Source organism: Cicer arietinum, chromosome 1 (genome assembly GCF_000331145.2).
Source record: "Cicer arietinum cultivar CDC Frontier isolate Library 1 chromosome 1, Cicar.CDCFrontier_v2.0, whole genome shotgun sequence".
NCBI classification, from domain to species: Eukaryota; Viridiplantae; Streptophyta; class Magnoliopsida; order Fabales; family Fabaceae; genus Cicer; species Cicer arietinum.
In genome coordinates, this window is record NC_021160.2 from 3159896 (window position 1) to 3231984 (window position 72089).

The 72089-nt window shown below is 27.6% G+C and overlaps 9 protein-coding genes and 1 non-coding gene across 10 annotated transcripts in view; 5 read left to right on the forward strand and 5 right to left on the reverse strand.

The window, feature by feature from the left end:
- Positions 1 to 4067: 4067 nt before the first annotated feature.
- Positions 4068 to 4138, reverse strand: TRNAG-GCC (transfer RNA glycine (anticodon GCC)). Its single transcript has one exon. It is a non-coding gene; the product is annotated as a tRNA-Gly (tRNA).
- A 228-nt stretch (positions 4139 to 4366) lies between these two features.
- On the reverse strand, positions 4367 to 7488 carry LOC101500568 (putative transcription factor bHLH107). The gene is made up of 2 exons (XM_012712717.3): positions 7035 to 7488; positions 4367 to 5209 (listed from the first exon to the last, which is right to left on the reverse strand). Exons 1-2 carry the CDS (start codon positions 7323 to 7325, stop codon positions 4715 to 4717), a joined length of 786 nt encoding a protein of 261 aa, XP_012568171.1. The 5' UTR covers positions 7326 to 7488; the 3' UTR covers positions 4367 to 4714.
- An 8464-nt stretch (positions 7489 to 15952) lies between these two features.
- Positions 15953 to 18297, forward strand: LOC101514060 (P34 probable thiol protease-like). The gene is made up of 4 exons (XM_004486216.4): positions 15953 to 16439; positions 17304 to 17539; positions 17612 to 17749; positions 17882 to 18297. Exons 1-4 carry the CDS (start codon positions 15953 to 15955, stop codon positions 18146 to 18148), a joined length of 1128 nt encoding a protein of 375 aa, XP_004486273.1. The 3' UTR covers positions 18149 to 18297.
- Positions 18298 to 21457: 3160 nt separating this feature from the next.
- Positions 21458 to 26857, forward strand: LOC101500881 (uncharacterized). Its single transcript, XM_004485832.4, has 11 exons — positions 21458 to 21737; positions 22740 to 22884; positions 23540 to 23607; positions 24082 to 24152; positions 24284 to 24547; positions 24984 to 25147; positions 25236 to 25291; positions 25368 to 25420; positions 26016 to 26175; positions 26324 to 26421; positions 26500 to 26857. The coding sequence occupies exons 1-11, from the start codon at positions 21596 to 21598 to the stop codon at positions 26599 to 26601; spliced, it is 1323 nt and encodes a 440-aa protein (XP_004485889.2). The 5' UTR covers positions 21458 to 21595; the 3' UTR covers positions 26602 to 26857.
- Positions 26858 to 29509: 2652 nt separating this feature from the next.
- On the forward strand, positions 29510 to 33344 carry LOC101501305 (14-3-3-like protein C). The gene is made up of 7 exons (XM_004485834.4): positions 29510 to 29713; positions 29791 to 30094; positions 30184 to 30271; positions 31098 to 31207; positions 31317 to 31465; positions 32858 to 32910; positions 32981 to 33344. The coding sequence occupies exons 1-7, from the start codon at positions 29647 to 29649 to the stop codon at positions 32981 to 32983; spliced, it is 774 nt and encodes a 257-aa protein (XP_004485891.1). The 5' UTR covers positions 29510 to 29646; the 3' UTR covers positions 32984 to 33344.
- A 1574-nt stretch (positions 33345 to 34918) lies between these two features.
- Positions 34919 to 35748, forward strand: LOC101501838 (olee1-like protein). The gene has a single exon (XM_004485835.4). It carries the CDS (start codon positions 35053 to 35055, stop codon positions 35548 to 35550), a length of 498 nt encoding a protein of 165 aa, XP_004485892.1. The 5' UTR covers positions 34919 to 35052; the 3' UTR covers positions 35551 to 35748.
- Positions 35749 to 39392: 3644 nt separating this feature from the next.
- LOC101502161 (cyclic dof factor 4) lies at positions 39393 to 40167 on the reverse strand. Its single transcript, XM_004485836.4, has one exon. It carries the CDS (start codon positions 40043 to 40045, stop codon positions 39593 to 39595), a length of 453 nt encoding a protein of 150 aa, XP_004485893.1. The 5' UTR covers positions 40046 to 40167; the 3' UTR covers positions 39393 to 39592.
- Positions 40168 to 50708: 10541 nt separating this feature from the next.
- Positions 50709 to 53845, reverse strand: LOC101502478 (protein trichome birefringence-like 21). The gene is made up of 2 exons (XM_012718073.3): positions 53242 to 53845; positions 50709 to 51608 (listed from the first exon to the last, which is right to left on the reverse strand). Exons 1-2 carry the CDS (start codon positions 53689 to 53691, stop codon positions 50829 to 50831), a joined length of 1230 nt encoding a protein of 409 aa, XP_012573527.1. The 5' UTR covers positions 53692 to 53845; the 3' UTR covers positions 50709 to 50828.
- Positions 53846 to 64534: 10689 nt separating this feature from the next.
- LOC101502781 (protein LIGHT-DEPENDENT SHORT HYPOCOTYLS 10-like) lies at positions 64535 to 69961 on the forward strand. Its single transcript, XM_004485837.4, has 2 exons — positions 64535 to 65226; positions 69602 to 69961. The coding sequence occupies exon 1, from the start codon at positions 64667 to 64669 to the stop codon at positions 65216 to 65218; it is 552 nt and encodes a 183-aa protein (XP_004485894.1). The 5' UTR covers positions 64535 to 64666; the 3' UTR covers positions 65219 to 65226; positions 69602 to 69961.
- A 1319-nt stretch (positions 69962 to 71280) lies between these two features.
- The window catches only part of LOC101503102 (uncharacterized), a 5737-nt gene continuing 4928 nt past the window's right edge, over positions 71281 to 72089 (reverse strand). The window contains exon 2 of the mRNA XM_004485838.4: positions 71281 to 71549. Within this exon, the coding sequence (XP_004485895.1) occupies positions 71536 to 71549 (14 nt within the window). The 3' untranslated portion in view covers positions 71281 to 71535. The remainder of the gene's footprint in view (positions 71550 to 72089) is intronic.

Consider the following 72089-nt stretch of genomic DNA (forward strand, 5'->3'; position numbering starts at 1 on the left):
AATTTAAAATAACTATAAATTCATAATTTAATCCTCTAAATGACTAAAACAAAATATCTAGTAGCATTACATAATTTAGTTCCCTAAAACAGAATTTAAAATAACATAGTGCAATAACATTCCAAGTTAAAATACAAAACAATCAATAGTAATGTCAAATTAAATTAAAATTTAGTTTTCTATATTCTAAATGAGAATTTAAATTATAATGCAAAATAAATAAGCAACGACAACAGTCCAAAGTAGACACAGTAATATTATACTTGAATGATACAAATCTGAAATAAAATAAATAATCAGTTAGAAATTATAACATGGAATTTATTTTCAACTTGAATAAATCAAATTATAAATAATCTTAGATTGCATTTTTCATTTATGTATTAGATTTCATTCTTCATTCATGTCGTGCAATCGGTATTAACCCCAACACTAGTAATATGTAATCATGCAATTTTTAAAAATTAAAACACACAATCCACAATAAATTAGTTTGATAATGTAATGAAATATAATAACAAAGTGAACAAAAATGAGAGTTGGGTTACAAATCAACTTTCATAGTTGCTTCAAGTTGTTGCACTTTATCCATTTATGCTCTTAAATCAATTAATTACATTTAGTTTTCTTATCCAATTTTGAGTACAAATCAAAGTTTCAACAGTAGTTAAACTCAAACTACTACGAAATGAATCAAGTACGCGACCTCTTCTACTAAATACAAACTCATATGACATTGTAGACACCGAAATAATCAATATATCTCTAGCCAAGCAGGAAATGACATAATACTTTTTAGACTTTTCTTTCCACCACCGTAAAAGATGAAAATAATTTTTTTTTATCTTCAACATCAGTCTCAAAATAGGAAATTGTCACCATACAACAAAATAGAAAACAACAACCAAAACTTTAGTAAATGTACAATACAATAGAAAACAGTAATCAAAATAGAAAAAGGAAACAACAACCAAATCAAATTAGAAAAAGGAAACAACAAAAAAGAAAAAAATTTAATTGCCTTAATGGAGAGAAACAAATTGTGATAGAAAGAAACTGAGACAAAGAAATGGAGAGGAAGTTGAGACGGCGAGAAACGATCGAGAGAGGGAAAATGAAGGATTTTTTAGAGAAACAAAGAAACAGAAAGCGAGAAGAGAAAAGGTCGTGGACTGGAGAAGAGAGAAACGTTTGATATATCAATGTGAGTAAGGGCAAGGCGGGAAACACAATTTCAATGAGTAGGTTGTTGGCAGCGAGATGTAGGGATGAGGTGAGGACTGAGGAAGATAATACAATATGAGTGAATGAACGTCACATATGATACGAGTGAGTCAGTGAATGTGAGGATGTCAAACAAGGATTTGGGATATGGTTTAACTTTATTGTTCTGATTGTTGCATAATTTTTTTTTTTTTTTTGTCTTATTGGACCATATTTTTGTGTAAAAAATATGAATAGTATTGGTTTGGTTTCTATAACTAAAATCCAATACCCGAACTAATAATTTTCGATTTACATTGGTTTGGTTTGATATAACAGGTAATTTTCGTATTGGTTTGATTTGGATGTTCAGGTTGATTGAATTTATTTTGTCTACTTACACCCTTTGGTAGCTCAACTAGTTTCCGTTAAGAGTTATAGAGTTAGAGTAATCAAATTCAAATTTAGATGAAGGAAAATAATGCTAACATAATAATTAATTACTAATTTTGATTATTTCAAGAAAAAAAGGTGGAAGGCTACCTGCAACATACTCAACTATTAACTCAGTGGTAAAAAATTTAATTTTGTAATCTTATGATGCAATATACGAAAGAGACATGATATGATATAAAACATGATGAAGATATGATAAGAGAGATTAGAGAGACAAAATAAACATTATTATATCATGTATTTGATACACACACGATAACAAACAATTTAATATTATTTTATTGAGTCATGTGTTTTGTACACACATATGATAACATGAAATTATATATATCATATTTCAACGACGATATTACCATTACAAAATAACTATGTACTTTTTTTTCAAATAAACTTACACAATTCTTTTAAATGTTATAAATTAACAAAAAGGAAAAATACAAAAAAATTACATAAGTTTTGAATTAATTTTATATTTAAAAATATTCGCTGACATTACTAAATAAATGGCTTCAATATTTTTTTAAAATCACAGACAACTAAAGAATTCTATTTTATTTGTTTAATAAGCTCAATACGAATATGATATATATTATATGTAAATAAAAATCTACCATTGTAAAAAAATTATTTTATTTTAAAATTTTAAATTAATATCAAAATTTATAATTGTGAATAATAATTTATTTTAGATTATATAAAATGACAAACTACTCCTATCATAAATAATACATATGTTATAAAATTAATTATTTATATTCTAATTTTAATATCAAATTCTATTGTTTCTTATTTTGATTTATATTATATTTAATTATATTTTAATTTTGTATATTTAAAATTATAATTTATAAAGGCAATTGAGTAAATTATTATATTTATGTCATTCCGCTAGTTTACAATTCAATTTATATTCAAGAAAAAAATTATAATTTCTTATATGTTTATCAAATTCTAGATTGAAACAGGATAAGATAAATATATCTTATAATTTGTATTATCATGTGTATCAAATGGATTCTTAAGAAATAAAATTTAAATTTTTCTTGGGATTGTTGTAAAAATGATCATTATTTTATTCAATTTTTTATTTTATTTTTGTGAATGTAGTTTAAGACTTTAATGCATTAAATATAAAAGTGTTTTAATTTAGTTAAAACTTAAAATTTTTAATCATAAAATTTAGTTTAAGTTTTAAAAGTTTAGTGGCATAAAATAAAATAAAATGTTATTTATTTATTTTTTAAATTGTAAAGAAAATATATGTCATATGATTTAATGACCCATCTCAAAACAAACTAAGTGATCGTTAGATTTCTATTGACACTTGATTGAGTTACTTCGAGCTACTTAAAAAAATTACAGATTTTTATTAAACCTAAAACAATAAAATTTGATTACACTAGATAAATAGTTCGATTAAAACCGATCTAATCCGACTTATCTATTTCATATTTAAACTTTTCACGTGTGGCTCACTCTAATATTTTTTTGTTAGAGTTACGTTAATGTTGGATGAAATACATTAAAAGAAACTAAAAAATGTTATTATGTTATTCTAAAAACTGCTTTATTTATATTTTTTTTGGGTAATGATTACAATTTTAATTCTGTTAATAACATAGAAGAAAATATATTTTATAACAAACTAATCAATGACTCATTACAATAAATCAATTTAAATTCTTCTAAAAACTAGTGAGTCATCGTCTAAAATATCTAATAGAACTTTAAGTCTAGTGTCTAACATATTTGAACCATAACATTCACCAAGTGATCAAAGACAATATCGTGTTTTTCAAGTTGGTAAATGAAATGGTTTCTTGAGTCTTTCATGCAATTAACGAAACTTCTTTCTTTTTGATATTTCACTTCAAAATCATACTATCATTAATGAAATGATCTTTGGCCCAAAAAAGAAATTTCCTTCTTCCTTCTTCTCAATCCCATTTCTTTCTTTCTTCCTTTTCTTTTTGATTAGATATGTCCGTGTTTAATTTGGCTTCGACCAACTTAAGCCTAGTCTTCATAGAAAATGAAGTAAACTGTTCAAACTCAAAAGATTTGGTTTAGGTGGTTTGTGACCAAAAAACATGTGATTGTTGTGAAAAATAAAAGAAATTCCTACATTGGACAATATACATAGTAGCAAACAAAAGTCTAAATAAAAGATGTATGTGTGGTCCATTATGTCTGCACTTTTTGAATAAAAACATCTAAACAAATAAATCAATAAAAAAGCCCACCCTACATGCCCAAAAACTATGGGCTCGCATATTGGGCCTCTGATCATAGCAATTTAGCAAATGCTAACACTAACAGATAGTCAAATAAAGTGTAGTAGAATAATAGAAACATAGTAAGACCAATTCAAAAATAGCTTACTTAATTCCATTCGAAAAAATGCTAAATGCACCAGCCGGGAATCGAACCCGGGTCTGTACCGTGGCAGGGTACTATTCTACCACTAGACCACTGGTGCTCTTTGATGGTAATTGATTCATTGATGCTAGTTGATTCATAATTTTACAGTTTTGTAAATTTTAAAAGAAAATTTAATTAGTTAGCTCTTAAATTTAAGGATTCTGCATTCAGCTGCTCATATAAAGTAGTTCCACCCAACTCAACACAACAAATTGAAATTAATCAAGAACACAGTTATAAGACTGCTTTTCATATAGGATACACGATTAATGAAATTCGAATGGAATTGGATCCTCTCAAATACAAAAATATTTATAAGCTAAACAATAGCATTATTATTCTGTAGCCACAGTACAACAGAAACTTAGGATTAAAATGTAAATGTTACCGAATGATAACAGATTTACAACTAACTTCAGTTAAATATTTTCCTGCAGAAATAAAAAACAATTCTGCTATCAACACAGTCAATAACAACAACAAAAAAACTATTATTTATAACTTACACTTAAATGCAATGCAATGTTGGACCCTCTATTTTGTATTATTTACGATTTTGATCCCAAAATCGTGAATGAGATAAAATAAAATAATAAAAACAGCAGAATAAATTAATAAACCAAAATGTGTAGCATCAACATGAACAAAATTCATGGTTACATGACAAAGTAGATGTCTGGTGCTGCAGCTGATTGAAAGAATGTGATACTCTTAATGAATAATCCAATGAAGTAGAACCCTTATCCAACACAGAACTAAGTGCCTGGTGAACATTACTTGCAATAATTTGACATAACTCAACATTGTAAATGTCAGCTTTGCAACATGTGTAGACAAATTCATTTTTCACTCTATCTCCCAATGTTGACAATTCTGCCCTTACCAATTGTACTTTAAGTGTATCAAGAGTTTGTTTAAGATCAGATAAAAGCTCTGGTCGATAATCACAACAAATAGATGCTTTATAGGGAATTGATCCATTTAATCCACCATTTTCATATGGTTCAATTTCAACTTTAACTTCATCATTATCCATTGGGATTAGATAACCTTTGCTTGATTCCTCTGTGTTTTTTTTTAATTCCTTCACTTGCTTAATAACTTCAGCTAGTAAGGTTGCTTTGTCCATCTATAAAAGTTTCAATTGACCCACCAAATTAAACTCAACCCATGTTTTGTCATATAATAGATTATAAATAAAAAAAGTAACATTAAATTTCTGATCAATAATTAGCTACCGATATATTTGAGTTTATTTATTATCGAAACTTAAGTACATGTGTATTATTATTCGGTCTCTTTCGTTTTATTTTTTAAAATTTATATTAAATATTTAAATGAGTCATTTATTGCAATATGAAGCAAATAAGTACTTATGCAACAAACTTTTGATTAAGACATTTATTTAAATAGGACTAATTAATTGTGTTTTAATTATTAATGTAACTTCAATTAAGGTCTTATCTAGACAGATTATGAGCAATTGCAGTCAGATATCAGGGTCGATGTCATGCCTAAGGAAAAATACTTGTTTAACTACAAACATAAATAAATAGTGTTTAGACACATTCACACAAATAAATAAAAAATAAAATAATAATAATAATATTTTTAAACTAATTAAATTATAGATTTTTTATATGATTGTGTCTAAACACTTTGTTTATTTATATTTATGGTCAGACAGAAATTTCTTCGTGTCTTAAGCTGCTATATTCCTTCGTTGTGGTTCTAAAATTATTTTTCTTACTTATCCCACCAAAGCCAGTAAAGTATTATCAGCAAAACAAATAAATTAATAATCATAGTAATAGTAGGATAGAACTGTATAAACTAATTAAATAGCCTAGGCAACCAACTGATCATTGATGACAGCTATCAATAAAAATATTCGGGATGAATATGATTTGTTCGAAGTGAGAATATTCATCTAGTGATGTGGAGTGTGGACCCACAACAAAGAACCATTTGATATTTAATATACTATATACCAGTGTTATATATTGAATAACAAACAAATAAAATAATTTTGGTTTGGAGACCAATGAAAGAGATAGGCTAAAGTACACTTTTTAGTTTCTTTACCATATTTTTAAAAGAGTATAATGGAGGTGCAAATTATTTTAACATCTTATTCAATTATTCATGTTACACATATTCACACAAAACAGTTCTTTCAAAAAATAATCGTTAAATAATTGATTTTAATTAGTTGTCAATATAAAAGGAGTTTATAATCAAAGCCTATATTCTATTTTCTCTTTTTAAAATTAATTTTGCACTTTTTATCAATTAAAAGATATGTTTTGATTTATTGTGAACTATATTAAATTTAATCAAAAGTTCTAATTGCAACAAAATTGGTATACAAAATGAAAAAACACAGCCATAGCCTAACAATTAAGAGTGAAAAGAAAAACATGAGGTAAGTTTAGATTAAATTGAACATTGGATTTCAAGCAGCATTGGGTGATGATAATTAACTAGCTAGTATTATCAGTTCTGCCTCATATCTTCTATTTTCATCTTTCTTCAAACTCAAGGTTCTATACTTTTGAATGTTACCTAAATAAACGTATTTTGGTCAAAATCTTTTAGTCAAACAATTTAATCAAAAATCATATATATCTTAATAAAACGACAAAACTAAATGTGCATAAAATATGTCAAATAATTTTAGAGAAAAAAATGCACACTCAAACACGGCTGAGTCGACCGGACAAACAGAAGTGCACTGTGATCGATTTGAATGCGTTCTCTCGCATTCTCTTCACAAAATTAGATATACTTTAACTCTTGAAGATACGTTTCAAATGACATACCGCTTTTTATAATATCATTAATGTGTGATTTCTCATTTTTACACGGAACTTTTTCATTTTTCAAATTCACACTAAACTAACATTATTGGTTCAACATCATTTTCAACATTTAAAAAAAAAACATTATTTTACCTTTGCGGAGTATGGAACAAGTCCACGAAGTTTTGCAAGATGATCACTAATTCTATTCCTTCTCCTCCTCTCTGCTTCCCTATGATTCTTCAAAGCCACTAAAGTTTTGTTGGCATCACAAATTTTTTTCTTTCCAACCATTGGAGGTGACTTCACTAGTTCTCGCATCTCAGTATCCAAAACCAATGATTGTGGTGAGACCAACCCATCTCTTGAAATCCCATTTGAAGCACCAAATCCATATGAAGGGGCATTGAACACTATCCTCGAAATATCAGAACCATAATCCATTGGAATTATATAAATGCAAAAAAAAAAACACCTGAAATTAATTAATTATAAGCTCAACGATGCTGTAGAGTTCATACACAGAATGATATTTATAATGTGAATTTATCGGTCCATGTATAGGAAGGACTCCATTACAATATTATTGTGGGAAGTTTTTATCTATTGCTTAGTTTCACAAATATAATATTTATCTATCTATTTATTAATGTAATCCAAGTCAGCGAAATCATGTGTGGTCCCCTCTGCAAAATCTATATTCTAGATTTAGACATAAAAAGTAATAGAAAAAGCAAAACGGCGTGGGTAGCACTACAGTCTAGCACAAATCGGGTCTGTTTTTTCATAACTATGATACAATAACGAAATAGTTATTACTGTTTAAAAGTTATTAATCTTTGTTTGAAAATATATTAGACATACGAAATAAATTATCCCTGGCCAATCGAAGTTTTCTCAACCAACAAATGAAGTCTCTTAAGCATGTAATTAGATGTTTAATGTGGGGACAGCGTGTAATAATGTAATGTCACAATTGATCATCTAATTAGTTGTTGGAGAATAATTATTGACCCACCCTGCGCTCACAAATGGGCTTGCTGCCCAATTAATTGTTCTACTTTTATTGGGCTTTTACTTAAATTATAGAAAATCTTCTTCGTAAGTAAATTTTTGGACATAAGTGTAACTTTTTAGAATCAGGGGTAAAAATAGCTATTTTTTAAAAACATTGGAGGTGTCTAGGTATAAATAATTCGATCAGATTTCAAATTATTCTTTTTAATATTATGTTCAGATGTTGCATCAATATATTTTTATTAGTTATTTTATTTTATTTTATTTTTTTTGTTTCAAATGAGAGCAAAAGTCTAATAAGAAAAACAACAAAAATAGTGGTATATTCTTTGATATGATCGGTCAAAAATAATTTTAAGGAGGTTACTAGAAGAATTTTTCACAATAAATCAAGTAAACGAGTTCAAAGGAAAACTAAAGTAGTGTGTCAATCAAGACACTTGTTGCCTTCCCTTATTTATGGAGAACTTGAATCACCCGATCATAATTCAAAAGCTTGAAAATGCATTGCAAGAAGATGGAAACATTCCCATGAAAATTGCAATTGTCCATATTCATGTCTATAAAGATTGTGGAGTCACTCTTCACTATGAGATTTGAAATTTGTTCCCTCCAAGTATAACGTTTCACCTTGAAGAGCGTTACAAATCCAATCCAATCTTTTTTTTTAGCCCTTGATCAATATCTCTTTTGGGTTATGCAGAAACCACCATAAACTGACACTTTCCTCTTGCAAGCGTCATCATTATTGAGCTTTAACCAACCATCATGATCAAATATCAAGAGGTTTTTTCCAGCCAATATAGATCGTGTCCTTACTTTGCGAGTAGAGACGAAGGATATGCAACCACCAATATGAGGTGGTTTGAAATCCAAAAAATAGCTTTGTTTTATCAGTTCCACAAGGACCAACATGTCGCCATGAAAGTTGTCTTCTAACTCTCAATAGTAGCTACGATCCAAAATTTATTGTGATTATTGAAAATTCAGCTATTGGAATCAAAAGAGAAAAGGCAATAGTAAAATAAGAGGGTGGAATGGAAATCTATACCTGAGTGGCGTACACACAGTCACACAAAACGTGAATAGTTGTCTCGTCATCTCTCCCACAACACAAATAAAAAAGAAGATATACTCATTCCCCATTTTCTTCTCCGAAAATTGGTAAGAATCCTCTCTTGAGCAACCAATCAAATAACTCTCTGAATTTGGTCGAGACCTATCCAAATCCACATAAAACTTCAATCACCCTTCGAACTTTCAAAATTGATTTGCTGCAATTTGTATGCACTTTGAATGGTAAAATGACGAGTAGAAGAACTTCCCTACCCAAAGCATCAAGTTTGTTAGCATTAATAGGAGATGTTAAGGATGATAAGAGTCTATTTAAAATGTGTGGTAGAATAGAGATAAAATATAACACAAAGTTGGATAATAACAAGATAATAACAGAATAATCATTATTATATCTTATGTTTGATGCACACATAATAATATTATTTTATTATGTTACCTGTTTGATACATACTTCATTATGATATATATATATATATATATATATATATATATATATATATATCATATTCACATGATAAAATTACCATTTTTGAATTAATTATCCACTATTTTTTTCAAATAAATTTACAATACTTTTAAATATTATAGACTAACAAAAAATACTAAAAAAAACAGTAAAATGAGTAATGAAAAAAATGTATAACTAAAAAACCATTGACACAACTACATACATGATTTTATTTTTTTTTAAATCCTGAGTGACCAAATAATTTTATTTTATTTGTTAGATAAATTGAATATATATATGATGTATATTATATATAAATAAATAAAATATCCTTGTAAAAAGTTATATTTAAGTTAAAAAATTAGATTAGTATTCATATTGTATAATTTTGAATAATAATTTATTATATTATATAAAATAACAAAACTACATTTGTGAGAAAATCACTGGTTTTTCTAAAATTAATTATTAATATTTTCTTTTATATTTAATATATAATTTTTATAATTTGTATTTATATTTTGTTCTTTTTTAATTTTATATATTTGAAATTATATTTTACAATTGTGACTAAGTAAATTATTGTCTTATGTTGGTTTCTAACCTACGTGTTGTTCATGATAAAAATTCTAAATAACTATAAAGACAATATAGGACAATGCTTAGGCATGACCTATAAATTTCATATCTTACTGGTTTATTAAATGTTAAATTGAGACATAATAAGATAATTATATCTTATTTTGTCCACCAATAAATGGTTTATAATATCAACCGGTAAGTTATCATGCAATCAACTCATATCTCTCTTTCCATTAATATTCAACACATCAAGTATAACATGAGTAGTATCAACCAAAGTACGGGGTCACAAAAAATAAGAGTGTACTATGTACGAAATCCATTCCCCAATTTTCCAAGCTATATGTCGTTGAAAGTCACTCCACACCCCTATTAAGACTTTCCACAAAGGAGAATCACAAGGTTTAGAATTGTATGTGACTTTCATGTTGTAGTTTCTACTATATTTGTTGATTACGACTTAACACCAAAGCTCTTAGTTTTTTTTTATTTTTTATATTTAATATTATGTTAGTAATTGTTAGAATTGTATTGTGGGTGAGATAAAATGCTTGATCTCCTTATCACTCTGATCTTTAACTCATCCACTTTAGTCATCAAGTCAACCTTATATCAATGTATATGAGCTTTCAGTAATAATCATTGTTAGCGTTTCAAAACAGTCTCTGAAAATTTGGTTCCATGTGCAAAATTTGAATTTGGTTCCTATAATTTTTTGATATAGTTTTTTTATAAGTCATATAATGATAATGAATTTCATTATATTTGATGTGGTATTAATTAACTCGTTATATTTTTTTATACATATTAATCAACTCATCTTAGATATTATGACTAAGATAATGATAGAATTTCATTATGTTTGAAGCGATCAACATATTTTTGTATGACAATATCTCATTCAACAATCATCTCAATAAGATAATATTTTTTGAGATGAGAACGACGAACAATTTTTAATAAAAGAAGTTCTTATAGAAAATAATTTAAATTTTTTTGTTCTTCTTTATAAATTTTACGGACCAATGAGTAACAAAAGTATAATAATTGATAACAAAATATTTTTTTTTAAGGATTTTAATTTTAGTATATAGATAAAATAAGACCCATCGTTTTCTTTTTGAAAGACTAATGTTAATAGTTAGTATGTATATTAAGGTGATGAGAAAATGTTAGTACCAAAGATTGATTTTTGAATCTCGTGCATATAACTCTTTCAATGTTCTTAACCAAAATATTAAATTTCTCCTTCAAAGACAAGATACATCATTTCACCTACATATTGAATGATAAATACTGAATAATTTATAAATTTAAAATTTAAAAAGAAAAAATATTGAACCACTCAAACTTTAATGTTTTTTTACTATATAAATTATATACTATATTTTTTTACTATAAAAGTAAAATTTTAGTGCTCTTAAAAAGTTGAAATTTCGCACATTCTAAACATTCAGAGGATTCTTTTATATAGTTCAGGTATTCGTGTTAGGCTCTTTTTAATCAAAATAGTAATTCTAATTATCATTGTGCTCTGTTTTACTGTATTATTTTGTTATTCATTCTCAATCGCATAACATTCATTCATGTTTGTTTAATGGAAAAGAAACATTGGTTTGGTCCATATACCTAATATTACGTCGTAGTGTCTTTAGTTTTTTGTACGTGTAAAGCCGTCATTTGATTACGCAGAACTAAGAAATTGGGATTAATTCCTAAAATTTCCTTATGTAGTGAGGTTATTTAATTGGATATGTATGTGGTGTCTACGTCTAGATTCAACCTACAGAGAATTATATCCATTTTTTATTTGGAAGAAAATAATATATTAATTTGACATTTATACAAGTAATTATTTATCATGATTTGTGCTCCTGAATTTACGTCGCTTTCTAAATAGAAGTGGAAAAAGAATCGGTTGTTAAATTTTATAAGTGCAAAGCGTGTAAAGTTATGTATTAGTGTTGGTATATTCGAATATGCTAAGAATCATGAGATCATGAGATGAATGAAAACATGTCATTGTCAGCCAAAAAAACAATGTCAGACACAAATACAAATGCTTCTATATAATAGCGATTCCTTTTATTTGTAATTTTTGTTTTCAATTTTATGGTTGAGCGTTCTTCATGTTAATAACAATTAAGAAAAAGTTGAGTTGATAAATAAAAAAATAAAAAAAAATACAAATATATCGAGAGAAAAATTAAATAAAAACATATATGTTTTATCTCTATAAATTTGTGTTATTTTTTCGTCTTTTAAGTTCACAGTTTTTGTATTTTTGTTTGTCATTTAAGTTTTTTTTTAATCATCACTAATAATATAAATAAATTTGATCTTATAAAGTTAAAATTGAAACAAAACCAGTTACAGTGATGAAAAAAAAAAAACACTAAAAGACCAAGCATATATTTAAGCAATTTATTTATCATATTTTGGTAGCATGTATGTGACGGATTGAAGCTGTGGAAGGTAATTGCAACAGCAAGTATGTTAGCCCATAATAGACATATTAGATTTTTAATTATTTATGTAAAGAGTTATTCTTTTATGTTTATAAATATTATAATGTTGAACTACTTTTAGTCTTAACTTCATTTTAATCATTTGTAGTTAGATTTCAAATTTTACTATGAATTATATTATCGATCATACAAATAACAATATAATGTATTTTCATGTGATTTCCTGATCTGAATTAATAGAATTTTGTGTTTAATTTCAAGATTTTCTCTTGTTTACTTATTTTTCTAAAAATTGATCGAGAGTTATGTACTTAAGATTAATGCAATCAAAATTCTTTAAGAATTAAAAGAATTTATTGAAAAAGAGAGTTTGAAGTTTAAATTGTGTTTGTTTGAAATTAAGATCAACGGTGCAAATATTTACAAACATAAATAATGAATTTAACACACATAAAATTTAAATGACTAATTTGTTACAAAAAATATAAAGGATTATTCTGTGATTTTTGTATAGCTTAAAACATATTAAGATGTATTTTGCATTGATTTTTAGAAGTTGACCCATCTTTATAAATTGGCAACAATTGGGGTTGGGTCTACTCAAATGATGAACTTGAGTTCAAATCTCTTTGAAGAATGGACATTTAGTGTTTGACACACATGAAATATAATATCTCAAATGGAGAAAATCTATGAAAAAAAAAATCGGCAGAATGACATGCATGGTGACCACTTTATACGTAACTTTATCATAGAGTAATATTTAAAATGTATTTGATTTTTTTTTAGATGAGATGATAAATATATCACTAGAAACTCACACATACAAGTGCAAAGTTTCGGTTTTAAATCGATACATGATGTCCAATCTAATAATATCGACTCTGTCAATTGAATTAAGATTTAAAAAAAATATTTGAAATTTTAAATACGAACGTGATCGGATCCTCTTAAGTTTAACTATAGAGATAATGACTCGTTCACTATTTAAACATTAAATAAATGAACGTGTTTTTTAAAATTCAATTTGTCAAACTAAGATTGTGATCTATTAATGATTATGAGAAATGTTAAGTTACACTTTCAAAAACTATCATCAATCATGAATTTTAGGTGATTTTAAGTATTCATCCACAATATAAATTTCCTTAACATTTGTCAAATTTTTTATAAAAAAAAAAAAAGAAAACCAAGAACTTTATGTGTTTAATGTTAAAATAGATTTGGACTCATCTATTTTTAATTATAAAATTGTAATATAATCCATTATAAAAAAACATATATATGTAGAGGTTTAATAATTCACATCTATCTATTTTTATGAAGGTGTACCATTTTTATTTGGACCAAAAATTTAATAACCACTTTTAAAAAATATTACTTTTATAAAAAGGTATTTTCATAATTTGGTTTTTATTTTATTTTAAAATTCCTAATTTCTAATAAAATAAGATAGCTGATTTATTTTATAACCAATAACTCAATTGTTAACAAAATAATATTAAATAATCAATAATATTTTAATTATTTTTAATTTACTAAATAATTAATAACTCAATTAATAACAAAATAATATTAAATACTAATTTAACTGCAAAATAGAATTGAATTGTCAAAATAATATATTATGCTATTTATTTTGGTACATCTACTCAAACGCGTTAACTCCGATGTTTTGTTTGATTTATTATTAAAATTTTATATTTTTTTAAGTATTATTATTATTATTTTTTAATTACATTAACAATATATTATTATTATTATTTTTTTTTTATTTATTATATTCGAATAAAAATAGGAGGATCTTGTTAAGAAATTATGTTGTTATTTTATTGGCAAAAGAGTAGGGACACTTTATTTGTTTTGGCATATTTAGCGGACCGATATATTTAGATGTGACAAAACAAATGACGTGTTATATTATAACAACTTCCTCCTATTTCTTGTTGTTGGATCTAATAATAAAAATTAATAATAATAATAATAATAATAATAATAATAATAATAATAATAATAATAATAATAATAATAATAATAATAAAACTTGAATTTGATGTATTTTTTCTCTTTAATTTAAAGTATTTTTTTTTGTTCAATTTATTTAATTTAATTTTATTAATATAATTTACTTTCTTATTATTTTTATTACTATTATTATTCATATAATTTTATTTTCTTATTTTTATTTATTAATAATATTTTGTTTTTTAAAATATTATAATTATTTTTGTTTGATTAAATAAATAATTTTATAATTGCAAAAATACGAACAAAAAAAATTGTACTCCTAATGCATGGTCACGGGTACACGGCCCATATGGAATTAAAAAAAATTAGTATATTTATAAATAAAAAAATCCCTTCATTTTGTGCTTAAAATCCGTGTAGAATTAATTAACATACTTAAATTCCATAATTGTCATTTAGACGACTCACATCAGATATCGCATATATATCATATATGATAATATCATAGTAATAATAATGAAATTATAACAACTTTATATATATATATATATATATATATATATATATATATGATAAAATAAAAGACATTAAAATACATTATAAAAAAAGTAATTGAAGTATTAAAGGAAAAACAATCATTTTTTTATTAATTCATTATAAAAAAAAGACTAATAATATATGTCATAAAATAGAAGACATTAAAATGCATTATAGAAGTATTAAAGGCAAAACAATCATTATTTTATTATAGAAAAAAATAAATATTAAAAACTGAGATAGGAAATAAATAAGAATGTTATAATGAAGGAATTATCTCTTTTAACGTGTGCAATGTTGCTCAATAAGTCAAACTAAATATCTATTTTTTCAAACAAATTTTTTCAAACAAATTTTTTCCAAATTAATCACCAGGTGTAAAGAGGAAGAGTGGAAGACTGCATATAAGTTAATTAATTAAAATAAATAAATAATATGTAAGTGAAAATATAGACATTTAATTTTCTACTGTAGGAAACATTAAGTTGAAAGAGTTAAAAAGATTTGAAATTCAAACTACTGTGAATAAATACTAATACAAAATACTTGTATATCTAAATAAAATGAATATATAATAGGAATAATATAAAATATATATTCTCACATGATAAAATTATGAAATATTGATTTTAATAATGACAAATTTTACGATATATATAATAAAAGATAGAATGTATATTGTAGATTTTTTGAACAATAATTTTTTTTTTAATTTGTCCATGTATGATCATATAGTATCTAGAAGTCCTTTTTATTAATAGATCATATTTAGAAATATTATATCTAAAGAGAAAAAAATTTCATGATTTTGACATATAGACAATAATACTATTACAGGCCAATTGTTACACTAATTTATGATTATCTCCCTATAAATACGTTGAACAAATATACAAGAATTCGCATCTCTTATACAACATTTTATCAACTACGTACTTCTCATCTTCATTATTTTCATTACATTATTTAATAAAATGATGATTTCCCACACACCAAACCTATTTCTCCTCTTCATTATTTTCACTACATTATGTCTTTCTTCATGTTATGGTATCCCAACCAAATACTCCTCTATATTGGGTCCTAACCTTGATAAGCTTCCAACTCAACAGGAAGCGATACAACTATTCCAACAATGGAGAAAAGATCATGGACGTGTCTACAAAGACCTAGAAGAGATGTCAAAGAAATTTGACATTTTTTATTCAAATTTGAAGTATATTACGGAGACTAATGCAAAGAGAAAATCACCTCATGGCTTCCTTCTTGGTTTGACCAGCTTTTCCGATTGGAGTACCAATGAATTCAAAGAAACGTATTTACATGAAATTGACATGTCCACCCACATGGATAAGATGAAGGGGAATGGTGTTGTTCGTAACTCAGAATGTAGTGCACCTTCTTCCTTGGATTGGAGGACAAAAGGAGCTGTAACTAGTGTCAAGAGTCAAGGGCAGTGTGGTAAGTTTGTTCTGTTTGCATGATTTATATATATATATGTCACAATGATTCTACTACCCTCACACACAAAATAGTACGATAATTAAGATCTTAATTGATACTTGCATGAACTAGTATAACATGCATGGGCACAAACTTAAGTGATGTACTAATGGTGTGTCCACTAATTATAATTGGATTATTATTTTTAATTAATTTGGAGTTTAAAACAGTTCTTCAAATACTATTGACCACAAACATTGCACCTAAATTATATATGTTCTAATGAAACATATATTTTTCAGTTGATAAATTATTGTTTTATTTTAATTAATATAGCTAGTTCTATATTTTTTTTATTGCGTTATGTTGAATATAAAGGTGAGAATAGGTTATATCAAATTAGATTTTAAAATATTCGAGTTTGATATACGATTAATTTATTATGTCTAAATTTGGCTTACGGTCTATTATAGTATTTAAATAATATATTTTATATTTTTTTAAATAGTCTAAACTAAACTTTTATATATAACCAAATGTAATAAAATTATAATTAGTAATAACAACTTTCCAAAAAAAAAAACAAAGAAATAAAATGAATTCATAATTAATAAATTTAAAATAACAAATATTAATATTAATAGAAATTGGATTATATATATTCATGTTCCTTGTTTTTTAAATTGAAATATAAATTTATTACAAATAAATCTATTGTTAAAATAAAATTGAAAATTATCTTTAATTATAGTAGATATTTAAATTTAAAAAAAAAAAAAACAGTTTGTTAAAGAAAAATTTGTATAGAAAAAATCCGATAAAAGTTTAGTAATTACTTTTAGTTACTGTTGGTGTTATATTATTATGATTTGTATTTTTCAGGAAGTTGCTGGGCATTCACAGCTATAGCTGCCTTAGAAGGAATAAATGCAATAACATCAGGAAAGCTTGTCGACCTTTCGCCACAAGAGCTTGTTGATTGTGAACCTAATTTTGTCGGCTGTCAAAGTATTGGATGGGTCGACAAAGCATTCGAGTGGGTTATAAGTAACAAAGGGATGGCTATTGAAAATAATTATCCTTATACGGACACCAAGGGAGAATGCAAAGCCTCACAGGTCTCCTTTATTTCTATCTATATTTCATTTTTTAGTTACTTTATTATTTAATCACCCCTTTCTTCATTGTAGGTTCCAAACATTCAAATTAGTACCATTGATTCATATAGTAGCGTGGAGCGATCAGACGATGGACTATTGTGTGCAATTGCTAAACAGCCTATTACTGTGTGTTTTTATGCGGACTATGACTTTCATCATTACACACAGGTAAGGGTTAAATATGTTTGTTTATTCATTAATTAAACTTACAATTATAACATTAAATTATAAGATTAATTATTAGTATACATTTAATTTATTATCACTAATTTTGTTATTAATAAATAAAATAATTGGCAGGGAATATATGATGGTCCTAATTGCCCAGCAGAGGTGACATCTACAACTCATTGCGCGGTATTAGTGGGTTATGATTCAGTAGATGGTGAAGATTATTGGATCTTGAAGAACTCATGGGGCACGGAATGGGGAATGGACGGTTATGCGTGGATCAAAAGGAACACTGGTACAAGTCAGGGTGTGTGTGGAATCAATATTGCGGCTCTTTACCCACTCAAATTTACATCTAGTAAAGCACGTATTAATTCCACTTTAGGTCAATCATAAATTTATCGAGCGTTTTATCATTGCTAATGCTATGTAATGGGCAGAACTACACGTTGTACTAAAAATATCTTTTTTTCTTATTAAATAATGATGTAATATAAGTACTCATCGGAATAAAATGGTTGGTGTTCTTGCGTATCGTAAAATAATGTAGCATATGTTTTATGCAACTTTCATTTTAATCTTTAAGCATGCATGGTTCTTGGATAACCACACTAGACTACTAGAGAGATGCTTCTATATGTACCTTAACTAGTATTTATATCTGTACATCCCACGGGAAGAAATATCTATAGAAATCTAATATATTTCTATAGATTTATGGGAATTTATATGATATATTTAAAAATTAACATATTTTAGTATTATAAAATTAAATTATTAATAGTTAAATGATATGTCACTTATAAATGAGTTTGATCATAGTTTATATTTAATATTTTTAAATTTTTAAATGTTATTTTTTGGGTTTATTTTGAAATGACGTATCTAATTACTAAAATTAAAATTGAATAAATAAATATACAAAAACTCTTAATTTAATCAACTTGAATAGATATTATAATAATGTCATACTATAATAATATTGATATGAATAAATTATAGAAAACTATTGGTCAAAATATTTATAATACTGATGTACATTCTTTTATTTTTATTGTATTGTAGAACTTGTCTAAATTTATTAGTATTATTTAACAATTTTTAAAGTTATGAATCAACAAAATATATAATATGTAAATAAAATGGTAGATCACTTTATATGGTTTTCCTATTAAACATATGAGTCAAGACAATATTATTACAATTAGTACAAAATATCTTTTAATCCAGACTCTTTTATTGGCTGAAATTTATATGAGTCATACAAAATTTAAGTGAGACTCACACAAACAGAATTCATATGAATTTCAATCAATAAAGGAAAATGTGTCAAAGACTCTACAATACATCTCGATATAGTCTAACTATTCATAATACATCTTGGTATTGTATATAAAAGAACAAATATTGAGATGTTTCGTGAACAAATAAAAGAGAGTGTGTATATAAAATATCAATTTGTTTAGCTTATTTATTATTTTAAAAGTTGATAAAATGAATTTGGAAAATGTAATTTTTCCTAGCCGTTCTTGAATTTGCTCAACTTCTAGTTAAAGTGGTTGATGTATAATGTACGAGGTTAAGAAAGAATATATGGTTTATATACGAGTATTTTAAATCTTCCATTACCAATTTCAATTTCTGTTCATAAAAAAAACTAGTCAACTAGATGTCACAAGTAGAGCTCTCAAAAAAGCCTCAACTACTAGGCCCCTTAATTTTTTTTTATTAAACTCTTAATATTATGCCTCATATAAAAATATTTTTTATAAAATCTTGGTCCATTATTTCATGGGGCTTAAGAGAGGGGACTTATAGGCTCCAATATTTTGATAATATTGAGATTTTTTCTTGAAAAATTTTTGAAATTTATTTTTTTCGAGAAAAATTAAAAAATATTTTTTTTTTCTAAAAAAGTTGTGAGAAAAATAAATAAAAATTCTCGAAAAAATTTGATTTTTTTTCTACAATAAAAAAATTTCGAAAAAAAATCAAAATTTTTTATCGGTAAAAAAATCGAAAAAAATTATCAATTTTTTTTTCTGAAAAAAAATCGTTTTTTTTTTTTTTTTTGAAAACGTGGCCCTATAGGCCCCCAAAATTTTAGGGGGCTGAGGCTTACTTTTTGGGGGCATTTTAAATTATAAATTTTTTAACCCCTCCAACATGTGGGTGAGGCCAATAATTAGGAGGCTTGTCAAATTGACAGTTTTAGTCCAAAGCTCTAAGTAAACCCAAGGTTCTAATTTCATGGAAATGATATTAAAAGACATTATTTAAAAAAATATTTATAATTAAAGATAGGTACCACAGTGTTCATGTATAAATTTTCTGGTACCTTGAAATTTTGTTGGATACTGATATTTTGATATCCAAATTTTAAATTTAATTTAAAATAGTTAAATATAACATTAAACAATTAGATCAGAGGTGTGAGTATTCCATCCAACAAAACTATAGTGTTCACCGTACAATAATTTATTTAGGAAAAATTACACTCATATTCTTTAATGTCTTTAAAAATATCACTGACACCTTCTAGTTTAAAAATATACATTAATCTTTCTTAAATTCTCATCTAGTAAATAAATATCTCTCCTCTTGGTTAACACTGTTTATTTTTTCGTCTATTTATTTTTTCTAATAAATTGATTTTTAATATATGGCTAACAAACTACAAGTAATTTTACTTTGGTTTTTCATTTATTAGAAAAGCTAGCATAGCGTCAAATTCAAATATGGTTGATTTTAAGACAATTACATGTTGATTACAAGCTTGATTCCCTCATTTTAGTGACCTCTTGGAAGCATGCTTATTCACCGGAGCAACATCAACCAAATAGCCATTTTAGAATAGCAGTGAGTATAATTGGGAAGGTAATCTGGATGCAATGATTCTTTTAGCAGGAGATTGATATTGCATGGTAGTACTGTCATATGACCATCAAGGTGCATTTTTGGGGTCCAAAACATGGTGCTGTGAATGTTCTGAGGCCTGAGGGTATAAAGTTTGTAAGCTATAATTATTGTTATTTGTTAGAGGCCTGGCGCGATTCAATCACAGGAAGCAAGATGTTGATGGTATAGAATATATTGAAATAATATATTTCCCAGTGTATAAACTAGAAAGATCTCCAATATGAATCATCTTGCATTGTCGTGTCTAGTACCTTTCTAATATGACTCAATCTTATATGTTAAACCACCTGGTGTAGGGGATGTGACGACGACAAGGAGTAAGGTCAAAGACGAGTGAAGGCGAACAAGAGTGATGAAGTTTATTATAATTTCCCCATTCTTTTATCGTACCATCTTGAACTTATATTGCTGACGTGTAGTGTTCGTTGGTCAAAAAAGAGAGGCTCCTCAAATATATCGAGTTTCACTGCAGTTATAGAATGTGTACACTCACACAGTTAGAGATCTGTTATCGTCTAATTAACACCGGACCAGCTAGAGTTCAAAGCTTTTTGAAAAATTAAATTAAAATATACCTAATAAAAAATTATATATATCAAATTCCTCTTCATAGTGGTTAGGCGCTGAATCAATCTTTGGTGTCTTGACCTGATTGGCAAGCACTAGCTGACCTGGCGCCATCCCAACTCACAAGACACAGTATTCAGTCAGAGATGAATGAATGAATGAACGATGGTTCTGTTTTGACACACCCTTGGCATGGCGCTACCATTTCCCTATCACACCACACATCGTTTACTTATCAAATTCTTTCATCTTCATAATTACTAGCATTGCACTCAAATTGGAACCACATAAATATCATAACTATTTGGAAACACTGTGATAATAAAGGAAAGAGGACAAATATTTCTCTCAATATATATGGCAGCATCCCCTTTGATTTACGCTCGCTGTAATTACTCCCCACGAATTGCTAATCGCTCCTCTTCTCAGCCTTCATCTTCATCCTCCCCCTGCTGTTCTTCATCATCCACCCCTAACTCCATTTTTACTTCCCTTTCTGGTAATTCCCTCTTTTTTTTTAATGAGTTTTAGGTTATTCCTTGGTTCTACAGCCTCGAGCTTTTATTTTTGTTTAACTTATTCTTAAATTGGCTAAATTTGTGGGATATTGAAATTATAGAACTTCTGTTTTAATTTGATCGTGGTTTCGTACATTTTTAATGTCTAAAGCCATGATGAGTGTGTGATGTACTCGTGTTTTTTACCAATTGAAAGGTTTTAAATTGCAGTCTGCATCGCAATCCTTGATGTTACAGAGAATTGTGGTTAAATATAGCCTGAATTGTGGTTGTAGTCTTGTAGAGATGTAATAAGCTTTGAAATTGTGGTTGAGATTGTCTTTGTAGAACTTGAAACCACGATCAATTGTTTAATCTTGTTGGTCTGGTCTTAATTTGCATGTCAGAATACCCAGTTTTAGTTCGGTAGGTAGGTACTTTGCGGATTTACTTTTAAGATGAAGAGCTTGTTTGTTGGACTCAAAATCCGATATCAACACCTATATACATACCATTTTCGAGTTTTATATTGTCTTTTCTGAGTTTTATCTCTCCTCGTTCCAAACCTACACACATCCAAGTTGTATTTTATAGTGTTGGATACCGTGTCCAACTTTTGTGTTTCTAAACAACACACCTCAAAATCAAATGAGACACTGTTTTTCATATTTTTGAATTGGTTATCACTTGTTAGCTTATAAGCTGTTTACTGTATTGGCGTTACTGCATTAGTGTCATAACTGCTTAGGATTTTGGAAGTTATGGTCAGCGGTCACTCATCTTGAAACTAGAGTAAGGTGAGGAAAAGGGAGAGAGAATGTATCATACTTATAATGACTGACCTTATATTCATGAACAAATATATTGAGATAGAAAATTGCCTCCCTTTTCTCTTTATTGATAGTAGAATATTTGTTCATTTAGGCTTGCATTCTCTTCCCCCTTGCTTTGTTGTTCAAATTTTTCTTTTGATTAATATTAATGCTGGAGATGAACTTCTGCAGGTGCTAACAGAGAACAGCGTCAGGAGAGCCTTAGAGCTCAAGCTATGAGTACTACCACTCAGGGAAAGTCTCCTGTTAAAACCATTGTGAATCTGAAGAATGATCCTGATCATCTTCTTGTCCTTGTCCATGGTATCTGGTCTAGGTAATGTTGTCTGAATTACTATATTTTTATGTTCATATTTGAGTTAAAGGATAGTATGAGCTGACAGTTGAAAGAAAAATAAATATGCTTAATGTTTCTATGATTATACACAATATTGAAAGTTTCTCTGAGTAAGTGAGAGTAAATGATGACTTTCATTCTCCAGAAACATTTTTTATTGTTCAATGATTTATAGAAAATCATACTAGCAGGTGTTGTTGGTTGGGGGTCTTAAAAATCATTTCCTTACTACTAACTACACTGCGTATGTTTAATTATCTAAAACCTGAGTTCTTTTAATGTTTAATTCAGAGTATATAGATTTTCCATGCCCTAGCCTTAACACAATCAAAACATATTTCCCTAGAAAAGCAAGGCAATGGGCGTGACACATTTTCTTGGCTTAATACTTACTGGAAACTTAGTTAGTTGAGGATCCAGATGTCTAACACTAAAATCTGGATAAATAGGTTTTGTCAGAACTCAAAAGCAATGCACAGTATCTGTAGTAAATGGATGCTAGAAAAGTTCTTTAGTCATTCATTATTTACTGTTTGTACAGCAAGGGGTGTCTAGCAATTGTTCACTTTTTTTCTGCTAATTTTTGCTCTCGAATTATGCCTCACATAATTGACTAATATTTTAACTGACACAGCCCAAGTGACTGGAGTTATACGGAGGCTGAGTTAAAAACGCACCTTGGAAAAAGCTTTTTAATATATGGTAACTACATCTTTTTTTACTTATGGCTTCATGCCGTATGTTTTGTTTCAACCACATTTCTTTTCTTGATTTCTTTAAATGCGATTTTTATTTTGAAATGTGCTTGATTAAGTTCTGTAGTGTGCAAATACCTAAAACTCTTTGAAGGTAATGGAAAATGCTTGTTTTGTGTATTCTGCACCAAAACATATTCAAACCTTAACAGGAGAACATTTTTTTAAATCTTTGGATGATTGCTTTACTGCGTTAAACTGACTGAGATGCCTTAGCCAACTCAAAGCTGATCATACTATCTCCCTAGTGCTAAACCCTGTCTGTTTGCTGTGTAATGCATGAGAAAAATTGCATACTAGTTTAGCCCAAGCTGTAAATGATGAGAAAATTTGTCTGTAGAATTGCTTGTGTATGCGCCAATGTGAAATTAATCTTTAATTGTTTTTTGATAGTCCTGAAAAATTTATTTGATTTCTGCAGCAAGTTCATCAAACGCCTACACTAAGACATTTACTGGGATTGATGAAGCTGGAAAGCGATTAGCTGATGAAGTGAGTCTTGAAGTATTATATGCAAATTCCTGTCTAAAGTTTAGACCTCAAGAGTCAGTTCTGATAGCATGCAGTCTATCTTGACTCTTGAATTAGGATGTATAATATAGTATTTTCATTTATCACAACAGGTCATGCAAGTTGTAAAGAAGACAAAGAGCCTGAAGCGAATTTCCTTTGTTGCCCATTCTCTTGGAGGCCTCTTTGCTAGATATGCAATTTCTGTTCTTTATTCACCTGATACCTATAATAGCGGCCAACTTGGTGATTCAATGAACTGCATGATGGAAAATTCACAGAGAACAGACTTTTCAAGAGGGACGATTGCTGGACTTGAACCAATTAATTTTATTACTCTAGCAACTCCACATCTTGGTGTAAGGGGAAAAAAACAAGTATGTTCAAAACAATCAAATTATGGAGCTTTTGTTTTTTTATACATGTTACTATGTTAGTTATATATGGGCTTATATCTGAAAATGCTACGTAGTATCGTTTCTTTCTTTAGATAATGTATGCTCTATGCTGATTCTTTCAGCAATTATAGTATTCAATGATTGCAGCTTTAACTTACTCAGATTTTGGGCAATCTATGGAAATTTTAACTCTTAGAAGTTCTACAATTTTTTTGTCATTGAGCGTAGTGTAAATGTTGCTCTAATTTTTTTTCTTCCATTCTTTGCTCAAATTCAATCATTTATTTTCATGATTGCCACAACAATCTATATTGTATGCATTGCCTGCTCTCATTTAGATTTTTTACACTGGTCATTGGAGTTTGTACTTTTTTTTTTTTAATGATTTTTTCTGTTTAATACTCATACTTTACAGCTTCCATTTCTATTTGGTGTTTCGATCCTAGAAAAGCTTGTTGCGCCTATAGCTCCACTTTTTATTGGTCGGACTGGTACTCAGCTTTTCCTTACTGATGGTGAACCCAACAAACCATCCCTTCTTTTGAGAATGGCTTCTGACTGTGAAGATGGAAAGTTCATGTGAGTGAAGGAATTTTTCTTTTCTGATTACAAATTCCTTTGTTTCAGTTAAGCAATCATGTGCTTATAACATTTTTCTGTTTTGTAGATCTGCACTTGAAGCATTTAGATGTCGTGTTGTTTATGCTAATGTATCATATGATCGTATCCATTCAAAATATTAGTGACACTTATTGGCTCTCTCTTCCTTAATGTGTGTAATGCCTTTAACTTTATATAGATATGGTTGGGTGGCGCACATCCTCTATAAGGAGGGAAACCGAACTTGGTAAGGTGAATATGATAATTTTTCTTCTTCGATTATCTCCTTTTTATGTTGTAGTGGGTAGGTCTCGAATATTAAAAGTAATATTTATTACGATTAATATTAAATATCTGGATAATAATAAAATTAACATATAATAGGATTATGAAATTTGTACATAGTAGCTGAACTCCATAATGTGGTTAACTCCCGTATTTGACAAAGCTAAGAGAATTAAAAACTCCTGTAACACCTGACTGTAATGCATTAATTTTCAATAATTTCATAAGCACTTTTCTACTCTCTCTTGAACATTGTCAGTCTTAACGTGGTCTTCACATTTTGAATCATTGGAATGGTTATATACTTATGATTGCAGCTAATATCGCAAATAATATCCATACCTTATGCTTCAAATGTCCCATCATAATTATAAATTAAAAGTAGATATGTCGTTCAATGCAGAACCACAACATGTTGGCTTAAAATAGAGGCCTGTATTTAAAAACGAACATTGTGGAGGAAATTATTAAATGCCAGAAGGGAAAACACCTGAACTATAGAAGTTGAGAATTCAAATATTTATATGTAGAGTACCTAACATTTTGTATTTTTTGCCGACAGCCTCCACGCCAATCGTTGGATGGATACAAGCATGTTGTTGATGTGAAATACTGCCCCCCGGTTCCTTCCGATGGACCTCAATTTCCTCCGGAAGCTGTGAAAGCAAAGGAGACTGCACAGCTTACCCAGAATAATGTAGAATTTCATGAAATTATGGAAGGTGATTACCATAATCAAAACTAACAGAAGATACTCTATTTTACATTTTGACACAATAGTCTAATTGCTAAAATTAACAGAAGATAAATTAATTTACATTTTGAGACACTGCAGTCTTATTGCTAAAACCACTTGATTGCTTTAAACAGAGGAGATGATACGGGGATTACAGCGATTGGGATGGAAAAAAGTTGATGTCAACTTTCACTCAGCAGCCTGGCCTCTCTTTGCTCACAGCAACATCCATGTAATGCATCCTCTGAATCTTCTTTTCATGTTGACATCACTGATATAGTTTATAACATGAGTACTCCTTGGATTTCAGGTGAAAAAGAAGTGGCTTCACAATGCTGGTGTAGGAGTAGTCGCTCATGTTGTTGACAACTTAAAACAGGAGGAAACGTCATCAATTTTACCAACATCATAAAAAATGTTGACTGCATCATTTGTATGTACATATTTGAAATTAAAAAAACAGAATAGAAGTGATTCTTATAACTAAATAAATTAAAATAAACATCAAAAACCTCTTCTAGAGTCAAACAGACTAGATTAGACAAGAAGCACTACAGACATTTGGAAAAGGGGGAATCCTTATTTAGCTTCTGCATGATTGGTACACCCTATAAGCTTTAATTTTTTGACATATGGACATGGTTAACAGATTGATCTAGATTTTGCTATTTGTTGAGCAGAGCTCTAGCTCAGTAACAATTATGCCTATTGCCTGTTTAATGAAGAAAAGGGATTTGAGAAAAGCAACACAAGTTTGTACGGTATACCTTTATTATGTCTGTTAAAATTAATCATAGAGAAGATAAAATGCCAAATGCAGTTGCTTCGTTGGTGTGTCAAATACTACATTTTAACGAATGCCATCCCTCCAACTCGATGTTTGCTTGTTGTAACCTTTGAAACATGTGTGTTATGGGAGGAGTTTAAATGGGTTTTATTTGTTTTCCCCCATTCTTACTTTTTGATTTGATTAATTTTATATATCTGAATGTCACTATAAATGTGAAAAAACCATATCATTTTTGGGTCAATTGATTTATGACTACTATCAAGTGTGATACAGAACCAACTTGACCTGAATGACAAGTTATACAATTTTACTGTGAATAAACAATAGTTTATTCAATTAAAATTAATATCAAACTTTGCTCACAATATATAATAAGGCAAACGTGATTGAGCAATATCATGATATTAAGATTTTGCAAGCCAATTCAAACCTATATAGCATAAATATGGTAAAGGCATTGTGTCACAAAGAGGATTTAATAGTGAAAGGTGTTTTGTGACGGTGATAATGGATAGTTTTGGTGGCGATGATAATAGTGATGAGTGTAAAATAGTGATGAACATGGTGATATGGTAGATGTGTCGGGTGTGGACAATGAGGGTATCAGGTCGCAGCAGGAGTGTTGGGGATGACACGGTGGTGGAGAGTGTGGAGCACTGATAGAGATAACGGGAGTGATAGAAGTGGTGGAAACGACCGGAGAGTCTCAAAAAAAAGTAGTGAGGGGCATACAAACGAGAGTGGCAATGGAGGGTGCAGAGCTACAACATTGAATGAGTGTTACACAACAATTGCTGTATATAGGATGCTAGACTATGGTGTTATCATGTGCCTCGTTGTGGTAATGGAGGTGCCTTATTTTGGAGATGGAATATGCATTGAGCAAAGACGGCGATGCTAAAAAGTGTTAGGCAGTATCATTGAAGGGTGATATATGGCTTTGTATAAAATGGACCAATAAAAATACTGCTCCTTCGTAGATCATAATTAGTTATCTTTTGACTTTAATATGTAAGGATAGATAAAGATTAATCTTATATGAAATTACTATGTACGACAATGAGTAGGGTTTGGATAGAATACTATAGTATCTGTCTCCATAGACGTAGTTTAAAAAAATACTTTGTGCCCGTGTCTCCATAGACGTAGTTTAAAAACTACTTTGTGCCCGTATATCTTATATATCAACTTTAATACCCGTATTCTTATTCACTTGGTATATCCAAATATCTTAAATTCGTATTATAAACCAAAATATTTTCTAACTCAGATATTTTAAATGAACATTCATCACAATACACGTTCAAATATCTATAATAATATTTTATGAAGTTGCAAGTCATATGACAATATTATTTGAGATCTGTAAAAAAAATGATAAAAAGTTGCAATTATAATTATAATTATAATGTCACAATTAATAAGGTATAACTCTTAGTTATAAAATCACAATTATTTACTTATTCATCATAATCAAATTTTAAAAAAGTTTGTAAACGTTTATCTTTCGATTATAAATATTGTAGGAGTCCAATGATATTAATAGATGTTAAAACATAAAAGAAAATAATTAATTAATTTAAACACTAGTATAATAAATAAATAAATAAATAATCTATATAAGTGCGAGGACGGAGTGGGTGGGTATTATGGTACCCGCACTCCCGCTTAATTTTGCGGGTAATTGCATGTCCTCGTGCCCATATTTATTATACTGATTTTTACCCTAATTATTATAGTTTTTTTTTGTTCGTGTACTTATTGAATCTGAGTCTAATTATCATTTTTAGAAATTATACTTTCGCTCTTGAAAATAATTTATTAATTTAATATTAAACTTTTTAGTCATCAATTATAATATTTATTACGGTTTTAGTTGTAACATAAAATAATGATACTTTAATGATTATTTTTAACATAAAAAATGGGGATTTATGAACCCAATTGGAAAGTTGAAGAAAGAAAAATACCATTTATAGGATAAAGAATTACTAGTTTTAAGTCAAAAATCATTAATTTTGAACAAATTATGGATTGAGACTAAAATTGTATAGATAATTGAAAAATAAAAAAGTTCGACTTTAATAAATATATATCGAATAAGATGTTACTTAATAAATGTAATTGTTAGTATATTTATTAGGTTAAATGAAGGACAAAACCATTTAAAAAGAATATGATTTAAACTTAACCAACTTTGATTTTATAAATTCATAATTTTTTTAAAGTTTATTATAACCCCAAAACATGTATTTTATATTAAGAAATCTTATGAAAAAATATTTAATGAAATACACTTAAATTTTTCTTTAATTTAACCGTTAATTATATATACAAGTTTTTTTAAAAAATGATTCGTAATTTCAAAACATTTTCATTTCTAAATTCAAACAGAATTTTTGAGGTTTATATTCCAGAAAATGAAGGTAAAGCACTAAGAGCATTTTTGAAATTGAATTTCGAAATACATCCAAATCATCAATCAAGGAAAAAGTGTAAAAACAAGATACGTTCCTTTTTTGAATTCAATTTCGACCCAAATGCTAATCATTTCCAACCGCGCGTCTATAAAGACGAAACCCTCACTCTCACTCACTCGCGCTTCATCCAACTCTCTAGAAACACAATCAAAACCGTTTCGCCAAATTCAAACCTCTTCGATCGGCAATGGCTTCCTCCAATCAAAACTTCGTCTACATCGCAAAGCTCGCTGAACAAGCCGAACGCTACGAAGGTTAGGTTTCATTTCTTGCATTCTTCTTTTCCTTTCGATTTTCCTTTTTGCTTATTTCTTATTATTGTTTCGTTTAGAAATGGTTGATGCGATGAAGAAAGTTGCTAAGCTTGATGTTGAATTGACGGTTGAAGAGCGAAACCTTCTGGCAGTTGCTTACAAGAATGTAGTTGGAGCACGTAGGGCGTCTTGGAGGATTATTTCCTCCATTGAACAAAGGGAAGAAGCGAAAGGGAACGATGCAAATGTGAATCGGATTAAGGAGTATAGGAAAAAGGTTGAATCAGAGTTGTCTGATTTCTGCGCTGATATCATGACTGTGATTGATGATCATCTCATTCCCCATTCTTCTGGTGAATCTCATGTATTTTACTACAAAATGTGAGCCATATGGATTTTGATTCGTTTTGTTTTTTGTTTTTTTCGCTTTGAGTTTTGAATGTCATTGTTTTACTTTCATTGCATTGTAGGAAAGGTGACTACTACCGTTATCTGGCTGAGTTTAAGAGTGGTGATGAGAGGAAAGAGGTTGCTGATCAGTCCTTGAAAGCATATCAGGTATGCTACCTCGGATTCCTTATGCTTATTCATGCTTGGATTGGATTACTTTACATTTATATTCTTTTTGAATTAAATATATCCAATATATGAATATAAAGAATTCTGCAGGACTTGCCATATCATATAGACTAAAACTTCTAAAAGGTTGATGTATGTAATGAGGAATGTTTGATTAAAATAACTTGTGCTTCAATCTTACTATGTTTCTTACGTACATAATTTGTGAGCAGCAGTCATTATAACCCCTCTGTCTCATTATTGGTGTCATTTTAAAATGCCCACTTTTTAACAAAATGAATAGTTATGTCGATTTCTATATAGTAAAATAATGTGTGAAGACTGAAATATCTATATTAATTAGAGTGGTTGAAAGTAGTAGTAGTGAAAAAGCTAGGTGGACTGTTTAATTATTGAGAGTATTATTGAAAAAAAATTAGATATTCTAAAGTGAAAATTATTTGAGATGGAGAAATATTCCAAACATGACATTTATAATGATACTGAGGGAGTAATATACATTTTAAAGCGGTCAGTCTAATGGTTCGTAACAGTAGTAAGACTATACTTATTAAGGATTGAAAGGTGAAGGGAGATGCTACGCAGTAGTACTTAGTCTTCAGGCATGACATTTATTTGCTATGTTCTATATTTTTCTCAAGACTGATATGTGATTAGTTTTGGTGGTTTGACCTCATTTACATGAAAACACCACCATTGAACCAGAGGGAAGTGCCAATTTATCTATTAAGCTTCAAGAGTATTTTTGCATCTGTTCATGTCAGTCTTGTTGTCTCTTAATAATTATTCATGAAAATTATTGCAGAAAGCTTCAGCTGCTGCCGAGGCTGAGTTACCTCCCACACATCCCGTCAGTCTGGGTTTGGCTTTGAACTTCTCTGTCTTCTATTATGAAATCTTGAACTCTCCTGAAAGGTATGTCTAATATTACCTTCTTACTTGAAGTATGTTACTTCAGTTTTTATGTGTTCATGCTATGTCAGTCTCTTAAACAAATTTAACATGTTACTCTCTTGTATTTCAGGGCATGTCACCTTGCCAAACAGGCATTTGATGGAGCAATCTCTGAATTGGATTCTCTTGGTGAGGAGTCTTACAAAGACAGCACACTGATCATGCAGCTTCTGAAGGACAACCTCACCTTGTGGACTTCTGACATTCCTGAGGAAGGAGGTAAGATTAGTCTTTTCCTATAACTTTGCTAGTTTGAACCGCACAGGAAGTGAAATATGTATGAAATGTTTTTTTAGATTGATAGCACTTGATAATTTATCTAGTCGGATAGGAGTATGTGTTGAATGTTGATAACATGCTTGTTTCTGAATGTTCTCTCTGTTCATGTGATGTTGTTAATAGTATAAGTTGTCCCTTGATAGGGATTCAAACTCATTTTTGCATCAGAACAAGATCCAATGAAAGAAACAATGATCAGGCTTAGAGAACCAGATGTTATTTTGTTCCATGCAACATCAACATAATTCCTCTCCAAATATTTAATAAAAAATCCATTTAAATTTTCATAACTTTACTATCCTGAAGAAAAACCAGGGCCTGGCTGTTTTTGTTGAAAAAGTGTCTAAATAACCTGCTTGCTGTAAATGATGAATTTTTCGTGTTGAAATAACAAAGCTAAGTAAGAAATTTGATTTCAATTGTCTAATTACTTCATTTTTATAATTGGAATCATCTAAATAAATCTATGGGAACCAAGTACCAACTCATAGGTTTATGATCCTCAATTCCTCATTGCTTCACTGAATCATATGGTGTTGTTGATCATAGTGATAGTTATTTAACTCTAACAAGATATTATGATTGAGGTACTGATTTTTGAATCTAACAAGTGGGGTTTATGTATATCAGATATGTGATCGGAATTTGATTGTAATATTAGGGATGATTCATGAACTTCGGCATTGGGTCTTAGTGGTATTATTGTTTGTCTTTAGCGTTTCCTTTTAAATTAGAATTATTTTATAATTTTTTGTTTATCAGTAAATTACATACTTAGGCCTTTTATTAAGTGATTTTCTATTTTGTTTTTTTGTTAAACCTACTTTATTTATCTTAGGCCTTTTATTAAGTGATTTTCTTTGGTTCCCTATCTTCTTCCAGCCTAGTTCTGCTCAAATTTTGTATTTGAGGCTAATACTCGTGCAATTAATTTATACAACTGTGTAACAGTTACTCCTCTGCTAAGGGTGTTTTTTTAATCACTCCATTCTTATTTCATAGTTCACAAAAAATCTCCTTTAGAGAAATATATGTTAAGAGCATTGTTATGAAAAAAGAAGCAATCTTTTGTCTTAAAGATAAAAGTCTATGAGCATCCTATACATATCAATAGTAATATAGCAAAAGGTCAAAGTGGTATGGTGTATAACGGTGTACTGTCTAATGGTCTATGCCTCAATTTTGCAATTTATTTTCATTTCAAACTTGCCTCACCTCTTCCTATGCATTTTTTATTTTCCTCTGAACTCTAATCTTTTTACTATTGGGTCTTTAACCTTCCTTCTATTTGTTATATTGTCCTGGTTCCTGAAGATCCTCTTTTTTTAACAGCTGATGAACAAAAGGTGGAGTCTGCCCGTGCTCCTGCGGGAAATAATGCAGAGGTATGTAATTGACCCACCTTCTAGATTGTCTTCTGGTTATACTTGTACCATAACAAAGTTATTTTTGCAGTAAAGTGATGCAGATTTTTCTAGGCGTTTGTGATGTGAATATGAAAGACTAGTCTCTATGCAGCTTCTGTTGGTTTTCTTTTTCCATGTTTTCTAGGTGTAGGAAGTTTGTAGCTCACCATTAGGATGTTTTAATTGAAGAGTAAGGCAGTCTCTAGGAGAATTATAAATCCTGGGGCTTTCCTCTTTATTTGACAATAGAATGCAACACCGTCAATGTTGCTTTAGGTTCCGTTTTAGCTACTTGAAACAAATCCATGGTTGGCTGTAACTAAATTGGTGCTTTTATTTTACATGTACTTTTAAAAAAGATAGTCTTAGATTATTTCATCGCTTTACAAGGAAATGATGTTTATTTTAAACTATTGTATGAGCAAAAAAATAACAATGATTCTCTTACACCCACCTCTATGGACACGTGAGAGTGATACAGGTATAAGGAGAAAGAAACGATGAATAAAAACGAAAGCGAAGTTAATAGGTGATGGCGTGAGAATAGTGTCACAAAATTATGACTGCCTTTAATGAATTTCCTTTGAATTTTCTCTTACACATTTCTTCCATGAATTTCCTTTGATGTCGAGACAACATGTTTGCCTTAGATTATGAGTCCTCTCTTTTCAAACGGAGGTTCGGCCGAAGAAAACCATTTTCTTCAAATAAAATATAAAATTGGTTTTAAAACTGTTATGAAACAGGCTCTTCGCTTTTAGAAAGAAAAAAAAAAGTTGTCATAAAAGCTTTTAGAAAAAATAGTTTTGATTTTGAACATGCTTTTACCTTTAACATAGTAACTATAAAAATATACAATATGAATTCAATATTTTTATTCAAGTTCAGGCTATTATGTATCTCAGCTGTTAGATATATACTATTATAATTAGATATGCTCAGACTATTTAGATTCGGATTATAATGTTTTAGGTAACTCTTCTCCTTTGAGCTTTCAGAACTAGCAACCGTGTCCTTGCCACTTTCAGAGATAGAGATAATCTTATTCATATCCATTGTTTTGCCATCATTGATAGCGATGCACACTATGGTTTTTTGTTTGGTCAACCTCGCTGTGGTTATTTTATACTTGTTTTGCACAAATCCAAATCGAACCTGTAAACACTTTCAAGTTTAAAAGGAAAAATTGTTAAAAAATAAAACGAAGGAAAATTGTCACTTTTTACTATAAGTTACCAAATATTCTGTTAAATGAAGTTTCATTTGGATCAAAATAATGGATTCTGTCAAATATGGTTTTTAGTATAATGGAAAATCCTTTTGTAAGAATCAACATATCGAAAATAATAGCGAGTTTTCTTTTTATGGGGATAATAAATAATTTTTAAAGTATATGAAATTCTTCTTACGACTCTATAGACTAATAGGAAGAAAAAAATTATGTATAAAAAATATGACAAACTTTATATACTTTAGAGACTAAGGCAAGGCTTGATTCCAAAAATGATTTCTTGTTTTTATATACTTTAATGACTAAGTTGAAAAAATAGCGATCCTAAGTGAACTAAAATTGAGGGTTGATTTTAAAAATAATTTACGTGTAAACATTATAAGTTACTTGTAAATAAACCTTGATAGACGTTTCGATGAAATTTTGACCACTTGCTACATTGTCGAACATAGTTTAGAATAGACAATTAAATTGATGAATATAGTTCATGGAATAATAAAAATGCAAGAGGAATAAATTGTAACTATAATTAGGAATGTTTTATGTCACATGCTGACTCAATCAAATTCTTAGGCAACGAATGGTCAGTGTTGATTTTTTCCCTATTTAGCTGGTCTTGATGATTAATTATACATCCCACATTTGTGGTTTTTATTGTCTAAGATTGCAATCTCAAACTAGAGAGAAAAAAACGGGTCAAAACAACAATTTCCACCATCCAAAATTAAAGGGAGAAATTAGAACCTCATAGAAGAAATAGACAAAGTAAAACTAATTTGATCCATGATTATTAGTATAAAACACATTCCCCTTCTTCATTGCAAACAGTCGAACCTTCTTAGAAACAAATTAAATTACATAAAGAATATCAAGAACGCATTAGTGACAATATGGCAAAGTCTACAATCATCCTTATCTCAACCCTTTGCTTCTTATCCTTCTTTGGTTCGGTTTATTGCAATGACCGATTCTTTGTTGAGGGCGTCGTTTACTGTGACACATGCCGCACACAGTTCATTACCAAGTTGACTGAGTTCATGGAAGGTGCAACCGTACGTATGGAGTGCAAAGAAGACAATGGAACAGTGACATTCAGCAAAGAGGCAGTGACAGATGCATCAGGAACATACAGAGTGGAAGTAGATGGAGACCATGAAGATGAAGTGTGTGAAATAACACTTGCAAAGAGTCCAAGGAAAGATTGTTCAGAGGTTGACTCAGATTCTCACTTGGAACAAGCAGCTAGGATCAGCATCACAAACAACAATGGAATTGTGTCCCCTCTTCGTACCGCTAACCCTCTTGGTTTCCTTAAGAAAGAACGTCTTCCTGGTTGTGCTGATGTTCTCAAGGACCTCGGAATTAATGAAGATGGTTCCCTCATTTGAACTATTTCTAATTTTATTTAATAATACTAAGGTGGGCTTTTTCCTTAGCCCCCATTCATTAGGACTCTTATGTCAACAATTATTAATAATGTAAGCTTTTATGTATTTACCTTTCAGAGGAGTTTTCCTATACTGAAGACCCTCAAAGGATATTCCTCTCATTTTTATTTCAGATAATGCCAATGGTTTTTTTTTTTATGTATCTTCTACTTTATTTTTAATTCATTTTGGATTTTTAAGAGTAAAGGAAATTTACACTTCCTAATATTAGAGAATTCAAACGCATAAACAAAAAATTACCTTCTATACCAAATAATTATCAAGCATTATAAACGATGTATATTTTTTTTTATTTTTTTACAACCATTATAAACGATGTATATTTCTAAAAAAAATATATGATTTATTTATTTATTTTAATATTATACATTACTTAATTATTATTATTTTTACTTTTCCTATGTTAATGTGTCCAAATTATTGATACAAGAATTATTCCTTCAACATTGTGGTTTGAAGCTTATTTAGTATTTGGCGTCTTCTGTTTCATTGATGTGACAAATGAAAAATAAAAGGATGATTATTTGAAATCATATGTTGAGTGTGAATCTAAAACATTACATTACATTTCAAACAGCTTATCATATATCAATTAATTAATCATATAATTAACTTATGTCCTTGTTTGACAAAATAATTTGATTTTCAGAAACAAACGCGAGAAAAAAAATTGTTTTAAAAGCGACGGCTCTAATTTTATAAATACATACAGCTAATCAAACAAATATATTATTTGAAAACTTTATCAAGTTTTCCATTGTATCCCCGATAGAACAATATTTCTTCCTTACGTTGTAATTCATACTCATGTCATATCTTACTAAGTATAGAGAACTTTGAGAAGAGATTATCATAGAGTAATAGAGAGAAATTTCTTACTTTATTCGATAGAATTGGTTTCATTAAGAGAAATGTTATTTAAACATAATTTTAAACACAAATACAAACACAACTACTGTATACGTATACGCTATACACATTTATACATATTTATATTATCTCTCTTCATGAATATACCTATGTTACTCTCTCTTCATTGATTAACAATAAAATCAAATTAAACACTACAATCTCTCTCTTCTCTCTTTCTTTTCTCTCTTTTCTTGTAGTCTTTTTCCTCTTTCATTCTCTCTTTTCTCTCTCTCTTCGTTTTAGATGAATCAACTAATTTTTGTGTTGACCTAGATTTTTTTTTCACTTGTATTTTTTTACACATTGCTCTCCAAATCTACACTTCTTAGATTTTTATTTTATTATTTAAAATAGATTTTTATTTTATTTTAGTTCTTCCGATATTTTCTTAACCGTTTACTTTTGTTGTTTTTGGCTCATACACAGTTTTCTGGTTTTTTTTTTTTGTTTCATTTTCTAGTTAATAGTGTAAACATTATTGGTTAATAAAGTATAATAAGTGGTTAATGGATTATTTTCGTCTAAAAGTTAGGGTTGTGAATTGTTAGTCCATATTAAGTTTAGTCCATGTTTCTTAAAGCCATTAACCAAATTTATATTGTTTGATTAGAATGACCAAACTTTCTGTTCAAATTCATTAACCAAGTTGTGTAAGGAATTAACCATATTATTTTAAGTCATTAACCAAATTTATATTTTGTTTGATTAGAATGTCAAAGTTACTTCATAAAAAATTTGATTAAAATAAGTAAATAAAAGGAAAAAGGAGGAATTATGAAAGAAAAGAAAGATGAATCTGTGAAGTTTATTTTTATAGAGGAAGAAAAAAAGAAGTAAAAAAAAAATAGATAAAAAATGGGAAAATAAAAAGATGGAGAAATTAAATAAAGAGAGAGATTGTGTAGAAAATATAAAAGAGGGGAATTAAATGAAGAGAGACTATGTGGGAACCACATGTATTTGTGTTTGTATTTGTGTTTAAAATTGTGTTCAAATATCATTGCTCTTTCTTTAACATGTGAAAAGGAGATGTATATAATTAATATACTTTTAATATAAAAATTACTATAAAAATATAAAAGAAGATTTGCTGAATTTATTTAAACTCTCTAGAATCTTCAATAAATCTTTTGAGTTCCTCTAATTTATGGTGATTTATTTCTATTTCAAGGAAAATTCAACCGCTGATTTAAGTTGGGGAAATATCATTTCCTCTCAATAATTTTTCTCAAACCCCCTCCTCTCATAATCTTCCAAATAGAATTTTAAATTTTGAGTTGAGTCTATCTCAACATTTGCAAAATTAATTTGTAATTTAATAATAACTATCTATTATTTATAAACACATGTTCAAGTTACATCTTATTCTTATTTAACGTTAAACTCTTAACAAATACGTTTAGATTAATCATCAAGAGAGTAATAAAATTAAATTAGATACGTAGAACTCTCAACGTCAAGAGCCTAATTAATATAGACCATCACAAAATGGATTTATAAATTGAAACTATTTCTTTAATATTGATTTGATTCGTTTATCAATAAAAAGATTTGGTATGATTCATTTGCCGGCCTTTACCTTGTTCAATGTCAAGAGAAAGGGAAATAATGAAATAAACTCAAATGTTCGTGAATAAACAATCATATATATATCACAGCTAATATGTAATGATTCGGTTCAATCATTTATCTTCAATCCATTCCGTTAATAGCTGTATTAAGCTGAATCGTGACGTCTCCACATATAAGGTTGAACATTATTATGTATATAGATTAATTTCCCGCGGAATTTTTGTTCGTTGTTCACATCTTAGTACATAGGATATATATGCTTTGGTCCCTCGGTTGTTGAAACCTTCTCAAATGATGTATAATAATTCCAAATTTTGTGCTTTCGTGGATGATATATTAATAAGCGGTTTATTGACCTTTATGTTAAGCTGCACAAACAAACAATTCTTTCAACACATTTTAGAGTTGGTCCGTGCATTAAAATAAAATAAAAAAGGAGATTGACCGGGTAAAACTAAAACTTAGAAACCAAGTGATTCAATTTAAATAGTTAGTGAGATTCAATTAAGAAAAAATTATTTAGAAGTATTTGAATTTAAATTCCAACTTAAATAATTTTTTATTATATTTTATTTATCTTTCAATAAAAAAATCATATAATTAAAAAAATAAATAAAACTCGGAAATATATTTATATATATAATCAATAGTTTGTGGTTGAGCAAGCAAGCAATATAGCTCAGATCCTCTATAGAACACCAGAGATAGATTAAGTTCCGGATATTCCTTAAAATTTCCAATCACGTTCCATGAAGTCTACTTTTAGTAAAGTAAATTAAGCTGGGGTATTATATACTGTAATTAATAACTGAAGAAGATCTTAAGTTTGTTAAAAGGTCCAAGTTAAATTCTTGACGTGACTATTATCGATCACTAATGAACAAATTATAAGTATATGTTGAAATATGTATATATTAGTTAGCTCATATAAACCACTTTTAATCGCTTCTCTCATTTTTAATACAATTCCATTTATTGTTCTACATTTTTCTCTTATCTATGGCGCCTAACTTCCATCTAAAATGATAATTTAAAATGAGAAATTATAGATTTTTCACTATAATATTGAATCATATATATAAAAAAAATCTAATACAATATGAAGTTTATCTATCGGGTAGACAAAGTTCCATTTTAAAATAAAGCTAAACTCTTGATTATTTTTTTTAAACTTCATTGAAGTTTGTCCTAGCTCATGTTAGTTTTCATTATTCAGACCTGAAATGAATTTATGGTATTGACATTATTTGCAATTAAAAAAATAAATATTGAAATTTGTTAGCATTATTAATTACAAATTAATGGAGAATATGGATTTGCTATAAATTAAATAAATACAGTTTACAATTTTTATTATATGAATCCATTTGAATTTGAGATGACTATATTGTTCCATATTGGCCAAATCTAAATCTAAATTGAGAGAGGATAGATAATATATACGTTTCTTCTATGTCCATAGTTCATGATATATATTCTAAAAAGAACAAGTGGTCAATCACAATAAAGCTAACGAGTAACCACCTGAGGTCGTCCTCCTCCGCTTGCCGGATAAAACTTGCCGGAAATTACTCTCCGCCGTGTCGACTTGCCACTTATCCAAAACCAACCCAAACTTATCATGGCCATCACCCGAATTAGTTTCATAAAGTGCACCGTCGGTGGGCTTGGGCTTCCGACGTCCGGCCCCAATCGGCACGTTACGGAGGGCCCCACCAGACGTCCAGTATCTCTGACAAGTCTTGCAAAAATGTCTTGGTTGATTAACGTTGTAGTTGTTGAAGTAACAGAATTTAGTTTCCATGCTCTTGCATCTTGGACACGGTATGATCTCCTCTGGCTTCTTCTCCACCGTTAGATCTTCGCTTCCTTTTTCACCCTCTTTTAATTCTTCATCATGCAATTTTATTATTGCTCCAAATAGCTTAATCCCTTGGTTCTCTTCACCCATTTTTTCATATAAAGAGAGAGAGAGATGTGTTATTATTATTCGGTTATTCTTAATTGAGAAGGTTTTCGTTTTGGTTGGCTTTGAGGAGGAAATATTAAAGAAGCGCTTTTTATATATAAGCATAGGGAAATAATAAAGCGAAAAGTGCTTATTAGTTAGCACAATCATAAACCACGTGCTACGCGACAAAAAAACTAAACGTATGTGAAGAATAAAGTGCCTTGTCAAAGAAAATATGGAAAGGAGTTAGAAGAGTGGAAAGCAGTTGAGGGTAGTGTACAGTACAAAACTTTTAAGAAAGGGTCTCAAATTTCTTCAAAATTTTAAAATATAAATTTTATTTTCAAAATAATATAATTTAAACTTTTTAAAGAGTTGAAAATACACATTTTCAATATATTATAATTGAAATTTCTATATTTAACTTTTTTTAATAAGTAACTGTTTGCCTAAAAGAAAATTTAAAACTTTTGGTGAATTTTGTTCTTTTTTGTGTATTGTTAGATTTTGAGGTAGTCTAAGTCGAATAAATATTATATAGTCAAATTTATAATATTTAACTATCTATAAAGAAAAGTTATGTGTATGTCTAAGAATTATTTATTTAATTTTATCACTATATAATAATTGATTCGTTTATTTAAGATTTTAAAAAAGTGATTTTAATTTTATATTTTAAAAAATTATTCTTGTAAAAATTAATTTAAAAATAATAGAAGTTTTTTATTTTATTTGTTACCAATTAAAAAAAAAGTAATTTTAACATTCATTAATGTAAATATTCATTATTAAATATTTTAAGATAACTAATCTAAATTAATTTGTTATTTAAAAATTTATTTTTAAATTTAAAAAAATAATATTATAATAAAAATAAAATACTATAAAATTATTTTTATAAAAATTATAAACAAACAAATCTAATATGTCGTTTAGACTAGTTTTAGTCGCTATCATCATGCGGTACTCAAATGTCTACCATGTGGGCCTAATCCAGATAGATCGCTTCCAAAAGTGTCAAAAGTTAGTCGAAAGGGAATGCATGTACTTTTGCCTGATGTATATGTGTAAAAGAATGAATCAATTTAATTATTCCGGTGAAATTCTACTTCTACTTCTATTTTCAAACTAGTTAATGCTTCCAATACGATTATTTTTAGTTAAAATAATCTATAACAAACTCAAAAAAATACTTATCTATTTGTTTGAGGCGTCCGTGATTGTATTAGTTTGATGAAGTTGATAGTATGTATTTGTTACAATTTAGTATACATTGCATTTTGTTATATGTTAATATTTGAAATTTCAACCATCATCGACATTATTTTTTAAAATTAGATGTTAATAATTATCTGTATTTTTATTGTGGAAGTATGTCTTAAATCAGTAACAACTTGGAGTTAGTTAGTTATAACTGAATTTAGTTAAGACAATGTTAATTATAGTTAGTTATATTTAGTTAAAAAGTTTGACTTTAAATGCTATAGTTATAAATGCATTGTGTATGTTGTAATGTGTTGTTGAAAGTGGTAATTGTTAATGGAGAGAGATGGACATATGCATTCTAGATTTATAGAAATTCAGAGAAGAAAGATCAAGGGAGAGACGAAAGATTGAGTGAAAATGCTAGTATTGTGGGTTCATAAACAATGATACTAGGAAAACAATCTTGAGAAGACTTTAATTTTGTAAAGTTCAATTAACAATAGCTTGCTTGCCTGTAATGTATGTCTCATCAATTGAGACTGAATACGTAAATCTGGATGTTATTCTTCTATTATATTTCTCTAATTTTCGTTTACTTTTATTTTGAAAACTTGTTTTCAAAACTGCAGAAAGGAGAACGTTAAACAGTCTCTGTTTATGGTTTTCAAAACATTCTATATTTTCAGCAGAAAATCAAGAACGTTCTCCATTTTCATTTTCTCTGCAAATTGTTTGTTTTTCTATTTTGTTGGTTAATTCTTGTTGCAGATCCCAATATTGTTTTAACAATTGGTGCCGTCTGTGTGAAGGGAGCAATAATGGTTGGATCCACAAAATCTGACATTGAAAAATTCAATGGATCAAATGATTTTGGTCTATGAAAAATAAAAATGCATGTGGTTTTGGTACATCAAGACTTGATAAACGCATTAAAGGGTGAATCAGCTCTTCCAACAACAATGACTACACGAGGAAAGGAAGAACTAATTAAAAAGCAAATAGCATTATCATCTTGTGTCTTGGAGACAAATCTTTGAGGGAAGTTGCAAGGGAACCAACAACAACAGCTTTATGGCTTAAACTTGAATCTCTCAACATGACTAAATCAGTTTCAAATTGGCTCTTCTTGAAACAACAATTATTCTCTTTTAAAATGGATAAAGAGAAATCTGTCATAGTCCAACTAGTTGATTTTAACAAGATCCTTGATGATTTAGAGAATTTAGAGGTCAAGCTAGATGATGAAAACAAAGCTCTGATCTTGCTTAGAACCCTTTCAAGTTCATATGAACATTTCAAGGATGCTATTATGTTTGGAAGAGAACAAACAATTACTCTTGAAGAAATGCATGTCTCTATCCGGACAAATGAAAACTATAAAAGACTTGAGATTAAGAATGTTAATCATGTTGAAAGTCTGAATGTGACTAGATGAAGAACTGATAAGAAAAGATCAAATAGAAATAAGCAAAGGTCCAATTCAAAATTAAAATCCCCCTGAAAGAAATGAATCAAGAAACTCTCAAGATTCAGAAAAAATGTTGCACTTGTTGATGTTGGTTATGAATCTGTAGAGACATTGATGATTTCGAATTCTAAAGGTGAAAATAACTATGTAGTAGATTCAGGTTGTACTTTTCACATGTGTCCAAGAAATGATTATTTTGAATTAATAGATCTTCGTGATGGTGGAGTCGTTCTGTTTGGCAATAACAAATCATGTAAAGTCCAAGGCAAGAGAACAATCAGATTCATAATGTTCAATGGCAAGGAGGTACTGGTGAATTATGTAAGGTACATACCTGAATTAAAAAAAAATTAATTCCTGTTGGCATGTTTGACATACTAGGATATTCAACATACATAAAGAATGATATTATGACTATTGTTAATAAAGATGATATCATTGTTAAAGACATTAAAAAAATGACTTGTATATTTTAGAAGGTTCTACTATAATTGCACAAGCTTCAGTTGTTAGCTCTAATTTGCATTCATCTACTAGAATATGACATATGAGATTAGGACATATAAGTGAAAAAGGCTTAATTGAGTTATCAAAACATAATTTGTTTAACGATGACAAAATTGAAATTTTGGAATTTTGTGATCATTGTATTCTAGGAAAGGCTAAGAGGGACAGTTTTGGTGTTGGCCAACACAACACCTATAGACCTTTTGAATATGCTCATTCTGATTTGTGGGGTCTTTCAATGACAAAAACTCATGTTGGATGTTCTTACTTCTTAACCATAATTAATGATTATTCTAAAAAAGTATGGATCTATGTCATTAAAAATAAAAGTGACACTTTTATGAAATTTAAAGAATGGCATATGCAAATTGGAACTCAAAAGGAAACTAAGCTGGAATGTTTAAGAACTGACAATGGCCTAGAGTATCTTTCAGAGCAGTTTAATAAGTATTGCAGGGACTTAGGTATTTAAAGACATAGAACAATTGTAGGCATTCCTCAACAAAATGGCATTGCTGAAAGGATGAACATAACAATCTTTGAAAGGGTTAGATGTATGATCTTGAGTGCATGGCTGCTTAAAACATTTTGGGGAGAAGCTGCAGTTACAACAGTGTATCTGATTAATAGATGTCATTCATCAGCTATTGGATTTAAGACACCAATTGAGATGTGGAATGACAAACCAGCTAACTACTCAAATATGAAGGTATTTGGTTCCTTAGCATTTGCTCACACAAGACAAGATAAATTGGATCCTAGAGCAATCAAATGTGTTTTCATTGGATATCCTAAAGGAATAAAAGGTTAGAAGTAGTGGAGAATTGACCAATGTGTGCCCAAGTGCATCATTTCAAGAGATGTAGTGTTTGATGAAACAAGAATGTTCATGATTGACAAAAAACATTATCCGTTACAGTTTTGCAGAAACGGAGAGCATTATCTGTTTCAGTTCTGTAGAAACGAAGAACATTGCAGAAACGCAGAACGTTCTCCATTTAACAGTACTTCAAACAGCAATGATGAGAGTGTTCAGATTGAGGTGGAACCACCTGACATGGATGAATTAGATTTATTTATATAACTTAAAATTCTAAAAGAAATAATACAAGTAGAAAATGATACACTAATTGAGATACATAATTATAATTATATAAGAAGATTAGATTATTTTTCAAATTGATAGATTGCTTATGCAGACGAGTTGATGTATTGAATTCTACTCTTTTAACTTGGTTTGCTTCGTTAAATTTGTTGAAAAAATAGAATAGTAACGGAGTGAGACACGTTGCTCTATTCAAACAAATTAAAAAATTGTTTTCTTTTTTAAATTCTTTGGAACAAATTAATTCATTTATTTTTCTGTAACTGTTAGCATAATTCTTTGATAGCGCAATAAAGATAGTTACATAGAGTATTATTGTTTCTGTAATAATCGTTGGATCACGTTAAATTTTAGTGAACTAGTTATTTCATTTGTTTTAATTAATCAACTCGTCTAAAAATCAATAATTTATTTTTTTTAATGCGGGTCGATCCATCATTTCGCCAATGAGTAAAAGTTTCAATCCACTAACCTAATTTATTTTCCCGCTTTAAATGGACTAATTACGGGTTCCAAAATAATATTAACTTAATTATGAATGTTTTTTCATATGATAGTTAGATTTTTAAACAACAAATCACTGCCAAGGGAGCATCCGGGACATAATTTTGAAAATGCTCGATATTATATCTAGAGTTTAATTCAAGTCGCCATATGGAAAATATTATCTTAAAATTGAAGTTGGTGCAAGATAAAAAATGTTTTTCACTAATAAAATATTTGTTCCCACTAACACTAAATAAATAAATAAAACTCACAATATATTATGTAATGTGGACTCTTAACACCCTTAAGAAATTATTAATGGTTCCAATACAAATTTAATTTAATTTTAATTGGTTGGAAACTATGCATCTTATTTATATTTTCCTATTACTATCACATAGTACCCCAAAAAAATGTACCGCCTTTGTTTTTCCAAATCGGTAATTTCCTTCAAATAATTAAAGATTAAGGAGAGACATAAAGTATTCACAAAAGTCTAAAAGGTAATGTACTAGTGAAGTTTTAAAGAAATGGATGTACGCTAGAAATTTTGTTAGCTAAGAAAGCTGCTCATAATTAAAATTAAGAAACAGAATGACTTTTTGTTTAGATAAGTACTACAATATCTAGAAGTATTGTATGCTATTTGGATATCTGTTTGTTTGATTCTCTTATTTTCACTGTATTCAAATGTTTGTCATAACTAACTGATACTCTCTGATTGCAAGTAAAAGTGAAAATAGGATAAATGTAAATTTACTTAGTTTAAATTTTAAATTAAATATATAAACTTTTATTACCTAACTTTCTCTTATATATATTAGTACTTTACTATCATCTAGATTTCCTATACACACGCTGGTGGTTTGATCCTAAAGCCTAGAGTTGCATGTTAGTTTTATTATTACGGGAAAAATATCCCCCTTTCTGACATCATGATCTGAAATGCTCAATCTGATATCACCTTAGCTTTTATTGCTTAAAAGAAAAAGAGGTAGATATTAGATACTCAGAGGCATATATGAGTTTATATTCTTTTACCTATAATATCCTTAAAAAAAAATATACTCTATTTGAAAATTTATATATTAAAATGTCTTATTATTTTAGGTTTTTAAGAAGTTGTATACTAACATGTAAAACAAAAACAAAAAAATTGGAATAATAGTTACTTGCATAATAGAGATGTAACTTTCTATACACATATTTATTTATTATTTTTTTTTTTGTATTAATTGATATAATAAAAAAATTAAATACAAAATATCATAAAAATTAAATAAAGTTGTCACTAATATTAAGATAATATTTTAACAATTATCTCTTATTTGGCCGTCTATTAACTTGTTAACTATTTAATATTTTAATGAATATTACAAATAAAATAGTGACTCTCTTCTATTTTGTAGTCTATCTTTAAATTAACTCTTTCTTATTTTACATTTAATCTTATTTATCAAAATGTAAATTAGCTAAGTAAAATATAAATTAACATATATACGGTTGTTTAAACATTATAGTATGTTAAAATATTTTAGCATATCCACGTAATTTTCTTTGGTTCATGATGTATTCAAATTATATTTCTTTTCAGAGAAAACAGAAAAGACATATTTACTTACATTATAAATAAAATAAAAGTTAGCAATAAAATGCACAACAAATTTGAACTATATCGGTTATTATAATCCAAATTATTGTCTCAATGTTACCTACTACCACGCTACTTAACATCTTACATTTTTTATGTATCTTTACTAATTTAATTAATTTTATATTATTATTAATTAATGTTTTTAACTATTTATATATGTGTGTGTGTGTGTGTGTGAAAGGTGAAATCTAAGATGCACTCAATTTCTATCCTCAACCATATAAAACTCAAAAAGGTAAAAATTAAACAAAGCAAAATTGTTATCGTTACCACCAAATAAATTTGTCGGATTTTTTTCTATTATATTTCTTTTTATTAAAATAAGTTAAAATATCTTAATTTAAAATATAATATATTAAAATGTTTTATTTATTTTCTCTTTCAATTGAGAATTCAATTATGTGAAGGATTATTTTTCTCCTCCTTTAAGAAATCGCATTCTAAGAATGTGTTCATGTACTCGTTTATTTTTTCATAAATTAAAAATATATTAAAATAATATATATAATATACTAAAATTAAAAATAATACTATATTAATAAAATTCAGTAAAATACATTAAATAGAAAGAAAAAAAATTAAGTTAATTCGATTAAGTAGATGTGTTAGCAACGTTTAAACAATGTTTTTTATTATGACCAGAAAACTAATATAAGCGATCAATAATTATATTTTATGCTAGAACATGTTGTTATTACATGTGAACACAAAATATGTATAGTTTGATATTTTTCACAATCACATCACTTATTAGGAAAGTTGACATTAAAATGAGCAATTGATTGTCCTTCTATTTGATTTACCGTCTCATGGGCCATAAAAGTGTGGTTGCTCTAATCAAATCCATCGACTTTACGACTATTGAAGTTATGTATTTCTAATTTCATAAAATTCATGTGTTTTCTTGTGTATACATGACTAAAAACTAAAATTGTTGTCCGTAGTTTTTCTATTATTAGAAATGGTGTCTCCAACCTATAACATGTTGCTTTAATTGAAAGGTTGTGTGTGCCTTTTAATATTCAATTGATTGACTCAATAATGTATATTATCATGTGACCACAACGTCTAGTTCTATTAAACACTTTAATCCAATTATATCGCATTGTGTTGTCTAGCGTCTCTCGGTTTACAAGTGGTAGTTACTCGTGATTTGTTATTGTATAATTCCGGAACTGAAAATTATATGGAGATAAGTAGTAGTAGCTCTAATCTACACACAAATTATCAAAAATTTGAGTTGCATAAGTATCATCAAATAATTGAAAACGACAATAAACAACATGGTCAAAATGAGATCAACCAGAACAACTTCAAGTTGTTCAAAAAATTATAAATATCGGCGACCTTATAGATTTGAGATTGAGGGGTATTTAAGTGGATATGGTTAATTAAATTTTGATGCATTTTTTTTATTTAATATATTTTGTTGGATTTTATTATTATATTTTAGTTTTTTTTTTAGTACATATAATGTATTATAAATTAAAAGTGTTTTTAAATTGATAACTGTCAAATAAAATTAATATTTATTTAAATTCTTTAATTAATATGTTTATTGATACATTATATTTATGTATTTATGCAGAATATTTTTATTTATATATAATGTTTTTAATATAAGTATTGTAAGTGAATATAATTTTTTTAATAATTTTTTAACTAATATATTCAAGATGTATATATTTATCCTAAATTTAAAAAAAATTATGTATCCGTATTATATTACACACGTACTTCATAGAAAAATAAATTTTTTAGAGTGAGACAACAATATTAATTAGAGTATAGAATTAAAATAAAATAATTAAAATTGTATTAATAATAAAAAGTTAAAATTATCTTAGAATAAATATATTTTACAAAGTTGATAATTATTTTAAAAATGAAGTGAGTATTAATTTCGACAACCAAGCATCCATTTGCATTATTTTATTGTATTGTAAAAAACGTACTTTTTCTTTGGATGCCGGTACATTGGATGCTGGTACAAAATACATTGTGTTTTTCTTTGTTGAGGTGAAATTTCTCCGGTAGTTTAAAAATCCAAAGACAATTTAGAGTTTTTCTATCAATGGAGCTCTAGCTCACAATTGTAGCGATCAATATATAGTTTTAGAGATTGACTTATCCCAAAGTGTACAACCTTATGCATCAGACAATAATTAACCTAGCCGAAATCCTCTGCATTTAATAGATACTTTTATTTATTTATGCAGAGAGATAGATACAATAAATATAATAATATGTATTTGTAAAATATATTATATTAACTACAAGAAAACTTCATTTTATAATTTTACCTTAAACTCTATATTTGTTGGAACGACTTTGCTATGTCTTTTTCAACTAAAATAAGAATATTTTTTATGTATTGGCTCAAGAAAATCAAATATATAAATATATATATATATTGGTCTTAATTAAATTTATATTTAAATCTATATTTTTTCCATTTTGATTTTTGATTGTCATATATTTTTCAATTATTAATAAATTATAATAATTGAAGATTTTTGGACTAATTTGCTTACTTGTATTTTTAAAGCTACGCAATCTTTGGAAGAGATCTCCCCTTATATTTTATATGGTTTGATTGAGACTCAATATATTTTTTGTTTTATAACGAGTATTATTTAAAGTTTTTGTATATATATTAATAAATATAAAAATTAAAAATTAAATAAATTTTTTATTAAATTATTTATTTAAATTTATTGATATATTTTTTATTATTATCAATATAAAATATAATAATATTTTAAAAATTGTATATATAGTAATTATTGAAAATTAATATAAAAAAAGTTATGAAAATAGGAAATGATATTTATTTTGAGAAGAAAATAAAAGAATTACTAACATTAGTGGAGTATATTATATTATTTAACACTTCTTTGACCCACTTATAAGCAATTTCAAGATAAATAACTCATTTTCCCATATCAAATATCGTTTCATAAAAATATACACCAAACACGATTAAATTATAACTTTGATGTTGGCATAATAGTTAAGAATTTACTTTGACTAATTCTCAAAGGATAAGGGGTTTGACTTTAAGAAAATGTATGTAAATAATATCTATCTCCATTGTGCAAAATGAGAAAATGGTGATCGCATAATCATTTAAATATATTTTTTATATTTTTGGCAAAATTAAAATATACAACATTTTACTTTAGCCGAACTTTCAAGGAGGAATTAATCCAATCAAAATGAACATTGAAATGGAGTGTGTTTATTTTCAAAGAAAATCATATTTTAGCATATAAAGTATTGAGGATGTTCAACAACTCTAAAAAAACACGTTTATTTACGAGAAGAGAACTTTCCTTTTAAAAGTAGAAATTTCACTTAAGGACAATATCAAAAACCTGTTTTTGGTGGATTTTGTATATGCATATATTTCATTTTTTTAAAATTTTTTTAATTGTCTTACTTTAAAAATTATTTTCTTAAATGTCTTTTTTTTTAATAGGAGGTCATTCCCTGAGGAAGCGACCACCTGAAGACCAATTTTTTGAAACTCAATAGGGTCGTTTCTCGGAGAAGCGACTTCTAACTGAGTAATTTTGTTTTTGAAACTCAATAGAGGTTCGTTTCATGGGGAAGCGACCTCTAATTGAGTAATATTATTCAGTTAGAAGTCGTTTCCCCATGAAAGAACCTTATATTGAGTTTCAAAAAATTGATCTTTAGGTGGTCGCTTCCCAAAGGGACAACCTCCTATTGAAAAAAAAAATAAGACATTTAAAAAAATAATTTTTAAAATAGGACAATTAAAGAAATTTTTTTTAAAAAAAAAATATATATATATATATATACAAAAGTCGTTTTTTGTTGTATTTTTAGCTCTTGATGGAGTAGACCAGTGTGGCCCCCACAGCCCAATCTATCTGGCCCCACTTCCAAAATGTAAATTTGTTTTATATATAAATGTATGATTAAAATTAGGACAAAAATGTATAATTAAAAACAAAACAAAAATAACGGTTAAGCCTTCCAGCTAATGTTAGTCTTCAGTTAGTCCATAGAGCTGGCTAGCCCTTTATTATAAGAACTAGCAGATTACACATTTTTTATATGTAAAATCCAAACATACCATTAAGCGTTGATTCTAACTCATATTTGTGTCATCAGTCATGTTATCCGGCAGTAATATTGAATCAGCAAAAAAACAGTACACTAACCCCTGTTTTCAGTACATTGTTTAAAAAATTAGGAAAAAAATCAATGTCATATTAAAAAATTAATTTTTATTTTTCAAATAATACAGTTAAACTACACAATCTTTATTGAGTTTTTTCCTAAACACTAGTGTACATTTTGAAACAAAAAATCAGAATATCTATTGTTAAACCATTCTCATGAGATAGAGAAAAATCTCATTAATTGTATCAACAGGCCCTGGCATACACCAATGAACACAATCATTAATTAGACTCACATTTTTTTCTAGAGCGTGCCCATATTTATTAGGATGTCCATCCGGCCTCATCAACATTGCATCCGTTATATCGATCAAACCAAGACGCAGACCATTCTCTCCTGCTACCTTCTTTGCAATGCTAAATTCCTCGAATTGTATTTGATGTAATATCTCTAGACCATATGGATGCACCTCCCATTCTTGATCTTTAATAAAAGGTTGTGTTCTATTGCAACCTCCACCTTCATTCCATGCACCATTTTCAAAATGGTTTGGAGAATGTGTCACTAAAAATGCCAACCCTTTGAATCTTTTAAGATTTGTCATAGTTTTGAGAGCTGTTTGGTATGCTTTTTTGTATCCATAAAAATTGAGTTCTATTGAGTTGTTGCATTTTTGACATCCAACAACCGAACCATTTTCATAGAATATGAATGGTCGGAAAAACCATTGTCCACCTGAGAAAATCACGTAGTCGAAATTTTCAATTCGACTTGTCCAAGCTGTATCTGGCTCATCTAGATAAAGATTTTCAGGTTGGTAGAAAGAACTATTGTAGATGTAAGATTTAGAGGATTTTACTAGAAAAGGGGACCACAACATTGTAATGGTGAAATTATAATCAGCATAGAACCACCATTTGAAATATGTTAGGTCTTCAATATTGGATACATATTTGGTTGTAATGTCCTCAGGATGAGCTACCTGAAAAGTATGCTTAAATTATATTTTATTTTCGTGTGGAAGAAAAATATTGATCAACTCAAACCATATATATTATGGTAGTGGAAGAAAGAAATCTAAAATCTAAACCATTCAAAGAAAGTAGAAGATTTAACAAGATGTAATAGTTTGGAAGGGATATTATAAATTAGATTTAATTCCATATTTTGTTTCCTTATTCTAGCTGAATAACGAAAATAGTCCTCTCATTTTATTTTTTTTTCAGTTTTGATCCCCTAAGCATAATTTTAGTGCAATTAATAAAAAGTATTATACAAATATTAGCTTTAAATAAAAATACTGCAATTATAAAACAAAATTATTAATTCTTTTTTCCTTATAATCGAGATCTCAGATCAGATAGAGTAATCTTTCATTCATATTCCATCCGATTTTGGATATAAGAACAAAAATCGTAGTTCGAGAGTCTAGATTTCAACTGATGCTATCATTTTTTAATTACCCTAATATACATTTCATTTTTCAAAATATTGTTTTATTTCTATAACATCAGTTTTAATAAGTGAAATGTTTTACAATTCAATTGTCCTTTGGATTACAATAAGTAAGTTTAATAAGACTAACTATTATCAATTCTGCAATAACACTGTTTTTTTGGATAAACTCTCCAATAATATTTTTTATTTCTAGGAAACAAGTTTCTACAAGGAAATCAATTTCACATGTTGAAAATTTTACATTCATCTCTAATTTTTAAATTTTAGAAAAAATAAATTTCCCAGTAATCTATATTTTAGAAAATTTTAAAAGATTCACATTCATTAAAATTTTAAATTATTTTAAAATTTAAAAGAAATTACATTTCAAAAACTTCACATTTTATCCGAAATTTCAAAAACACTTTTAAATTTAGATTAAAAAAAGATAAGATTTGAGATTTCTCCTTATAATTAAGTTATGAGTGGTGGTTGTTGCTAGTCCACCAAAGAAAACAAAGTTACATGGAATACGGAATGGGGATTCTATAAACAACTGCACCGACCTTGATCTAATGGTTCCCAATTCATTACTTTATTACATTTTAATGGATCTAATTAACATTATTTTTCAATGCTTACTATTAATTTGTCAGTAGTATAAATTGGAGGTTTAATTGAACCCAAGAGCAACCTATCATTTTACTTTTTTTGTTTTTACTCTTACACTCCTACTACCAAGTAAACTTAATATCTCTAATTAGAAAACAGAGAGCAGGTGGGTCCTGGATTCTTCTACTATTATTATTCACGGTGTGACTTAGTATACCTAAAATCCAATATTTTTTTTCTCTGTGGCCACTACTTCTCATCTAACAGATTTGAATCTTCCTCTTGTTTTTTTCCTACTTTGCAACAAAATATTATAAACAATCAAATTAAAAAATAATTTAACTAGTACCAATTAATATTTAAAATTTCACTGAAGCAATATAGGTGTATTTGTTTTTTTTAAGCAATATAAGTTATATGACAAAAAATCCAAACAAAAGAAATAACATTGGGGATGGATTTAAACAATCAGATTACATATTGAAACACAAATTAATGAAGCAAAAATCACAGCCACAGGTACAAAATTAACTAATAGTAATTAATAGGATTAAAAAACAACTTACAGAATTTAAGAGGCAGAGCAATGATTCCATCTGGTTTCTCCCAATTGAATCCCCAACAAAAGCCATTGACTTTCCCTTAACAAGCTTGAAGAACTGAATTGCATCAAACATCGGAAGCTCACAATCATTTGGTTTCCATCTCCATTTGAGGAAATCTGTATCGGGTCTTCCATGCAATAGACAGTTTTGTTTCTCCGTTATAAAAGGACAACTTTCGTTGTAATAAGGTTGTTTTTGATAAGGAACCCATTTTCCAGAAAATAAATTGCAGCTTGTTGTTTCCACCACAGTAGTTGTGAATAGAAATTTTGAAGATGATTGATTTAAGTGTGTGAATAGAGGAAGAAGTATGACCAGGATTAGTGCTGTGATTGGAAAAATGAAAACGCGTTTGGGTATGTTTTTTAGTGCAAATTTGCTTTTGAAAAGCTCTGTTGCCTCAGATTCCATGGCTGTTGCTGTGTGTGATAATGTGATAAAGGACTCAACTTTAAACTAATAATAAAAAAAAAAGGGTTAGTTGCACTGAATAAGGTACACCAAAACTGCTACTAATTGTCTGCAAACAGCAATGTACACTACAATCGAAGCTGTAAAGGGGATAAATAAAATTGATTTTATTAATCTCTTTGTTCTAAAAGATAAATATTTAGGACCATATATATGTAACTCTAATTAAAAAAAATATAGTAAATTACTTATTACGTCTATTTTGTCGGTTTTCTTTTTCAATAACTCATTCTTTTAAAAAAATTACCAATTTACTCCATTTTTAAATTTTTATATTAATTTTTTTTTCCTTTTTGACAAGTTGTATTTGTAAATGCTGCATTCCTCAAAGAAGTTCACGTTTGTAAAGGCGACTTTTTTAAGCAATTTTTTAATTTAAAAAATTTTCAAATTTTTTTCAAATTAATATATATATACACGATAAAATTAATGTCGAAGGTGACCTCCGGTGCCACATTACCGATGTTTTTTCACACGTAGGAGAGAATACACTTGGGTTCAGCGTGTTTGACAACACTTTGTAGATAATTGTGTTGTGCATCTGAACTCAGGATTATGTCGATCGATAGATGTTCACATCTACTTCAAACTTAGGCATGATATTATATGTCATTTTTTGCACCAATAAGTAATATTGAACCTCATTTTTTGTTTACAAAAAGATAAATATTATATTTATAAAACCATTAATTAATTTACTAAAGTTCAAATTTATTTTTATAGATATAGTGGAAAGGGTATGAAATTTGGCGATACATCTCGTTATCATACCACTGGATTTCAATCAAAAATTAATCAATGTGAGAAAACCTCGGCAATGTGGTACTGAAAGTCACTTTCGACATTAATTTTATCGTAATTTTTGTAAAAATTGTGATATTGTTTTTTATGAATTATATATATATATATATATATAATATTTGTTAAAAAAGTGTTAAAAAAATGCGGACTATCGGTTAATTGGCCATACTCGAAAATATTGTACAAATGTTATAGGCAACTTTAGTCAATCTATGTAATTTAAATTTTGTGTTTATGTATTTTTATGAATTATATTAATAATATATATATTTTTTTTAATTTGAAAAAAAAATTTGAATATTTTTTTGAACTTTTTATTTTTTGAAAATTTGTTCAAGAAAGTCGCATTTGCAAATGTAGAGAAAAAAAAGGTATATTGGTATATAATTTTGAAAATAGAGTAGATTGGTAATTTTTTTTTTTTGGAAAATGGGATATTAAAAAATACATATTTTGTGTATAGTTGTGTTTAAAATATTATTTAAGTTGGTACATGAATTTCATACATATAAATGTTCGGTATAAATCTTTTTACACTTTTAAACAATAGGTTTAATTGCAGTTTTGACCCCCTATTTTAGTTGAATCTCGAAAGTAGTTCTTCCATTTTATTTTTCTTCAATTTCGGTCCTTCAAACAGAATTTTGATCCAAAACTTAATGAATTTTTATTTATTTATTTATTTAAGTCACACCATACCTCAAGATCTCGTGGTGCAACAATTGTACCTGAAATCTATGATCATAAATGGTAAAGTACGACTTTAAAAAATAAAATGTCATCAAATTTTGGACTAAAATTCTATTTTGGGGATCAAAATTGGGGAGAAATAAAATAGGGGGACTACTTTCGCGATTCAACTAAAATAGGAGGACCAAAACTGCAATTAAGCCTAAACAATAATAATATTTAAATTATTATAAATATTTAATTTTTATCATAATTATCTTTAAAGTGATATTTATAAATGATTGTAAAGTTTTGCTATTACAAAAATAATTTACATTGACAATATACAACATTTAAATTTTTTGTATGTAGTTTATTTTGACTTTTCATATTAAATAAGATAATGGTATTAATTAGGATTTATTGAGAAAATAAATAATTAATGTATCTATTAATTTGAAAATATTATTATATTTAGAAACACATTTTTTTATCAACTAAGTGTTTACATTTATAAGGCAAATAAATATGGTATGAATAATTGATTTTGCCCTTCAAAATGTATTTTCATAAAGTATATTTGTTTCAATATATAGGAGATATTTTAATAAATAGGAGATAAAGGAAAAATTGATATATTTTTGTTTAAAAGAGAAGATTAGATAAGAGAGATTTTTAATAATTTTGTATTAAGTTCAAGAGGAGAGATGAATTTTAAACTTTTTAGATGTTGAAAACACTTCTATAATTAAAAAAAAATGTTTGACTCCTTAAAATGTTTTCTTATGACTCTTGTTAACATTTTTCTGAGTTTAATTGTCATGTTTATTAGTCTATAAATTTTTGTAATATCACCACATCATAGTCATTAATGTGCATGACTTTAGTGTATAAAGTCAAACATTTTTAATAATATAACAGTTGTAATAAATTGACATTATAAAAATTATTTACATTAATATTATATATGAATTAAATCTTATTTATTTTTTAAATAATACTATTATCTTTGGTGCCATTTATAAGGAAAAAATAAAATAAAAAGGACACACTCATTTATTGTTTTAACTTTTTGACCTTTTTACATTTGTCTTTATGGGAATTGTGAGACATTATATTTTATACTTCATTAGTCCTACAATAATTGACCTATTTAAAAAAATAAATTATCAATTTTCAATGCACTTTTTTATAATTGTACCATTTAATTAATAGTATTTGCATTATTTGGAACATCATCATTTGAAGAGCAAGCGTAATCGACTAGTGAATTTCTTCATTTGTTTTTTATTTTATTTTATGTCGATTCTAAAGTTCCTAACAATATTGATTATTTGCTAAAAGTCCTAAAATCGATTCTCTTATAGTGAAGAAAAATGGGTTCAGCTTTGGCGAGAATCCTCATCAAATCTCTTTTTGTTCTATGCAAAACCCTTATTATTGTTCATTTTTTTCAAACATGATTTTGTGTTCTCTTTAGTTAATTTTTTTATTTTTTCATTTCTTCATCCAAACAAAAATTTCTAGATCTTTTAATTTTATAGATTTGGGAGATTTGTTTTATGGTTTTGAGTTTGTTTGGATATGTTGAATTTGAGGAACATGTTAATTTCATCTTCTTCGAGATGATGAATAATTAATTTTTTTCTTTTATTTTTACATTTAATTTTAATTTATTTATTTTAAAAAATATTAAAATTAAAAAAAATCAAGTCATTAGGCCACATTAACATATTTTAAATATTAAAGTTGAATGAGAGATTAACGGTGGTGAATTTACTATTACAAAAGTGAAAATGTTATTTTTATTGCGACTAAAACTAGATTCACTCAATATTGTATGGATTAAAATATGGATAAGGTTATTATAATGAAAAACAAGAAAATATTTACAACTAATTAAATTTATCGATTCTCTTTGTACATGTAAATAACTTTAAAACCACAATTGAAAAGAAAAAGAAAGGAGTATTTATCTTAACTTCAACATGTATAATTAAAAAGTTGGTGGTCCATAACATTAACAAACTCTAAGTAATTTCACCCTATTTAATATTATTATTTTTAAAATATCATTCGTTTACTTTTTATATGTAATTCGTCGATTCTTAAGAGAAAAATGAACTTCGATAAATTAGCTTATAGAAATAAAGTCAATAAAATTTAATTCATAACTATTTTAGTTCAAGTTTAAACTCGACATTTGAGTCCAACTATTTAGTTTTAAAAAATCATTCATTTAAACAAATTTTCATACGAAAATTAGTAAAAACAAACGACGGTTTGAAAAATATTATAATTATTTTGATTATGTTAAAAAAGTTAAATGATTTTAACTATTATTCCTAATTTGTGTCTCTTTGGTTATTTTTGTTTATAATTGAGTATATAGAAAATATTTTCTTTAAACTCAATTATTATAAGCAAAAATACATATTTTTGCTCGTACTAAGGATAATAGTTAAATGTGTTTTATTTTTATGATTTCATTTAAATAAGATATATTTACGTGTAAAAAAAAAATACATTTACTAACTTAACTTAAATATAATGGTTATATCTTTTTTATGTTTTTATTTATTTATTGGATTAATGTGCATTTACCTTTGTTTTGTTTACTTTTAAATATGATTAAAGCAAATAACAAAATGAAGAGTAAGAATTGAGTAACCACTTAATTAATCCATCTATCATTTTTCTTTTCAACTAACAAATGTTTTTTAAAATTAAATAAATGGTCAATTTCATAAGGGCAATAGTGGAATAAAAAGAGTCACCCAAAAACTCTTATATTTTTCTTTTATATATATGAAATGACAAATATCACTAATAATTTTAAAAATCACAAAAGATGTCAAATTTAACGATCTGGACATTATAAAAGTAAGTTTTAAGGAGTTCGTATCTCTTTTATATATTGTTATAGACTTAAAACTTGTTTTAATTTGTGTCAGAAAAAACATAAGAGGAAACGTATTGTTTTTGCCAACAAGAGGGAACTTATTTTAAAATAGAGAAGTAATTCAGAGGGAGCCCATTTAAACTGGCAGAAACTCTATGACCGAAGCCCAGTAGCAGAAGTTCACGGAATTCTAATATCCAAAGTACGAGTGTTCTTTAATAATTTTATTTCTTATAAAAGTTTTAATTTTTTTAATTTTTCATTTTTTCACCTCTTTTTTCAAAATATTCAAAAGTTTTTTAGATTTTGAAAATGACAATTTTATAATTTTTGAAACTTTTGAATAATTCGAAACTTCTAAAATAAGAAATTTTAGAATTTTTGAAACTTTTAAATAATTCAAAATTTTTAAAATAGAATTTTTTTGAATATTTTCATATTTGGAAAATTTCAAAATTTTCTAAATTTAAAAACTTTCTAAATTTTCAAAATGTAACCATATTTCAAAACTTTACAGATTTGAAACTTTCAAAATTTTCTAAATTTTTAAAAATGTAATTTTTATTTTGAAATTTGAAACTTCCAAAACTATTAATTTTGAAACTTATTATAAATGATTAAAATAATAAAATTGTATTTTCATGTATCTTAAAGGAATAATAAATTTAGATGTAGAGATATATGATATAATCATCATGTTGTTTTGCTAAAACAAGGACGGGCCCTGTTGTCCAAAAAAAATTTGAAGGCCCTTGTCCATTTTCTATATGAGTTCTTCAACAAATTAAAATTATTTTTCCAAAGTGCTATTTAGTAGAATTATTAGAAGAATGAGAAAAATTCATGAAAATAAGATATTTGACCAGCTAAAATCATACATACTATTATATACTATTACTTATAATTTTATTTTATCAATTCTTTTACAATAAATAGAATGTACATTAAAAGTATAAAATAATTTTACACTGTTATTCAATCATAATTTACTGTAACATCATATAATTAAATAATCGTTGTTGATTAAATGACTTCAACACTATTTTTATGCTTTTATTTTTCCAATATCTAATATACACTTTTAATTAATGTAATAATATTTTAAAATGTTTGACCGACGAACTCGCTAAGGGAGCAGAAGCTCTTCAAAATATTCATCAAAATTCTTAGTGGTGTCTCGATGAAATATATTAAAGAATGAGAAATAATATAAAGTTGTACTCGTATGACTAATTTTTTATTATGCTAATGTGCATATATTTTATTATGTTTATTTGTATAATTTTGATTACAATTTATAAAAAATTTATATTATATGTTTTTATAAATTTACCAATAATATAGTAAAATTTATGGTATACACAAATATATACAATAAAATAAAATTGTAACCAAATTGATTGTAAATTGTTAGAAAAAAAATGTTGTTTTCCTTTTTTTTTTGTCAACTATTAATTTGTTTTGTCAAAATAAATAAATAAAAAGTGTATTCATTTTATAAATTATTCTTGTTAATTATTAGGTTTAACTATTTTTTAAATTGATGTATAGTAGACTATTATTAATTTAAGATTAGATAAAATAATTAGATATAGTTACACTTTTAATCACTAAATTTTACTTTGATTCCTCCATTTTTAAATTTAATTTTTGTCCTTCAATTTTTAAATCTCTAACATCATGTTCACTTGCCAAATTTGAACATAAATTTTGTTTTCTAACAAATGATACGAATGATGAACATTTTAAACAAAAGTTGATTCAAAACAAAATAAAAATATGAATTATATTTTAAAATAAGTCATATGGAACCAAAATATCATTATGTCACATCTCTTCATCATATCATTTACCACATTATCATATAACTTGTTACATCATTCAAACTTTTTTCTCTTTCAAATTTTAGAATTTGAATTCCATACTATAAAAGGAATTCCAAATTCACATATCTAAGATTTTTTGGCTTGTTAAACCAAAATTGGATTGTTGAAAGTTAATAAAAATAATTTGATGAAATCACTCTATTTTTCTTTTTATTTATATTTATATTTTTAATCGAAAGAATAATAAATAAGTAGAGCATTGAAAAAAATAATAAATATTTTGCTGATAAAATAATTTGAAAGAGATAAGTATTACAAATTAGACTCATCAATACTATAAATAAGAGAGTAATGAATTTGAAGTGACAAAAGTGAGATGGTTTTGAGTAAAAAAAAGAAGAGACATGGTTTATTAGAAAGAGGAATGAGAATGAGGAGGAATAAACGAGAACCCCACATATAGGGCTCTACCTACTACCCGTGAAATTACTCTCTATTCAACCATTGATTGGAGACAAATTAGAAGGGAGTGGGGCCCATTTCACGTGGTTTTACAATTCTTTCTTCAAAGTGTTATTTTGATTGAGATTGAGAGGTTTTCACTAGCGTACACCCGTTTCTAAGAATTTCAAATCACAATAAAGCAATCGATCAAATTCAATGCATCACTCTTCAACTAACCTCACTTTTCCATTTTATTGACTACAATGCTACATAATTTCCCCTTAAATGAATTAAAAGCAGCCTAATCTACCAGATATGATTAAATTAAAGATTCCAATATTGGTTATATTGCTTTCATACACTTATGTATCATTTGGCATTTCATGCATAGTGTAAATCTTACATATTCACAAAATCAAATGTTTAATATTTAACTATACATATAATTTTTTTTTCAATATAATAAAAAAAAATTCACTTTTATTGAAGTTTAAAAATTATATTATTTTTTAATATATGTTTAAATATTATTTATTTAGTCTCGTTCAAAATAATTTTGATAAACAACTAACTTCTACGTAATTGAAGATAGCGAACCAAACTTTAAGTTTAAATGGTAACGTGAGTATAAATAATATAAATATTTTACTAAATATTTTTTTTTTAATTTTCAATAAAATTGCTAAGTATTACACATCAAAATGAATATAAAGCTTTTTTGGTATAGATATAATCTTTGTATTAAATAAAGTAAATTCTAAAATTCACAAATATACAGATAGAGCACAATAGCGTGTATTGTAAAAAAAAAATACAATAGCGTGTAAATAAACGTTTAATTTTTACTGTCCTTACAAGGTTATTAACAATTTAAAAAAATAATTTGGATTCTCTACATTATATTTGTCACTTTTTTTTTTTTTTTTTTCATTTTCAATCTTCAGCATCACAACACTATAATTTTAATTTATTTTTCTCTCTCTCATGTTAGATATATTTCACTTTTAAAAAAAAATTGACTGGATCGATTTTCAATCGAGAGCATCCATTTGCCTTGGGAACATGTGAAGGTATAGTAGATTTTTCCCAAAGATACACATTCTAGAATTGACGATTAGCAAAATTGATTATTCCACAATCATCACGTAACAATGAACAGTTGAGAGAGAAAAAGACTAATGAATCAAGAATATATTACGTACTTAATTATAATTCTATTTAAAAAAAAATTGTTTCTTAATATAAGCTTATTTACAATTTAATTACTAGATATATTTATTGTCCTTTTTTCAAATATCTTTTATCAATAAATTAAACCTTTTATTGATATGATCAATTTCATCATCATAGGTAATAAGTAATCACTCACCCCACCTTAAATAAAAATGTTAAAGAGGACACTCAATTATATATGTCAATGATGTACAACAACCATTGTTGCAACATCTTGATTCTAGATTTGAACTACAGCCAATTACTCTGTGATGCTATTGTTGATTTTAGTCGTCCAATCTTATGTCAACAGTAGAGATTGTTTAATAATACGTTATTGATCGTGTAATATAAATTGAGTTATGTCAAATCAATAGTTATAACTGTATAATGTTCATAATTAGTCTCTTTCAATATCTTTTCTTTGAATTCTAATTCAATCCAAGTATCAGCAGAGCCAAAAGCAGAAAAAATGCATGTAAACATCTAAGAGTTTACATCACCAATCAGCAGATAATTGAATATTTTCAAGTACACCTAAAATGTATATAAATAGTGGATGATCCAATAGGTTGATACTATTATTAAAAGCTTAGGCCTCTAATTTTTACAAAGTTAGTTTGTAATGTAATGGATTTTTATTTGAAAGAAAATTGAAATAGTCTACATGGCAAAGGAGTGTTTTTTGGCTGGGAATTTTTAGTACTAAGAAGTTAAAAAGAAAGCTTGTCAATACTATAGGACTCAAAAGAACGTGCAAAGATGTACAGTTAGTGATGACTAGACATACATCCTTCAATTTTTCTTTCTTGGATTTGATTTATTTTGCTTTTGCTTTACCTTACCATACAGGCTCAAAGGATTGCAGAGAAATGTGATAAAATCATGGGAAGGACAACTTTGGGTCCGACAAATAGCATTGAATATATTTCAGCATACATTCTACACCTTTGATGTCTTTTTCAAAAAGTGGATTCTTTTCCTTAAACTTAACAACATTATTCTTCACTCGCTATTTCTTTTTTTATAGTATAAGTTTGGAACCATGTCTGCAGCCAATCTCATAGTCTAAGATATGTTGAGAGCCACTTCAGCTATCAAGTCTCTTGAGTTTCGACTCATGCTTCAAATATTAAATTTTAATGAAATATGATTCGTCTTACATAATTTTTTTTTTCTCCATTTTTGGTTTCCTTTCCTTAGTGCAAAGAACTTTTATTATTTCATAGGATATGAATAGGCTCGTCATAGAAAAGGCCAAAATCAGAAACCATGTAAAAGAACCTAAAAGGCAGTGTCAAAACTTCAATATAACATAATGACAAAGGGACATATCATTAAGAAATGGACCATGCAAAGATATCTTGTTTCACAATATCACTCTTTCTTTTCACTCTCTCAACCATTTTATTCTTTCACATACATATCATTATGTTTGATTTTAGGACGAGATAAATATAATCATGACAAAACTATCCTGATTTTACAAAAACTACGGATTGAAGTTTTTACAAAATCAAAATAGTTCAATGTAAATTTTTCGATCATATTGCAAAACCAAACATTCACCAAATATACATGTAGTAAGATTTTCTTTCTGTGATAAAATTAATTACTATATTCAAAATCTCATTGAATCTCAAGGTTCTCTGTTTTTCCTTAAACATTAAGGTAGCTGCACATTAAATAAAGGTTATTTTTACTACTCTAAATATATCTATGTTGAAGTTGTAACAATTTCGTACATACAATGAAACAGAGAAAGGAAAACAAAGAAAACATGTATAATCCTGTTAAATGTTAATCTTGACACAATTAAAGTGTTGAATGATCTTCACTTTTGAATGCTTTTCAGCGCAGATACAACTTCAGCGGCAAGGAATAGTAATAGATAGTTAGATATCACTTTTGTATCAAAAGGCTACTTGGATAATATTTGGAATACGTTTTGTCCTTTCATGCATAGACATTATTGTACCCTCAAACATGACAAATATAGAGTTAAAAATTCTGTCAAAAATAAAATAAAATACAGAGTTGAAAATTAGCAAAAAGTATGCAAGGAAGTGCAAAGTTAAAAATAGCAAGAAATAAGGTTCACTATGCATAATGGGAGTATTGTCTGCAATTTATTTATAATACATGAAATACACGAATAAGTAAATATGATATATTTGGTTAATTGGAAAATTTAAAAGAAAGGATAGAAGAGTCCAAATATGAAGCACTTGCAAAAAAATCTAGCAATTCTCCTTTGCTCAGTTGTACTCCATCCAGTCAATCAATAAGCTGTTTAATTATTTATCTAGAAAAAAGATATTTATTACTCACAAAGCATTAATTGATCACTATGGACACAACCAAGTCGATTATAGTGGACAAAAATTGTGCTTATACATCAATATAATTCTAAATCAAGTATGACTTGGACTATACGCACCAACTCCTTGGTAAACCAATTCTAATTGGCTTCCTTGAATTAGACAAAATAAGAAAATACTAGGATCTTATTTCTAGCGTCACCAAGTCTTATAATGTCCAATGTGAGAATAATAAACAATAATGATAATATATATGTAGATTTTAAATTTGTATACACCATTCAATACTCTATTTTATTTATATATATCTTCATATTAATTACATTACTATATTTCTTTTATTCTTTCTCAAAGTATCTACATCTATAAGTGTATTTTTTTATAAAAATGATGACCAATGATGCGACACACAAAATTATTACTTATATCAACAAAATATATATGGTATCCACAAATGATTGTAATTGTAATAATAGATAAAAAAAAAAAAAGTGGAAAAAGAAATATAAGAGAGAAGAAGAAGAAAGAAGAGGAAAAGGGGGAACAAAAGCAGCATCACATAGGGCCCATAACATGTCCTCTCAAAAGACCACAAGATATGATTTTCATCTCTTTCTCCACTACATTCACAAATTCTTTCACCACCACTTCCATTACCTCTTTCCCACAACTTGTATTAATTCCTTCTCACCCTCATATATATCTCACACAATTAGTAATTAAATTAAAAATTACTTACCATGTCCACCACAATGCAAAACGACGCCGTTCAAGCCTCATCGTCGACGTCACGACCCAACGGCGCGGATCAACAACCAACCGCAACGGCTCCTTTGAGCCGTTACGAGTCACAAAAAAAACGTGACTGGAACACGTTTGGACAATACTTAAGAAACCAAACACCAGCAGTTTCATTGTCTCAGTGCAACTTCAACCACGTACTTGAATTCCTTCGTTACCTCGACCAATTTGGAAAAACTAAGGTTCATTTACACGGTTGCATCTTTTTTGGACAACCCGATCCACCAGCACCGTGCACGTGTCCTTTGAGACAAGCTTGGGGAAGTCTCGATGCACTCATCGGACGGCTTAGAGCAGCTTACGAAGAACACGGTGGATCGCCGGAGAATAATCCGTTTGGGAGCGGAGCTATTCGTGTTTACCTTCGTGAGGTTAAGGAGTGTCAGTCAAAGGCAAGAGGGATTCCTTACACAAAGAAAAAGAAGAAAAGGATCACTCAAATTAAGGGCACTCATGCTACTTCTAAGTCCTTCAACCAATTAGCTTCTTGAGCTTCATGGTAATTTTTTTCATATCAAATTCATAAATATTTCTATGCCTTAATTTAACCTTCATTTCAAATAAAATAAAGCTTAATTGATCATTTAAATGCAACTAACTAGCACCAAGTTACCAAAAAAATGCAACTAGTTATATAAGATCAATTGGCATAAAACGTTTTTAATGATTTCATGGTTGTTTCTTTGTTAATCGTATATATAAATTAATTAAATTCCTAATTATATACTGATAATCGAAAATTCTGAAGCCAGTTTTTTACATGAGAGTGGGTAAAAAAGTTAAACATATAGATAGAGATAGTTATACAAAACCCTAGGCAGCAGAATACAAACCCTAAACTCCAATTCATAAATTGTTGTTGTAAAGAATGATTAACTGGTTGAAACATACAAGAATTAAGGATACCTTCTCTCTATGTGTAATCTTTCTCTCTCCTATCATTCAAGACACTATTATAGTTTCCTAATTAAATACTTCTCAAGGTGCCTAATACTTTATGCCAATTTTGGGCCTATTTCTGATTGTGTGAGATTTCTTTTGCTCCCATTATACTAGTATGCCATATACGTTGCATGTTATTACATACAAATTTACGTAGAACCTAAAAACGTATTTTGTATTTTTAAACCACCAAATACATGTTTTATTTAATAAATGAGTGCTTCTTTTAAGACCATATGTGCTTAGACATTAATGCGATCCATAAATAATTGGGCCACATTAGAGACAAGGTGGAAAAGTTAGCTGGTTTGTCCCTATACTATCAGCACAAACGTTTGGTTTATAGGTGTTCCACCATGTTTCCATATTTTTAGAATGATTGTATACTAGTAGTAGTAGTACATATTTTTAGAATGCTAACCATTTGTGTGTGTGTGTGTGCGCAGAGAAATTAATTATTAGGAAAAGTAACCTTGGAGTTTTCCTTTTTTAATATATATTGATCATTAGATAGTCAAAGTTGTCTCTTAGAAAATGTTATCCAAATAAAAGAAAAAGTATATAAGCACAAATATAATCTAAAAGAAGAAAGGGAGAACAAACAAAGTTATACGGCATTTGTCTTCTAGGCAAAAGAAGGGAAACATACACAAATAGCATTGAACATCTCAACTTACCTAATTGTTATTGTGTGTGTATATATATATATATATATATATATATATATATATATATATATGTGTGTGTGTGTGTGTGTTTCACGTTTAGTTCAATGCTAAAACTCACATGAATGGATCCCTTATTAAATTTAGAGTGAATTGATTTTCTCTCACTAGTTCTAATTTATTCATGTGTTTAATTTATTTTATCATTATTCAAATATGCGGTCTCTCTTCTCCTGGCTCTGTAAGTTTTAGACAAAATATTTTTTAAATTAAATTATGTCCTTTAACTTAATTTTAGTTAATATTTTTAGTCTTTTATTTTTTTTCTCGATTTTATCATTTATTTTAATTTTAAATGATAATTTTATATTTTAAAATGTCAACAATATTATTCTTTTTTTTACAAAAATTCAAAAAAATCATTAAATTTTTCAAACAAAACGTATAAAATTAATAATCATCTTCAATATAATGTAAATTTCATCAAATCTATAATTCAAATATTCAAATAAACTCATATTTTCATCTCCAACAACATCAAATAAAGAATGAAAATATGAATTTGATTAAATTTGTATTTTATTGAAGATGATATTGAATTTTATGTGTTTTGTTCGAAAATTTTGATGATTTTTTTAAAATTTTTGTTAAAAAAAGGACAACATTGTTGACATTTTAAAACATAAAATATCAAATTGTCACTTAAAATTAAAATAAAGTACCAACTCGAAAAAAAAAAAGATAAATGACTAAAACGTTAACTGAAATTAAGTTAAGGGATCGCAAATGTAATTTAACATCGGCACTTTGAGTGTTTTTGAAAGTCAAATTATGTGCATTTTTTTGAAATTTTCAATAATTTTTTATATCCATGTTTTAGAATAATATAAACATATCTCTTCACAAAAATTTAGATTTTTTAACAAGATATAAATTGATTATGAATTTTTAAGTATCAAAAAATCAATAAATAAAAAATAACATAAAATAACGGAAATCTGAAATCTGAACCAATAAATTTAATTTTGATTTCGTTTTTTCAAAGACTTATATCATAACATATTAAGTGCATTTGCAAGGTTTGACTTGTTCTAATAAAACCTCAATTTATTTTGATTTTTACCAGGACTAAAATTGACAGAAAATATAGTGGAGACTAAAAGGAAAAAAAATTTATAGAAATTAAAAACAGAATTTTCAATTAAGTTTTATAGACTAAAAATCTATTTTACCCAATATCACTCATAATGAATATAATACATATTATTCCTCATTGCTAAAAGCCATTTTTAAGATATAAATTAAATTACTTAAAGTAGGTATGAGAAAAGTGTTCCTTATTTTTCAATAAATCAAAAATTAATCGAAGTCGTTAGAGATAGACAAATAAATTTAATCGGTCACAACTGCTACACTAGACTACAATGATGGATCAAAGTCCCTAGAAACCCACACACCTTGTCTAACAAAGGAAAATTGACTATCTAACAAACATGTGCACAATATCAGATTCTATTGGATCTCTAAATACAAAATACAATAATTATCACAATTTACAATCACCTTCCTTTGATATCAATTTAGATAAGTCAGGACCCTTTTCAGATGAAATGCTATAATCTTGAATGGATTATCGGTGCAAAGCAGTTCTATAGGTAATATTCCAACACAATACAAAATTATTTGTTGTATGTTATGGAAGAGAAAAAAAAATAGTTATTGTATGGTAGTAAGAGTTTTTAAATTTGTTACTATATATACACGATTTTTATGTCAAATTATCCCTGAATCCCAAATCAGTATCAAACCTCTATTAAAAAAAGACCTGTGGCATGATGCCATCTATATATGGAATACCAAAATATATAGTATCCTTGCATTTTTAATAGAGCATTCAAGTACTTTTTATTAATAAATATATGAAACAAAAGAGAATGAAAGCCATAAGCTTAAGCACAAGTCCTGTTATACAAACAAGGTTTAAATATGCTATTAATTTGATTTTAATCCTTTTAAAATAATTTTTTTTATTTAAGTCTCTTCAAAATGCAAATCCCAAGAACAAAAACACAGAAGGAATATATCATGAGTTAATGTCATACGTTTGTAAATAGAGTAAATCAAAACAACACCATGCAGCAATAAAATCCGAAGTCTTAGTAGTTAATTAGTAGTGTTTTCTTATAAGTAGATGTTATGAAATTAGTTGTTATGTTTGTTTTCCCATCAAACTACTTGTGAGAAATAAATTAGTAATGTTTGTTTATAAGGATTAATGTCATATGTTTTTGAAAACGTTTTTGTCCAAACTTATATGTGATCAATTCATTAAACATATCATATTTGTCTTTGTGAGATAAATTTTTAAAATATATTCAAAAATATCTAATAATTATATTAATATAGCAAAATTAAATAATAGAACTAATGCATCTCTTGAGTTATCAAAATTTACAATCTTTTTTAAGAGTTATTTTAATTCACCAATTGGATGAGTTTCTCTATAAATATAGATACTTTAAAGGCATAAAGAACGACAAATTTCATATTACATAAGTTAAGCTTCTGTCAAAAATATTTCTGAATTATTTCTTCTTTTCTCTAGTGCACGAGATTAAATCAAAGAACTTTATTATGTAAACTATCATTGATCGATATGCTTAATGTGAATATATGCATTTGCTGGTTACCTATTTGCATCCAAATCGAAGCTAATGTTTAATGTGATACACAAACTTTGTAATTTATTTGTGCAACCTTCATTATCATCAATTTCATCTTCTTCTTATTTAAGATTTGCAGTATACTCCCAACAAAAGATCCAAAATCTTTTCATGAGTACTTACATTGAAGAAATAAAAAATAATAAGTAGAAAAGTTCAATATTTTATAGGATAAAAAAGAAGAGTTTAATTGATATGCACTAAAGTTTTACATAGAAAATCATAGTCATTCATTGGTATGATTTTATAAGTAGTTTTGGTAAAAGTCAAATATTTCTAATGATCTAATTGTTTTAATTGACAGTGTAAAAATTATTTACATTGATATTGTATATAAATTAAATGCTAAAAAGAATAGTTTGATTTGTTAATTACTTAATATTCATTCTCTTATTATTTATCTATTTTCAATTTAATGTAGTAGTTATTACTAACCCCTACATTAATATGGGATGAAAGTTTGATTGCAACATGGAACCTCCAATTAGCACATTTTACACGCACTATAACTTCTCACTATCTGTTTGATATTGTTTGCATTCAGGACACAAGATTGACTTACTTGGATCTTGGATTGGAAACTTTACGACTGCTAGAACAAGAAGTATCATCTGCACTTCATGGACTGAAAATTCATCACAGGAAAATATTGATGGATCCCAATTTGTAAAACAGAACATCACAATAATCTTTTTGTAGCAAGTTTGTTCAGAGTAAGTCTTAATTAAATATATGTACAATAATCTTGTAAGTTTATCACATATTAAACCTCATCTTCAAAGTACAAACGATAATTAAGAATGCTGCTAGCTTTACAAGTCATATTATCTTCTTTGAGATCTTAAAATATGTAATATGTTGCTGCTTAAGGCATGTTGTTTTGAAAGAGTTGTCTTTAAGACCATTCAGTGTCATTCTAATTCTAACAATGTGTATGGTCCCAACATTTTTCGTTTAAGAGGTTTAGATGAATAACTATTAATTTAATGTGATTTTTAATCCATTTTGGTGTTTTTTAAATATACGCAAAAAGAAAATGACAAGGACTTTTTCAGATGAAAGGGCTTTACCCGATGTTTTCACAATACCTTAATCATCTCGAAGTTTATTTTAAAAGGTGTATTTTTTGAATTTTGATTTCTCTATAGTAAATTGAGTTGTTATGTATTACTTGCTTTAAAGAAGTGGGATCTATTTATATATTCTCATATAAATGAGTACTGGGAATAATAAAATTGAGATGATAAGAGTTGTTAAAATTTATTTCATAAAAAAATTTGTTCAAAATTGATTTCCTTAATTATAATTTTGATTATCTATCTCTTACTAGATATTTATTTTGGTTCTTTATTTTTATAGTTTATATTTGTCTTTTATTTTTTATAAATGATAAATTTCAGTCATTTTCATCATAACATTTTTAAACAAGGGTATTCTCATGAAATGTTGAGATCTAATTTTTAACCATTTATAAAGTTAAGTGTTCAAGTTTAACAAAGACGAGATAAAAAAATATCCTCTAATAAATATAATTCATTTCAAAGAATTTACAAATGTTTCAAAGAATGCAATTTTTTTTCTTTAAATACAAGCTTATTATTGGGATGAAATAGATGCTTTTTTAAAAGAATATTATAGTGATAAGATATTAGCATTTGTTAGAAAAAATTCAATATACCTTTTATTGTAATTATATCAATGACTAAAATACATTACTTACAAAAAATAAATGACAAAAATTAATACAAAAATAAAAATAAAAGATCAAAATTTTATTTAAGTCAATAATTTAAATTGACAGTGCATAATATATATATATATCATTGTTTGTTGATATTAGTTGCTTTAACGAAGTCGGATCGATTTTCTCGTATCCATTTTGTCGTTTGAAAGGTAAACTACTGCAACATAGTATTAGTGTAGTGAAAAAACTGTCCCTCAAATAATTATTATATATATTTGCATAACAAAACAAACTCTTATGTGGACTGGGCAAATAATCGACAATGAAAATCAATACGAACATAATTTGTTTATTTTCTATTAACTTTTTTAAAACTAATCTTCGTTTTGCAAATGTAATTTAAATTAACTGGTTAATATATATCATAATATTAAAATACGCTGAATTAACAGTGATCTATAACAATAGCTTATCGGAGATTGATAGGAACAAACAAAGCGAGGGGATAAAAATGGGAGAACAGAGAAGGAGACAAGACATATAGAAGAGTTATACATTGGAGCAAATTCTAAGTGGGGGCCCGAATTAGGCTTTAGTACAGTTGCTGAATTAATTTATAAGGGCTAATAACAAAATTAAAAGCTAGCTAAAAGAATCCAAAATTACTCTTCCACAAATTTCTATTTAGAGATTCCCTCATGACAGTATCAGCTGAGATATTTACTTTCCCCTGACTATAACCAAAGCAAGATGGCATTCCGAGCAGCAGCATCATCGAACCATCGCCCACTTGGCTAGCTATACATGTCTGCAGCAAATAACAAGTTTGTCAAAATAGTTCCGCATAAACAGGAGACATGTAAGTTGAGTGAGGTTATATCATCAACCAAATTAAATCCTTTCCAATATTGAAAAAAATAAATCATAACAGCTATGTTTCACTACTTCAATAGTTGGTCATGAATCTTCAGGTCTGAGGAGAGCAAACATAACTGCATTCAAGCAACTACATAGTTGTTAAAAGTTAAAAACCACATCTTTTTCTAAAAGGAAGAAACACTCATTTTGAGCAGATGGGTATATCTTTACATGCAATCATTTGCATCCGAAATGCATAAATGCTTTGAGCAAGAATATATCTCCAGAGCTATTGTATTAAGCATTCAAGCGCACAGCAATAAGAAAAATCAATACAGACTATAGAAAAGATATTTCTAAATGCTAACCCTGAATGGTTGGAAACTTGGAATTCTATTCCAATTGGGGAGTTACCTCCATGTTTACCATTTTACAAAATGAAACTTCTCCTTTGTGATACTGGACTAGCAAGTCATGACCAATACAACAG

Coding starts and splice junctions, on each gene's coding strand:
- LOC101501305 (XM_004485834.4), top strand. CDS start 29,647: ATGGCTTCCTCCAATCAAAACTTCGTCTACATCGCAAAGCTCGCTGAA. Junction 29,714..29,790: donor ACAAGCCGAACGCTACGAAG/GTTAGGTTTCAT, acceptor TGTTTCGTTTAG/AAATGGTTGATGCGATGAAG. Junction 30,272..31,097: donor AGTCCTTGAAAGCATATCAG/GTATGCTACCTC, acceptor AAATTATTGCAG/AAAGCTTCAGCTGCTGCCGA.
- LOC101500881 (XM_004485832.4), top strand. CDS start 21,596: ATGGCAGCATCCCCTTTGATTTACGCTCGCTGTAATTACTCCCCACGA. Junction 22,885..23,539: donor GTCCATGGTATCTGGTCTAG/GTAATGTTGTCT, acceptor TAACTGACACAG/CCCAAGTGACTGGAGTTATA. Junction 25,292..25,367: donor TGCTAATGTATCATATGATC/GTATCCATTCAA, acceptor AACTTTATATAG/ATATGGTTGGGTGGCGCACA.
- LOC101502781 (XM_004485837.4), top strand. CDS start 64,667: ATGTCCACCACAATGCAAAACGACGCCGTTCAAGCCTCATCGTCGACG.
- LOC101514060 (XM_004486216.4), top strand. CDS start 15,953: ATGATGATTTCCCACACACCAAACCTATTTCTCCTCTTCATTATTTTC. Junction 16,440..17,303: donor CAAGAGTCAAGGGCAGTGTG/GTAAGTTTGTTC, acceptor TGTATTTTTCAG/GAAGTTGCTGGGCATTCACA. Junction 17,540..17,611: donor GAGAATGCAAAGCCTCACAG/GTCTCCTTTATT, acceptor TCTTCATTGTAG/GTTCCAAACATTCAAATTAG.
- LOC101501838 (XM_004485835.4), top strand. CDS start 35,053: ATGGCAAAGTCTACAATCATCCTTATCTCAACCCTTTGCTTCTTATCC.
- LOC101502161 (XM_004485836.4), bottom strand. CDS start 40,045: ATGGGTGAAGAGAACCAAGGGATTAAGCTATTTGGAGCAATAATAAAA.
- LOC101500568 (XM_012712717.3), bottom strand. CDS start 7,325: ATGGATTATGGTTCTGATATTTCGAGGATAGTGTTCAATGCCCCTTCA. Junction 5,210..7,034: donor TTGTTCCATACTCCGCAAAG/GTAAAATAATGT, acceptor AAACTTTTATAG/ATGGACAAAGCAACCTTACT.
- LOC101502478 (XM_012718073.3), bottom strand. CDS start 53,691: ATGGAATCTGAGGCAACAGAGCTTTTCAAAAGCAAATTTGCACTAAAA. Junction 51,609..53,241: donor TGCTCTGCCTCTTAAATTCT/GTAAGTTGTTTT, acceptor CATACTTTTCAG/GTAGCTCATCCTGAGGACAT.